The sequence below is a fragment of the Oryx dammah genome, unplaced genomic scaffold, assembly GCF_014754425.2.
Source record: "Oryx dammah isolate SB20612 unplaced genomic scaffold, SCBI_Odam_1.1 HiC_scaffold_5, whole genome shotgun sequence".
NCBI classification, from domain to species: domain Eukaryota; kingdom Metazoa; phylum Chordata; class Mammalia; order Artiodactyla; family Bovidae; genus Oryx; species Oryx dammah.
Window position 1 is genome coordinate 14,125,739 of NW_024070189.1, and position 72,089 is coordinate 14,197,827.

The 72,089-nt window shown below is 40.7% G+C and overlaps 1 protein-coding gene across 2 annotated transcripts; it reads right to left on the reverse strand.

The window, feature by feature from the left end:
* Nucleotides 1-2,358: 2,358 nt before the first annotated feature.
* ERAP2 (endoplasmic reticulum aminopeptidase 2) lies at nt 2,359-48,450 on the reverse strand. Of its 2 annotated transcripts, none has more exons than XM_040239369.1 (19): nt 48,234-48,450; nt 45,046-45,740; nt 39,729-39,867; nt 36,050-36,184; nt 33,862-33,982; nt 28,648-28,802; nt 25,357-25,470; nt 24,164-24,295; nt 23,809-23,940; nt 21,082-21,150; nt 19,902-20,077; nt 16,807-16,886; nt 15,689-15,872; nt 11,450-11,606; nt 10,780-10,964; nt 6,909-7,070; nt 6,273-6,413; nt 4,093-4,174; nt 2,359-3,396 (listed from the first exon to the last, which is right to left on the reverse strand). In XM_040239369.1, the coding sequence occupies exons 2-19, from the start codon at nt 45,600-45,602 to the stop codon at nt 3,253-3,255; spliced, it is 2,865 nt and encodes a 954-aa protein (XP_040095303.1). In that variant the 5' UTR covers nt 45,603-45,740; nt 48,234-48,450; the 3' UTR covers nt 2,359-3,252. The 2 variants fall into 2 exon arrangements, with proteins under 2 accessions (XP_040095303.1, XP_040095302.1); XM_040239368.1 differs by having other exon boundaries at nt 48,159-48,450.
* Nucleotides 48,451-72,089: the final 23,639 nt, after the last annotated feature.

The following is a 72,089-nucleotide window of genomic DNA, read 5'->3' on the forward strand; positions in this document are numbered from 1 at the left end:
GCTTATGTCAGGAAGCATAATGAAAACAAAATTTAGGTGTAGGCTGTTTACAAACGACTCATATGAAACTAAAGCATACAGAAAAATTCAGACAGGGTTCAAGAAGATGCGCAAAGCAAATACAAACCAAAAGAAACCAGTGGGATAGCTATGTTAGTAGCTGGAGAAATTGTCCCTTACTGTGTATAAAATATACATATACTTCAAATCCAGCAAACCCACTTCTTTCATAATCCCTTTCACTCTTTTTTCTTTAGGACTTGGAGACATAACTGATAAGATTAAGGTTTTAGCAAGCAGACAACAGATGGTTGATTCAAAGTCTATAAATGTAATTACGTGTAGAATGAAAGATAGTGACATGGTCAAATGGAAATCAAGTCACAATGAATTCAGATAAAGGGGTATTTTGCTGCAGAATATAAACGTGGCCACTATAAACAATCTTGTATTTCACAGACATTAATGTTTAAAAAGAAAACTAGGTTCTGTGACTACATAGAGGCTCTCATAGCTTGAAACAGAATAACCCCTTTCCCTGCCAAAAAAATTTTCAAAAAGCAAAACAAACCTAAGAACTTCCCTCAGAAAATTAGGATCTCTCCAGGAAGTTCCTTGCCAGGCTTGCTTTTCTGAAACTTTAAATAGACCCCGGTGACACAGCAAAGAGTTAAATGCAGAAGTAGGTACATGAAGTAGGTAAAGAAATTCATATCATGGTAGTGAGTTGGACTCTGAGGGCTGAAAGACCTATTCTGTCCGGCACAAACACTAAAAGGGAACAAGCCATTGCTCTGGGCTCCCCTGCCTGGAAGGTTTTCACTCTGAATGGGCTTTGGAAACCACAAAATTTTCCCTGTGCCTCTGTGGGGATTCAGGGAAGCATGGTGAAGTTGGGTCTGGTCGGTCACACCATCATTATCCGTGGTATTGTATATAACCTGTTCATGACTTGTTTGTCCATTCAAGGTGAAAGTGAAAGTGAAGTTGCTCAGTCATCCAACTCTTTGTGACCCCATGGACTGTAGCCTACCAGGCTCCTCCATCCATGAGATTTTCCAGGCAAGAGTATTGGAGTGGGTTGCCATTTCCTTCTCCAGGAGATCTTCCCGACCCAGGGTTTGAACCCGGGTCTCGCACATTGTAGGCAGACACTTTACCCTCTGAGCCACCAGGAAAGTCCTCATTCAAGGTAAAAGAAACTAAAACTAACATTAGCCAAGCCTTAGTTTGTTTTAGGGGTCTGACATCCACCATAAAGGTTTTGAAATACCACACTAATAAATGTGTTTCTTTTTTTTTAAAAAAAATCTTTATTCGTTAAAACATCATTGGCACAGCACTTCTCGTGTTCAATCTCATCAAATAATAAAATTTCCACTTTCTGTACTCAATTCTTAAGAATCTGAGAGATTAACTAAAAGGAAGAGAATTAAAAACCTGGAAACTTAACGGCAGATAAGTTATTACACAAGAGAAAGAACTTTTCTTACTAACGGCAATATTAATGGCACAATTCAACCAAAACTCATATATATTTTACTGCTTAATTTACATATTACTTTGATGGAAAAAATAGTATTCTCTATTCTTTCAGTTTCTTGATGCAAAAATACACTTCTACAGGGACATCACTTAGATGTTATACAAACCTTGTAGAGCCATGAACAGGCCAACTCTAGAATCTAAGATGCTTGAAAGACTCCAATAAATTATTTAAAAACAAACTTAACAAAATATGTACTGGATCATGCCCATGTCCATCCAAAATGTATCCTGGCTCTGACTGTGGCAGTAGGGAAAGGTCTACAGACCTTTATGATGTGAAATAATTTAAAAGGAATTGGATAACACCCTGCCACCCTACTCCCACCCAAATAATCCCAGCCTTCTTTGATAACCAAGATAAGCCAGTAATCTGTGTATTGATTCAAATTTTTCAAGAACTTATTATATTTTATACTGACTTATACATGGATCATGAATTTAATAAATTTACTACCTTTATTTAGAGTGACGTTTTATTTCCTACTACCTTAGTCAAACAGTTAAGTCAAACAATTTCAAAGATGGAGATTCCCTTAAAATATGAAGAAATGCCAAAACTGGTTTACAAAATATAGTGATACATTTAAATATTTACATCAAACTAAGCCAAAATGTATACAAAATATATTTAAGCCAAAATAGATCCAATAGTATGATCTAACTCAGCAATTTTCAAAAGATTTATTACAAATGCAATAGGGTATGGGCTAAAGTGGGGGTGATATCATCTTTCTCTCCTGTACCACTGTGACTTCAGATTTAACTTCATTTAGAGATGACCTCAGAAGTCTGTTTTCGAGGTTCTTCATGAACGTGAGGCTCAAGCCAGAAGGACCTCCTCGCTTCCCTGATAAACCCTGATGTCTAGTTTGTAATAACCTGAGATTTGGCGATAAGTCTGTTTTCCTGATTCACATGCTTCATAATTTGATTGAGATTTTACATGAATGATAAAAAATAAGTAAACTATTCAGGCTGAGCTGAGAGAGCAGAAGGATGAGGAGATGGAAAGATGTGAAAGAAAGATTTTTTTTTTTTTTTTTGCAGACTGGTTATGTTTCCTTGGAAGTAACCTGGTTGGGAAAACTCCAGGATACTATGCAAGGCTTAAAAAGCATCAAAGAAGCAAAATAGTAGTTGCCTCAAGTGGGGCAGTGTAGACAGTCTGTGTTTTGGCAGCTATTTCTGTCTATATCTCCACATATCTCCATTATTCAGGAGGTTTACTTTAAAATAGGCTACTGGGGCTCCACCCCAGCATCATATGTCTGTCAGCTAGAAGTGATAGCTGAGCACAGGCAGCTGTGTAGGCTGACTTCTTGAGGCTTCTGACAGGTTGCTGCTGCTGCTGCTAAGTCACTTTGGTCGTGTCCGACTCTGTGTGACCCCATAGACGGCAGCCCACCAGGCTCCCCCGTCCCTGGGATTCTCCAGGCAAGAACACTGGAGTGGGTTGCCATTTCCTTCTCCAATGAATGAAAGTGAAAAGTGAAAGGGAAGTCGCTTAGTCGTGTCCGACTCTTTGCGAGCCCATGGACCGCAGCCTACCCAGGCTCCTCTGTCCATGGGATTTTCCAGGCAAGAGTACTGGAGTGGGGTGCCATCGCCTTCTCCGTCTTACAGGTTAAACTATCTGAAACATTGGCTTGAGCTCTGCCCACTTCCCACAGACACAGCATCTGATATGCTATTTCTATTGACCATTTAAGTAGTAATCAGTAGCCATTTCCTCAGGGTGGGAAGGTTCTTCTCCAGCCACTTAATATTTTTAGATATGGTTTCCAGAATAATTTGAAATATATCTAGATGTGATCCTTGGGCCTTAAGAGAGTCAAAGAACAGTTCCACCTGAAAGTAAAGCCAGAAAAGAATTACTGATATGGTTCATAAAACACTTTCTCTTTCAAAGGGCTTCAAAACAGCTTGCAGACTATACAAACACAGGTGCAAGCGTTTTTCTGCCAACCTCTAAAAAAGTAATTTTCTTCGTCTCTTTTTGGGGCATAATTATTTCACTTTATCTTCAAACAATAGGTAAAGCAAGACAGGAATGACAAATCTTACAAGTAAGCACTCTGTAGGTAAAAAAAGGTAAGAGATTGAGTCAAGTTCATAGCGTAAGCAGTGATCTGGGATTAAAGTTCTGAATTTGCTTTAAAATTAAATAAATTCAAGATTTATTGTGGAAAGACAATGTAAAACACAAGAATGCTTTTTAAAAAGAGGTTAGTAGAACTACCATAAAGGGTAATATTATTAAAAAAGACCTTCAAGCATTCTTTCAAACGTCAATATAATCACTCACGTGATGATACAATGCAAACTAAAGAATACAAAAGGACTCATCCCGCAAGTGTAATTTTCATTTTGAACGCTATGAACATTAGTTCTGTCTCTTCCATTTACTTTCTAGGTGACATTGGACAAACAGCTTATTTTCTTTTAATAAAATAACAACTTAAAACCAGATTGCATCTAAATTTACTTTCAGTTCTATAACTTGAACGCTTAATTTTAAATTGTTGGCAATAGAGAGTCACAAACCTCCTGCAACTCATCCTTGGAAGAAAAATGAGATGTTGTACCAGAGACGATCATTCTTATGGGGAATGAGCCCAAATCAAATCTGAAAATAAAAGGAATTTCATAGATGTAAGTAATTAGGAACAATGATCTTATGTTTATAACGTGCTATGTATATTTAAACTATGTAACATTAGTAACTGTATGATAAACTTGTACGTTACAATGGATACTATCGATTACCACAAGACTAGCTCATATGCATCTGGGAAAATCTGAAAGCTATGAAATTTATCAAATTCGACCATAAGATTAAAATTTAGATAAAGCTTTTATAGGAAATACGATGCATGTTTATGTTTAAATTTAAGTTTATATGTAAAGCAGCACCCTACAATTTTTGATTACGCATTCCATCAACAAAATTTTTTGACCAAGAATTTCCCAATATGCATATTTTTATTTATGAATTATATGTATATACTAACTTAAAGGTAAAAAGGAAAACATAAGAATAAGATAAGAAATGATACATGTAGTAATATTTTCTTCTTGTACTGTAAGGTATTGTCTTGCAAACTTCCCCAACTCATTTTGGACATCACTATGTTTAAACATCGTATTTATTGGGGCATTGTTGGTGGAACTCTTGTTCAAAGACACAGATGGCATCCTTTACCCCCCTGTCTTACGTAGAAAATCTGGCCACAGGTCTAAGGGGTTCATGCTGTAAAGCAGAGCACAGATACATCTCAGACATGCTGCCAAGTCTGGGCTCTGTACACTGTCGGAGAAGAGAATAATTTCCAGTTACAACATAAATCTATAGCACTGCAGAGAAATCTGATCATCCAGGAGGGAATGGAGAGTCATGCAAACCACAAAACCAATGGTTCCAGTAGGGTGCTTAAGGAAAGTGTTTTTTGTTTTGTTTTAAAAAAACAGTTTCTAACTAATTTGATTTCATGTGGATGTCAATCCCTTTAAGGTCTGGAAGGGGTAGAAATGTGCTTTTTGCTCACAAGAAGCTATCGGTGAGAACCCTGAGTGCTTTATGACTAAGAAATGAGAGGGATGAGGAACTGAGGATGACTGACATCAGACATGCTAAATGACACAGAAATAAGCAAATTGCACAGCTCTTTCATTTAGGGTATTTTCCATAGAGTTAATAAGTGATATTTTGGATTGGGATGAGGAATGGTTGAGCACCTTCGCAGGGGGTCTGTTGTGAGAGAAAGCCATGCCATCCTGTACGTTCCAAGGAAATCTAATCTTTATTGCTTTTGTTCTGGGACTATCTTAGGACCAGGAGCATATTGCAGTGAGCTATAGTTCTCCCAAAAGTTAAAACCCCAGAGAAGACTCATAACCTCTCTACTTTTGGAGGGGAGCTCCCCAGGCACTTTTGATTAATTTCTTCTATTGCCTCCAAGCTCTCCACTGTGTTACCTCTCCAAGGGAACTGGAGGTAGGGATTAGTTCTCTTTAAAATTTCTGAAGTTTTTTTTCCCCCAGAACAAAACTGTATTAACAAAGTGAATGAAATATTTTGCTGTACTATATATGGCTTCATTGCATTCTTCTGGGCTAGGGAGAGAGCCAGAAGGGAAAAGGGCATGGAGTTGATGACTGGATTTAACTCAGCTCTTACTTGTTCCCAGCAATTCTTCATGGCCTGAGATGAGTAACAGAAATCTGTTTCCCATCCCCTTTTTTTCATTCCTCTCCCTTATACCTGGACAGCAGGCTAGTGAGTTTTAAAATCTACACACTTCATCAAACCATTTGAGTAAAATTAGTGTCATTCATAGGCTTTAGGGAACATCTGATTACACTTGGTTTTAGGCAACTGAAATATCTGGGTGGAAGAATACACATTGCGAAAGTCACTCAGTCGTGCTCGACTCTTTCTGACCCCGTGGACTATACAGTCCATGGAATTCTCCAGGCCAGAACACTGGAGTGGGTAGCCTTTCCCTTCTCCAGGGAATCTTCCCAACCCAGGCATCGAACTCAGGTCGGCCGCATCGCAGGCGGATTCTTTACCAGCTGAGCCACCAGGTAAGCCCAAGAATACCGGAGTGGGTAGTCTATCCCTTCTCCAGCGGATCTTCCCGACCCAGAAATTGAACCTGGGTCTCTGCATTGCAGGAGGATTCTTGACCAACTGAGCTATTAGGATATAAACGAATACCAACTTTTTAAGGAGATGGGTCCAATTTTCTTTTACAAAGTTCCAGGCTAGTTGCTGCCCCTCTGGATTTCTGGCAATCGCAAAAAGAAGAGCTGCCAAGTCCTGTGTCTTGATAACCTTTCCTTCCATTCCTAGTTCAATTAACCTGAAGAAGCAAAGATCACTTAATTTTTCACAGCATGATCTATAATGGAAATTAACTCAGGCTATCAGTATATTGAAAGCATCAGAGAGAAAGAGGCACAACGAAAGTGTAATGTACCGAAAACAGTAATAAACTCTCTACTGGCTAACATTTTTAATATTCCAGGTAACATTTACTTTTCTCTAGAAGTAATTTTATCCACTTATTATTTCAGTAAACTTCAATTAGCATCTTATACACAAAAATGTATTTTTTAATAATAATTTTCTTCCAAGGTTCTGACAGTAAAACATAGCTATTTGCTTAGTATCAATCACATGATTAAGGAATATCTGTTTTCACTACGTGTATTTTGTCAATACATGGTTTTTGGAAAAAATTCAAGATGGTTCAAATCCTGATTTCATTATTACATGCCTTTGAAATGGATGGCTGAATTTTAGTAACTTTCCTGAATATGTGTAAGTTTACTTTTAATAACTTAAATTCACTTACTTCATTAACTTTTCCTGATGTTTGCTGGTTGACAATGCATACAGGATTTTGTTTTTTTCAGAGCCTGACAATGACAATTCGTATTGCTCTAAAAGGTAATTCCATCCTGCTGTTGTCTGAGCCCCCACGGAATACACGACCGTTAAAACATCTGTTGGGATACTGTAATATTAAGCACAAAAGTGAAAAAAACTTCTATGAAAGAAAAAATTAGTTTTTCTTATGATGATTTTAAATTCTAAAACAGAATCATCCTTGAGTTATTTCCTGTTGTTCCGTCACTAAGCTGTGTCTGACTCTTTGCGACCCCATGGACTGCAACACACCAGGCTTCCCTGTCCTTCTCAATCTCCCTGAGTTTTCTCAAACTCATGTTCACTGATTCAGAGATGCCATACTGCCGTCTCATCCTCTGTTGTCTCCTTCTCCTCTGCCCTCAGTCTTTCCCAGCATCAGGGTCTTTTCTAGTGAGTCAACTTTTTGCATCAGGTGGCCAGAGTATTGGAGCTTCAGCTTCAGCATCAGTCCTTGCAATGAATATCCAGGGTTGATTTCCTTTAGAATTAACTGGTTTGATCTTCTTGCTGTCCAAGGGACTCTCAAGTCTTCTCCAGCACCACAATTCAAAAGCATCAATTCTTTGTTGTTTAGCCTTCTTTATGGAAAAATTTTATGTACTATGACTTTGCAAACTATTTGTGTTTTTTCCTGCTGATGATAAAATGTTTAAAGAATAATAATCATAAAAATTTAAACTACATGGAGAATCTTCATGAGAAGATGAAATCAATAAAAGACGTGATTTCTGAAATATAAATGCACTGGTTTATATAGAATTCTGTCACTAAATTGCATGTATTTGTACTATATGATTTTTTAAAAATTACTTGTTGCTTTAATGTTGCACTAGGAGTATTTTCTAGTAGGCCTGTTTGAGAGCTATCTGACTCTCTAGGTGTAAAAAATTGTAATTTAGCACAGTTGTTTAGAGTTCAGTCATTTATACTATAATTCTGTAAAATGATAAGATGCAATATTATTATTTTCTGTCCCCCTAAAGAAGACACCATGGTTTTCAACTTTTATTGTCCTAAAGGATACTAACTATTTTTTTACTTTAATTTAGTTCTGATTTTTAATTCAAAATATAATTAATCAGTAATAGCCAATATCCATATTGATGGCTTGGAAAACCCACAGTACAGAGAAGCAGGGATGGGACAGGAAATTTGCATTTATTATACAGGGTCCATAACATTGTACTAGTCTCTATACAACCTACTTAACTGCCAAAGCTACCCAGTGAGATGTAAAAGTTACCCTAATTTTTTTAAAGTGGAAATAAAGTTCAGAAAGTTTAAGTAACTTGCACCAAGGTGACATATTAGCCTTTTTCGAGATGGGATTTAGACCTATGATTCTAAAACTGTACTATTTCCACTGTACTATATGTACATAAATATCCCAAAAGCATTTGAATCATAAAACTAAAAGTAAACAAATTATAATCCACATTATTTTTTATTTTAGTGTATTTTACTAAAGGAAATCAGTCCTGGGTGTTCACTGGGAGGACTGATGTTGAAGCTGAAACTCCAGTATTTTGGCCACCTGATGCAAAGAGCTGATTCATTTGAAAAGACCCTGATGCTGGGAAAGATTGAAGGCAGAAGGAGATGGGGATGACAGAGGATGAGATGGTTGGATGGCATCACTGACTCAATGGACATGAGTTTGGGTAAACTCCAGGAGTTGGTGATGGACAGGGAGGCCTGGCATGCTGTGGTTCATGGGGTCGCAAAGAGTTGGACATGACTGAGCAATTGAACTGAACTATACAAATTTATAAAAATTGGCAACAAATGAATCATGAGTCCCTTGAAGGTAGGACATCTAGCTATTTCTTTCACTAGCTTATTCTTAGCACTAATTGCGGTGCCTGGCACAGAAGCAGCAGGCAAAGCATTATATTCTGAATTCATGAATAAAGGATGTATCTATAAAGGATTAATACTGATGGTCTTAAACTTTAAAAAAATAAACCTACAGTATTTGATTAGGTACTCTTGATTACAATCTTAAATGAGATTTTCCTAGAATTTTTTCATAGTATAGCCTCCTATACTATAGGATGTTGGACCATCATATCTACTGGACTTGAGTTACTTCAGGTAAGATCATTCCTCTTGTAAGCACCATAAAGACAGAATATATTCTGATGTGCTATAGGGCAGCAAACTGTTTATATTTTAGCCTCATTCATACAGTTTATTCAAACATGAACAAAAAGAAGAGAAAAATACAGCTAAAAGATTTTTTTCCTGAAACTGATTTTAGGCCTAAATCCTAAAGAGTGAAAAAGTCCAAAAAGAAGAAAACAAATTGCTTTTTTAAAAAATAAGAAGTCAAGAAAAGATTTCAAAAAGCTCATGGAGATTTAGTTATATGGAGACAAATTGTGATAGCATTTCATAACAATTTGGCAGAGGAAAAATTGACTCTATTGTTTTCAGTTCAGTTCAGTCGCTCAGTCATGTCTGACTCTTTTCGACCCCATGGATCACAGAATGCCAGGCCTCCCTGTCCATCACCAACTCCTGGTGTTCACTCAAACTCATGTCCATCGAGTCGGTGATGCCATCCAGCCATCTCATCCTCTGTCGTCCCCTTCTCCTCCTGCCCCCAGCCCCTCCCAGCATCAGAGTCTTTTCCAATGAGTTAACTCTTTGCATGAGGTGGCCAAAGTATTGGAGTTTCAGCTTCAGCATCAGTCCTTCCAGTGAACACCCAGGACTGATCTCCTTTAGAATGGACTGGTTGGATCTCCTTGCAGTCCAAGGGATTCTCAAGAGTCTTCTCCAATACCGCAGTTCAAAAGCATCAATTCTTCGGCACTCAGCTCTCTTCACAGTCCAACTCTCACATCCATACACGACCACTGGCAAAACCATAGCCTTGACTAGACGGACCTTTGTTGGCAAAGTAATATCTCTGCTTTTCTATATGCTGTCTAGGTTGGTCATAACTTTCCTTCCAAGGAATAAGCATCTTTTAATTTCATGGCTGCAATCACCATCTGCAGTGATACCTGGTATTAAGCTGTGAATTTTTTTTCTATTCTAAGAAATGAATTTTCCTTAATTCACATACAGATTTGATTTCTCAAAACATCCAGCTTGAAAGTCAGAGTTTTAATAGCAATGATATAAAATCATGTGTTGCACAGAAATTAAGGCTTACATTGAAAAGACTGTGGAGTCTTTTAGTACTATGGGTTGCAGCTGCTAGACTGAACTGCAACAGAATTGATCTGATCCCTGGGCATCTACCTGATTACAACAACCACTGGAATCAATTTTGCCACAGTACACACTCTTTAGATGGCCCAAATCATCAGTTTCCTATAAAAGCTGAAGCTTGAGACTAAGATGTGGTATGTGGTGTATGTGGTATGGTATTGGTTAATGAGGAAGTAAATACACTGAACAAAGCTCCCTCCGCACCACCTCGTTTTTTGTTTCATCAATTGATCATTGGCGTTTCGATTGCATGTACATTTCACATTGCTTTTTATCTTTAAAAGGCATTACTCTTGGCAATCGGGCAGCACTCTACCCCACTTTCACCCCCTGGCTGTCTTTCTGAAACCATGCTAATGCTTATTAGCTTTTCCCTGCAGGGAACTAAACCTCACTTCCCACAAAAATCTATTGAGCATTTACTATGTGAGAGTATGAAGCAAGGGTATGTAATTCCCAGCATGTTTTTCTTTTTTCCTATCCTCACTAAAAGGTTTTAGATTTAATGTCTCGCATGATCAAAGACTTTTACATCAAAGTGAAAGGAACAAAGAACAGAAGTCCAGATTTACTTTAATTTTCCACTGGATTCCATCCACTGAGAGAAGAGTTCAGTTGCCTTCTGGATGCAAGGAGCATGGTTCAGATAACAGGCCAGCTTTAAGACAATGGAGCGAAGCATTCTGTCCCAGACGGAGCCCTCGTCAACCCAGCTTTGCATGTCAATCACTGGCTTAAAATACTGGAGAAGGTAATGCTGCAGAAAGCATAGGACGGTTTACAGAGAGGCTAAATTTAGTTCTTAACACAACTCTCACTCACCCATCTAATGGGTTCAACTCTAAACAGTATGCATGAACGTTTCCTGAAGCATAGAACTACTAACTCCTATATTTTGCTTCTCTTTTTCTGGTGTGTGGTCTCCGCCCACCCCTGTTCATTTCTCTATTAGAAGTACAATTTAATTTCTTATCTGAGAGGGGACTATCAATTGATGTAAGATAAAATCCCCTTAGGAGAGATGCTTTGCTTATGACCCTGGTACCGAGCTCTTAGGGTGATGGTGACAAAGACCAGGGGATATCCAACCGTTAGATACTTAAGTGGTGACTGTGCTCCCAGGCAATTTCCTTAGATTCGCCAAGCTTTAACCCCAAAAGTTCACACAAAATAGAACAAGTCTCACTGATCGTCCAGCTGCTGTGTCTTTTACTTAATGAACCTTCTGAAAGGAACACAAACCTTGAGATTTTCAGTGACATCTGAAATGTTCCTTCTTTCCACCATGCGGTAAAACAATTCTAGGTATTCCAGACCTTTGAGAAGCGCGGGAATGCTCGTTTCATGTTGGAGGTAGCGAGTCAGGTCAAGGGCTTTGTCTAGGGTCAGCCTTCCTGCACTGAGGTATAAAACAAACGTTGGAGGTTTGTGCATATCTGACAGTTCTCAATATTTTAAAAGTAGTAAGACAAATATGATACAGAGAGCAATAACAGAAGCAGCTCATTATATTCAAACCATTTGGTTTAAATCCTAGCTCTCCCACTGATGTGGCCAAATTAACCTCTGAGCTTCACCTGCCTCCTGTATATAATGGAAATAATATTAGGATCTACTTTAAATCTCTGTTGTGAGGATTAAATGATTTAATATAAGTAAAGTGCTTAGAATAATTGCCTAAACATAAATAAGAGTTTTCTAAATGAAATAACAGCTAATATTAATATCTAGTGCCAAATAACACCACGCTTTTCATGTATTTGTCATTCTCTAATTGCTTAATTTGTGGTTTTGAATTGTTCCTCCGTGTGTATTTGGAAATTTTGAGGACAGGTGCCATATCTTTTTTTTTTTTTTCTTTTTGACGTCCCTTCTTAGAACCTAATAGAGAAGCCGCAGTTATTCTGAAAAGGACAAAACAAGGATTTTCTTTGTTTTTAACGAATCTATTTAGATTCTAAAGTGATGTCTTCTTTATATTTCCCTTTAATGCAAACAAACAACAAAACTATTATTCTGAGTACTAAAACTTCAGTGTCTCTTTTATAGAGGAAGTAAGTTATTATATTGTCACCTTCATAAAGTGGTTGCTCACTCATGTTTCTGAGAAGACCTGTGTCCCTGCAGTGTCTATAACCCATTCTTGCCAGCATCCACCTCCCAGATTAAGCATAATAGTTTGATATGGAAACAGATTCCGGGACAAAGATACCTGTGTTGAATTTTTCATTAATATAATGCCCTATCTCCTTTGGGATTTTTAAAATTTTAAATGCTCATCTGAAACAAGGGAACTGAAACGAGAAAGAAGTGGCATCAAAAAGAACCAACTTGTGTTGTGACTATACTCTTCTCAGTCACAATGACATAGTGCTTTAAAACAGACCCACAGGAAATTTTCTAAAAATTTCATCTGAAGACAGAGGGCTGGACCATATGCGCTATGATTTTATAGTCTGCTGTATTTTTAAAAATACAAATCCACAAAATGTCACTATTCCTTCCACACGTGTAAGTGGCACAACACGTGGTGCACTAGCTAAGTATAAATATAGTCACAACCTTTACAATTTTAAATGTTAAATCTAGTACACAATCCATTCATTACATTGCTCACACTGGGGAAATCAACATGAAACTGGTAGAGAAATTAAGGAGGAATTGGCTGCTTATGTTTAGACTTGCCTGGAAAGACAAGCTCTTTTCTTCTATTTACCATCAACAGAATAATATATAGAATAAATCCGGTCACAAAGTCACCAACAGAAAAAACATTAAGGATCAGGTGGAGTATTGTGCATTGGAAACATTTCCTATTCTGAGAACTACTGCAAAGTACTCACTTTATTCAGTGTGACATATTTTTTCTTTATTGGTACTATAAAGTATACTCTACTTAGAGGATAAGCAACAGGACAAAACTAGGTATTATATTCTAGGGTCAAAATTCTGAAAAGAATGTTTAACACATGTTTATATTAATCTTTTTTTCTTTTTGGCTCAGCCTAATTTATATTTTACTAAGACAAATGCCATTATTTACTCATACTTACTTACTTAAAACACTTTAATCTTAATACTCATCAAAGAGGGAATCATTTTCACAGTTATTATTTAATAAAAATCCAGCCCCTCACCACCTGCCTTCTGCTTCAATTAATGCACAAAATGTTATCTGAATGTCTGTTTACCTTAAAGACTAAACTTATATATAAGCATACATTTTAGCCCAACAAAAAAATCTATACCTACTTATTTGTATAAGGTTTCAGCTAAATGGTACCTTTGTGAAATAAACTATATCCCCGAGGAAACAATCTGGGACTTCTTTCTAGGGTATTGGAATAAAAAAATAAATAGTTCACCTGTAAGAAAATTATGGTTGTCATCTTAATTCCACTCAACTCAGAAGATATCCAAGTATTAAATATTTAATAACAAGTATGAAAACTCAGTTAAAATGAATATGCATTCCTGGGTCAAATTTTGTCTCTAAACTCAATGCAATCACAGATTATATCCTTAAACTCTCAAGTAGATATTTCACAAAGCAGGGAAGGAAAAAATACATATCACCAAAGCAGAGGAATAAGAAAAAAAAAATTAGACCTATTATGAGACTTTAAAATTGTTTTCTTATACAATTACTTTTCTTATAAAAGTAACATAAATCACAAGACAACTAGAAATTAAAGAAGGGGAAAAACACATAATTTCATTACCCCTACATATTCAGTAATAGCACTTTGGAATATTTCTTTCTGCTTTTGTTTTTTTCACCATTAGCTCATTTTTTTCCATGTTGTTGCTAACCTAAGCTTACATTCTGCTTTTTCTTTTCACTTTCACATTATTTGAAATGCATTTTTCTATGTTGTGACCTCATCTTCCTATTCAATACATGATCTTTTAAACAGTTTATATTAGATAAGACTAATAATGCTAACAGCTACCATTTATTGAGCATTTATTACTGTACTTAGGGCTGTATTACATTACCTTATGCAACCCTCAAAACAACCTCGTATGATAGACACTATTATTACTGGAGTTTTAAAGACTGAAAAAGTTTTGAAGACTGGAAAATTTAGGTTTAAAAAGGTTAAATAGCTTGTCAAAAGTCAAACAATAAGTGATAAAGCAGTACATATTGATAGTTGACCCGTTTTAAGCCAAAATTTGTACTCAGAACTTCATTAACCTATCTAGTTGGTAAAGAAATGATGATTGCTTTTCCACTGATATATCAATAACTGCACGGTTCCTGCTGCTAAATTGAGAGTACCCACAAATTTATAGGCTAGAAACAGCAGAAAAGACTTGCAGCTACTGGAAAGATTGGCTTTCATATTCTGAGTTGTCAACATTCTTCATTCTGCTTAGTTTAAAATTTTTAATCTATTTTCTTTGCAGTCTTCTCAGAGTTCCTCCTTTGAGCAGACAAACCTCCCTCAACTAACCGTAGTCCGCTCCTCAGCTGGTCTCGTGTGCATCCAGTTAGAAGTAGGATAGCTCATGGTAGTCCTGAGACCTCTGGGGCTGGGGGTTAAGCTCCCAGTCCACTCCCTTTTCTACCGGGGAATCCTGTTGTACAGAGAAGCTCTGCTTGAGAGATGTTTTGCTGGTTACTTTTACTGAATTTGACCTACATAAGCATGTGAAAGAAAGTAATATGTCACACTGAATAAAATCAGTGCATTACCGTAGTTCTCAGAATAGGAAAAGTTTACAGAGCCTGATATGTCACGGGATCCCCAACTTTTTTCCACCGGTGACCTGGTGACTTGATTTATTCTACCTATTATTCCGTTGATGACAAGTAGGAAAAAAGAAAGAAAACACTGTAACTTTCCAGGAAAGTATAAAGAGGAATAAACAGAAGTAGCCAATTCTTCCTTAATTTTTCTACCAATTTCATATTGATTTCCCTGATGTGAGCAAAGTAAGGAATGGCTTGTGCACCAGATTTTAAAATTACAAAGATTATAACCTTTTGTCTAATATTTAGTGAAACAGCAAGCTTCTGGCATAAACAATTTAAAACTTGAGGTCACAAGCATAAATCCCTGGAGGCTACCATAAGGGAGTGAAGCGCACCCCCCACGTATGTCCTTTAGGACTTGGGCACCGAGGGAATGCAGACCTGGCTTAAAGGAGGATCTGCCCACGGTGCCCTCCTCTGTGGCTGCCCTGTGGGAACGAAGACCACAGTTGCCAAATCTTCTCCTTATTTAAGGGAATCCAGAAGTCAGGGTTTTTACATACATTTCTCCACTTTTTGAAATGTTGAATTAAATTTTTAAACATTAGGTGAGTAAAAATATTTTATCAGTGGGTAGGCTTTGACCTCATGGCCAGTATTTGACCTCCATTTGAATCCATATCATATGAATGATTAACAGTGAACGTTTCATTTGAAATCTAACATATCTGGTTAGGGAGCAGTGATTTCCTGTGAAATCAGTTGAAGTTTTACTTTACCTTACTAGCTGAAACGCATCGTGAATCAGACCTAGCCTGTCCTTCGGCCTGAGAAGTGTGTGGTTCTGATTCAACAACATAATGAGCTCGTCCCATCCTTGTCCCTCATAATGAACGATATAGTAGCCGTTGGAGTCCACGTTGAATTTCACCCAGTCGGTCTTCTCAGATAAATCCAGAGTATCTAGGAGGAGAAAATTGGTATGGGTATTTCCTCATCAAAGAACACATCATGAATATCTCCAGAAGTATTTTTCTTCATATCATTAGTAATAAATCAACAGAGAAAAAGTTCTGGAAGACTCATGATGATATTTATTTTCATAGTCTGCTGGATGGCTTATTTTGGGAATGGTGATTTTATTAAATTAATAAATAAACTAATTCCTAGGAAATGGGCTGATGAATGTGTTCTCAAAAGCAGCCTATGCAGGTCTAAAAGGCATCACTGGTAGCCTTATCTCAAGGTTTAGCTGCTGCATGTTGAAATATGTATATGTAAGTAGGCGATCCATTTGTCCAGTTCTTATCTGGGGCAAAATAAGGATGGCAGGTTGAACATGAGATTATGAGGGAAACGTTTTAAAATTTCAGTGACATGTTTAAAGGAGAAATTAAAATTATATTATTTTTAATATTTCAGACATTGTAGTAGGTGGTAAAATAACATTACTATATATTCTCAAAAACTCTGAGGCTTAGTCCTCATTCAAAATAAATGAGAAAATTGAAGCTCAGGAGTTAAAAAATTGTCTTAAGGCCATACATCCAATAGGTGACAGAATCAGGATTTGAATCCAGGGCCAATTGGTTCTAAAGTGAACATCTTTTCCCACTGAATTAGTAGGCATTAAAAGACATAAGATCACACGCCATCAGTTCTTGAAACCCATCTCTAAGTCCTAAAAACACAAGAGAACTTTCTCCTGAATTAAACACCCAGACTTTTTAGCTAAAGGGTTCTTTTAGTAACACATAGTTATAGATAAATGAGAATTTCCTCAAACATATACATACCTTTCATTGTCAGATTGACCTACAGTAACTGTCCTCCCTATAGCTCAGAACACATTTAATTTCAGAATTAAAAGGTTTTTTGGCTAATTAGTTCATTTTACCTGTCTTCAGTTTCAGAATATGTCTGTGAATCGCATGAGAGGAACTCGTGGAGTAGGTCACTGGGATATGCCAAAGGTACCTGTGTTAGAAAGTAAAGACTGTTACAGACTAAATCAATGGCCGTTTCCATGTCCACATTGTCAGATTCAGAGAGGCTATAAAAGACACCTAATCGCCCGTCCTTCACACCATCATTGGCCTTATAAGTTTTACAGGCTAAGACTAACGGTTCCTTGGGCGTGTAAAAATTCTTTAATGATTATGAAGGAGCAGTAATATATACCTAGTTATAATTACCTGTGACATTTACAGTCCAAATTTTATACCACCACAATTCCTGCTGATTGTTTTCTTCTAAGTAAAAGAAAAAACCCCAAAAGGTGAAGATCGTACTCTAGCATGATTCTCCCACTTACCCTTTTGTTCAGTGAAGCTATCCGCATTCAACCACCGCCTGCTAAGTGGCCAGCAAGCAGCAATAAGTCAGGAGCTGCTCATTGGCCAAGTCCAAAGAGCAGAGAAGCAGAACGGATTGAACGAAAAGGCCTCGGTTACTTTGGAAGGGCCTTCCTATGGTTATTAACTATTAGCTATTTTTTTCCTGACTAATTTCTAGCTGCCTCTAGAGTTCATTTCCTCTAACATAGTAAGCCATATTAGCTATAGTAATCCTATAAAATCAGATGCTTGAAAATACCAATAGGTATAAAACAGAAAGAATAGCAACTGAGGATATGCCCATTAGTCCTCAGAAAAACCTAAAATAGTAAAAGAGACAACAAACACAGACTCAATTTAATAAAAGGTCAGAAGAAATAATCTACCTGCCAACTCAGAAATGTTTACACAAAAAGGTAAAAAGAGACACACAGATATCACTAAGATGTAATGGATCAAGATTCATGGATAATTTTTAGCTCTAGAAGGACAGAGATTTTTCCAGATAAACCCGCCTGGGAGTAAAGAGAGAAAGAGTAGCAGTTCATAAGTTTGGATAAGCATGGATCAGAGGGCAATAGTTTTATAAGAGAAATCCAAATCCTGCTTCAGATAGATGCTTGTTATTCTGAGCCATTCACACTATTGAACTCTCTGGGGACATTTTGATAAGTTACAGAATTGTCAGTCCTGTTTTCCCAATAATAAATCAAACATTAAACTTTCCAGCCTGTGTTGCCAAGCTTCAAATTGTTTAAGCTCTCTGAGGTTTGGACTTCAAAAGGGCAGACAGAGAAATGGATGGATGTGTACATAGATAAATGGCATAAGGGCTACTGTTGGATGGAAATAGACATCTGATGAGATCAAAATGGAAAATGTTATATTCTATGTGTTAAAGGCCTTGAGTTTGCTTCTGATTCTCAGACAAAATTCTAAAACTGTTTTTAGACAGATTTTAGAAAAAGCAATAATCATAAGAGCTAGCACTGATTCACATGGATTCTTTCCTTTCAAATTAATCTCATTCATCTTATTGAATGAGATCAGAGGAAGGTGGACAGTGTTGTATTTCTTGATTTTAGCAAAACCTTTAACAAGTTTTCTTAGGATAGGCTTGTGAGCAAGATAACTGAGTGGGTAATTTGATTTGCTTTTATTGTTACCAAGAACATCATGTTTTAAGACATTACATTTATAGTCTCTTACTAAAAAATAAAAGGGAGCTGAAGGTCTTATCTAATTTAACACGTGTGTGTGCGCATGCATGTGTGTGTGTGCGTGTGTGTGCTCAGCCATGTCTGACTTTTTGCGACCCCATGGACTATAGCTTTCCAGGCTCTTCTGTGTGATCCCACGGACTATAACTCACCAGGCTCTTCTGTCCATGAAATTTTCCAGGTAATACCAGAGTGAGTTGCCATTTCCTGCTCCAGGGGATCTTCCCAATCCAGGGATCAAACCTGCATCTCTTGCATTGGCAGGCAGATTCTTTACCACTGCACCACCTGGGAAGCCCATGACTTAACACACTGCTGCTGCTGCTAAGTCACTTCAGTCGTGTCCGACTCTGTGCGACCCCATAGACGGCAGCCCACCAGGCTCCCTCATCCCTGAGATTCTCCAGGCAAGAACAAGTGGGTTGCCTTTTCCTTCTCCAATGCATGAAAGTGAAAAGTGAAAGTGAAGTTGCTCAGTCGTGTCTGACTCTTAGCGACCCCATGGACTGCAGTCCACCAGGCTCCTCCATCCATGAGATTTTCCAGGCAAGAGTACTGGAGTGGGCTGCCATTGCCTTCCCCGACTTAACACACAGGGAATCCCTTTTCTGATAAGACGTATAGCTGTCATACATCTTATCTTCCTAGGTATGGGTCAGTCTCATAACTTGAAGTGAAGTCACTCAGTTGTGTCCAACTCTTTGCGACCCCATGGACTGTAGCCTACAGGCTCCTCTGTCCATGGGATTTTCCAGGCAAGAATACTGGAGTGGGGTGCCATTTCCTTCTCCAGGAGATCTTCCCAACCCAGGGACTGAACTTGGGTCTCCCGCATTGTAGGCAGACGCTTTACCATCTGAGGCGGCAGGGAAGTCTAGTCTACTGTCTCATAACTTATTAGTGCCTGGAAAATTCCATGGACAGAGAAGCCTGGAGGGCTACAGTCCATGGGGTTGTGAAGAGTTCGACGCAACTGAGCAATTGAGCACACACAGCATAAAGAAGGCTAGTATACAGTCAGGGAATATTATATTAGAAATATAACTAACAGCCTTCTGCATCAGAACTGAGGTCCTAAGGGTGGCCGCAGGATTACCAAGAATAGGCTGCTCACCAACGCAGTCTGGGTCACCTGAAGCTCTTTAAGGCTGCTATTGAGGCTAGTTTAGCCTTTTAATTCCCATGTAGAAATAGCATTGGAGAAGGAAATGGCAATCCACTCTAGTGTTCTTGCCTGGAGAATCCCAGGGATGGGGGAGCCTGGTGGGCTGCCGTCTATGGGGTCGCACAGAGTCGGACATGACTTAAGTGACTTAGCAGCAGCAGCAGCAGAAATAGCATCCCATAAAATTGCCAGAGAAGCTGAAAGAAAGCTAATGCAATTGTCAGTAAACTGTGATGAAGTAAACTAGACCGACAGGAAAAAAAGCAACCACCTTTCCTGCAGAGTCCCCCATTCGGGGTCCTCTTTGGAAACCCCGGACAAGAAGCGCTCTTGCTGCAATCTGAGGGAACGGCCTTCTCGTTTAACCACCACGAGGGGGATGCCTTTCTGCAGCGTCCATGTAGCCATCATCTCCTTGAGCTCTACATTTTTCTGCAGAAACGCGAGCTGAAACGACAAGTGACTTTGGTAACCAGAGACACAGGAGAGAAACCAGAGAGAGATACTTAGACCTCCTCGGATGCTAGGGACATGGCTTGGGCAGGAAGAGCGGACTCCAACTGCAGTCTCCCAGCGGGGCCATGTAGAACCTGGGCTGGACCTCCCCCTTCCCTCCCTATCCATGGGTTCCTGGAAAGTTGCCTGAAATAGGGACATGTCTGGGAGCTTGAGGGTTAATACAGGGCAAGAAAGGCCAAGAGGAAGGGCTTGAGATTGGGGCCCCTCTCTGCTCCCTTTCAAAACAGAAGAAAAAAAGGACCCACCAAAACAAAACAAAAACTCCCCTCCATTTCATTAACAATGGAATCCAGAGGTTTAGGAAGAAATGTCTCTTTTAAAAATTCTAATAGAACAGTATTATATCAATAGAGGTATATGAAGTGGAGGACAAAACCTCTAGCTTTTTATTAACAGCGTCTAATACAGTTTCTGATCACTGCATGATGCCGAATCTTCCTTCAAAACCATGCTTGACGGGATTACCATGACGCTTTTTAAAAAGTTTGCCTTTTCTTTTTTTTATGATGATTTTTTTTCTCTCTCTCCTAAAATGTTCCAATAACTTCCCAGAAGTAAACAAAAAGACGAGGCCTCAAGAAAGCCATTCATACTATTTCCAAACTTAACATATTTGGTTTGGCATTTTGCAGAGCCCTGAGGATACCAGTGCAGCAATAACCACTCAGAGGAATTTTGAGCTGAGATATTTTTAGCCATTGGTGGGATTGTGGGAAAGCTGAATTATAACAACAAAAATATAGTAGTAAGAACATCACCCGCCCCTTAATGGCCTGAGCATTCCTTCTTCAGTCAACTTTGTTTCAAGGAAAATTGTGGAGTTTTTTCTTCTCTCCAGTTATTTAAAGGGACAGCTGGACAACTTTACAGACTCACTCCAGGTCTGGAGAGGAGCCAAATCTCTTTCACCCTCCAAGTCTCTTTCTACTTACTGTGTTGCTTGTCTTCTTGGAATCAGAATAACAAAATCCACCTGATGTGGAATCACTTTCTAAACAATTCTAGAAAACAAAAATAAATGAGCGCTGCCATTTGGCCTCTGAGAGTTGGCTTAAAATGAACATTTGACATGAGTGCAAACATTTATTAGCATAAATGTATGAAAATGTAATTCATCTAGACATGATAATGAGCATAGCAATTCATTAAAACTGCATAAAAGTTACTCTTTTAAATATTTAATTGATATTATGTGACACCGTGCTGAGTTAGGTTTTTGGGGAAATTTATCATTTTTGTGCCACCATTTCGTTTGACATCAGAAGGGGGTCAACTAAGAATTTAGGACCTTTAGGGGAAGGTTAGATGGGAGACTCCTACAGTAACTGGGAAGAATTTGTGATGTCATTGAGAGAGTGAGTACTAGACTGAGCAGAAGACAGATTTTAAGTAACGGCTCCATCACTCACTTGTATAAGATCTTGAACAAATCTCTCCATTAGCATTAGTTTTCCCATTTAAAAAATGGGAAAATCCATTGAAAAAAAATGGGTTAAGATTGCCTGCCTTACCTTCTTGAGATGGTAATAAGCACAAAGTGACAAAAATTAATATAGGATTGTTCACAGTCCTGTAATTCTTGGCCAAATCTCTCCTTTAATCCTCTTTCCACTCACTAACCGCACAAAAGATGGACTTTTCCTCTTTGAAAAAAAAGGCTCAAGCAAGGTCTACACAGATACACACACACACACACACACACACACACACACACACACAAGTACTCATCCTTAAAGGAGGAGGGAAGGAAAAGGATGGGAGAGAAGAGCAATGTAAGGCTTGTTGAGAAGCTGGGAGGGAACCAGGACGAGATCATCTGGATCACCTGCAGGAGCTGATGGAGAAAGAGCATTGTCTTGAGACTTTTTTGAAAGTTTAATTTTGTTCTTTGGCCGCCCTGGGTCTGCTCTGCTGTGCGGGCTTTTCCCTGGCTGCAGTGAGCAGGGGCGACTCTAGAGCTGCAGTGGGCGGGCTTCTCGCCCCGGTGGCTTCTCTTGCTTCTGGACACAGGCTCTGGGGACTCGGGCTGCAGCAGCTGCAGCTCCCTGCTCGAGAGCACACACCTGGTTGTTGCGGTGCGTGGGCTTGGTTGCTCTGCAGCTTATGGGATCTTCCCAAATCAGGGATCAACACGGTGTCTCCTGCATCGGCAGGTGTATGCTTTACCACTGAGCACCAGGGAAGCCCCAAGAAAGAACCTTCTTTATAATTATCACAAAGGATGCTGTATTTGATCCCTTTTAGGGTTTTCGAGAAATGTCAGTAAAAGTTTTGAGCTACTGTGAAATTTTAATTACTTGCCTTTGCTTCTTCAACCACAAAATCACACATAAGTTAAACTTTAAGGATCCAGACTTAATAAGGGCACAGAAAAATCAAATAAGATAATGTGCATGAATTTTTTTAAACTATGATGTGCTGTACAAATATTGAATAATATTATTATTACCCTGGGACAAAAGTGCTTACAAAGAATAGAGGACCTCTTTTGTGTAGAGGAGGGGCTTCCCTGGTGGCTCAGAGGCTAAAGTGTCTGCCTGCAATGCAGGAGACCTGGGTTCGATCCCTGGGTCAGGAAGATCTCCTGGAGAAGGAAATGGCAACCCACTCCAGTATTCTTGCCTGGAAAATCCCATGGACAGAGAAGCCTGGTAGACTACAGTCCATGGGATCCCAAAGAGTTGGACAGGACTGAGCAACTTCACTTCACTTTTGTGTACAAAGGGCTTCCCTCATGGCTCAGCTGGTAAAGAATCCACCTGCAATGTGGGAGACCTGGGTTCTATCCCTGGGTTGTGAAGATCCCCTGGAGAAGGGAAAGGCTACCCACTCCTGGCCTGGAGAATTCCATCGACTGTTTAATCTATCGGGTTGCAAAGAGTAGGACATGACTGAATGACTGAACTGAACTGAACTGAACTGAACTGAACCATGATTATAGGGTCAATAGAATACTAGGGGCCTGACATGATTCTTTCTCTTAAGCAAATTTTGTTTATTATCATCACTGTTATCATTAAATCAATGGAAACCAATAAAAGAGAATGTCACTCGCTGGAGCAGATTCATGAGTGCCCTTCTAGGTACTCAGCAGAAAGGCAATGAATGCTGGAGCTGGCTATGAGGAGGAGGTGACCCCTCAGCTGGATCACAAAGGATACATAGCACCTGAGTTTTTGAAAAGAAGGAAGAACACTTCAGGCAGCAAGTGCACCAGAAACAAAGGCGTGATGACAGGGATGAGCAGGATTTCTTGGGCGAGGGAGAAGATGGGTCTCACTCAACCGAATACGGGTTGGGACATAAAGCTGAACAAGTAGAGTTTAAACAAACTTGGGAAGAGAAGATTAGGAGTCACATGAAGGAATTACGAAGTCATGAAAGGTTTGGAAACAGAAGACAAAATGTAGGGTGAACCAGAAGAGGGAAATCAAAGAGAAGCAGGTCAAATACTGAACCCCCGGGGCTAAGCTAGTGCAGCATCTCGGTTTAGCAAGGTGCCAGAGGAAATAGACAGGTGCTACCTGCTAAACCCTGGCAGTGTGGCAAGTGCAATAAACATCTGTTGCCTGACACTATAACTATTTATAAGCCTTCCTAATTAGCTTGTCAGTGTTTAGGCTTACCAGCAGTCTCCTGTAACTCAGCTGATGACTTACATTTGACAGGCTGTGCCACAAATCATCATTCTTCGCATTTCTATAGCTGAACTTCTTTAAGTAGTGAATAATTCCTTTCCTGAATGTCTCCTCACTCAGAAAATCCTTGAGCATATTCAAAATACAAGCTCCCTAAATAAAAACACAAAGAAAAAGAAGGTAAAGGGTAGCATATGTTTTTAAAGGAAGCTTACATGCTGTGGAACATGTGTAATGTCTGATAAATGAACCGCAAACAAAACAAAAAGAGACACAGAAGTAACCTGGCACCAAAAACCTCAACTGTTGATGTGCTGGCCTCATTATGTTTCTCCCAGGGCAGAGCATTTACCACCTGGTCCACAGTATCCCCTACCTTGTTGTAGGAAACGGCATCAAACATTTCCTTTATTTGAACAGCAGTTTTTGCTTGATTGGAGATAGGATGGGATGAATTTAGTGAATCTCTTTTAATTACTTCAAAACATGTATTCGAAAAATCATCATCCTAAACAGGAGAGAACATTTGTTTTTTCAATTGCCATTTGACACTCAAAGCAATAGCAAAGATGCTAGGTTTAGTAAGATATTCTCAGAAGGAAGTATTCAAACAATATTTCTTACAAAATGTTTCTTTCCCCTTATATAGCCCCCTTTCACCAAGTCTCTACTTTGTTAAAGGTATGAATGTGATATTTCCTCAGACACTGCCTGAATGTTTACCACGAGCAAGGCCCTTGGACACAGAAATAAAACAAAGGTTCCCATTCAGTGAGCATGTGCTGTGTCAGGCTCTTATATTCCTCAGCTGCAGTCCTTTCAACACTCTGCAAGGAAGAGGCATTGTACACATTTTACAAGTGAGAATGCATGAAGCTTTTGGATTAAACCACAGACTCAGCACATAGCAAAAAAAAAAAGACAGTGACTTTGAATCCATGTCTGTCCGCAACTGTACTGGGCCAAATATTTACCCCCAAAAGCGCATTATCCATTACTAGTTAGCACTACCTTGTTATGTGCTGTTCAGACTCCCTCCATGCTTGCTAAGTGGCTTCAGTCATGTCGAACACTTTTCGACCCTATGAACCATAGCCCACAAGGCTCCCCTGTCCATGGGATTCTCCAGGCAAGAATACTGCAGTGGGTTGCCATTCCCTTCTCCAGGGGATCTTCGCAACCCAGCGATCCAACCCTGGTCTCCTGCATTGCAGGCAGATTCTTTACCATTTGAGCCATCAGGGAAGCACCATCTTAAAATTCATTAGGTGAAAAGACATATTGCTTATAGACTCTTGGATAAATATAGAATAATGCCTGAAATTTTCATTTTCTTTTTGGCAATTTGGAGTATTTTGACAGCCTCCAGATCAGTGAGAAAATAAACTGGCTTAAGCCACCCAGTCTGTGGATGGCAGTGCTAGCAAACCAATACAATCTGTTTATACAAGAAAATACCACAGATTCAAAAACGCAATGCCGCGTTCTCTTTGGCATTTTCTAAAAATTATAATAGTAAATTAATGATTTCTTAGGACATACAGTATGAGATACAAAGTTGTGACTTACAAACTGTAGCTCTGGATATGTGATGTTGAGAGAGATAAGTTCCATGTACGTTGCAAAACCTTCATTGAGCCAAATATCACTCCACCATTCCATTGTAACCAGGTTACCAAACCACTGGGAGGTAAAAACTCAATGTTAAACAAACATAAACAATTATTAACTGTAGCAAAAAAAAATACGATGGGTGGTAACTTCTTTTTTAGAAGTTGAGGCCTCTTCTCTGTCTTTACTACCCTTTTCTCTCTGCACAGCATCTTTCTACTGGTTTCCCTGCCTTCTCCCCTCACCACCACATTTTTGCTTGTTTCACTTATTTCTTTTGTGTCTCCCTTGCCTCCAATGCCCTACCTTCCATTATATCCTCCCTATATTTCTTAGATATTAGACTTAATACTAAGGAAGAGAATGAGACATTTTATTTTAGACATTCTGCACAATAAATATAATCTTATCTTGTCACTGACTCACAGTAAGGGTCTAAGGAGAAATATAAGCCAGAATATTCTTGATGAAGTCATCTTTTTGTATTAAGTAGCAGGTACTTAAAAGGATAAGAATTTATTTAGGACTTTCAGATTGTTACATAATATTGGTGGTGAAGTCACTCAGTCGTGTCCGACTCTTTGCAACCCTGTGGACTGTAGCCTACCAGGCTCCTCCGTCCATGGGATTCTCCAGGCAAGAATACTGGAGTGGGTTGCCGTTTCCTTCTCCAGGGGATCTTCCCGACCCAGGGATCGAACCCAGGTCTCCCACATTGCAGGCAGACGCTTTAACCTCTGAGCCACCAGGGGACCTTTACATAATATTACTAATGAGCAAATGTAGTTGTTGACCTCTGTCCCAGTTTACTTCTAGGGATCAATTTGGCCAATAATGAGAATAAATGTCTGAGATTTTAAATATATATAAATAAAGAATGTGAAAAGATAAGCTAAATAGAAATTTATCCTTGGTCAATATTTGATGTGTAACACATTTTAAATATTATTATTTTTTTATATATTATTATATTTTACCTATTTGGCCTTTGTTGTTTTAATGTGCCTCTAGTTTATCTATTTTAAGGGTGCAGTCTCCAGATGGATTGGAAGCTTAAATAACAAGATTTTAAGATTCAGAAGAGCCTTGTTATAGTTATAAAACAGAAATCACTAGATCCATAGCTTCTAGAAACTGCTCAAGCTCTATACCTTTTCTTACAGCTTTCAGATCATATTGCAAATGCGTGCCAATCTTCCAAAGGACATCTATGAGAAGGAAGGAATGGTGGGTGTTTCCTTAATTTGAGAAGTGATGAACACAAGAAGTTCAAGCTGGTTATGGTCATTTCACCAGTCAGGAAGAGTATTTTATTCATTCATTCAGCCAGTGAATATCTATTGAGACTCTACTATGTTCCTGGCACTATGCCATGGCAAAATCTCTTATTTACTAATTTTTAACTTTACCCTTTATCATGACCATAGTAATAAGAGGGTTATTTTTTTTTTAAGCAGCAGACAAAAGACCTTGTTACCAAAAAAAAAAAAAAAGACCTTGTTACATAGGAGAAATACAAAGATGTATGTAATAGAGCCACTACCTTAATACAGATGGTGGAGGTCAACCAGTGGACATATACATGCAATACGATGTTACTGGCCCTGTGATTTAAATCTGTACAAGAGGCAAAGGGGATTCCAGAAGGAAACAGTCAGTTTCGCTGAGAGAGTGTGTAGGATAACTGGGAATGATTCACTTCCTGAGTCTTACAAGTGGTCCATAGGAATGTTGGAAGTGGGGTGTGCTCTAAGCAGATCAGGTAGCAGGAACGAAAGCACAGAGAAGGGATATGACCTGGGCCTGTCGAGATAATGGCAGGTCGTCTGGGACGGCTAACGCTGAAGGTGTCATTCAGAGAAGAGACTGGAGAGGTGGCGGGGAGCTGGGTTATCTGGGCCTTATATGACACACTGTGGATCCTTGACTAACCCAGCATTGAGAGTCTTTGCCAGGGCTTTATGCAGAGGACTGACATGGCCAGATGGATATGAATGGGAAGACAAAATAGTCAAGGCAGAAACTCCAGTGGGGCCTGCTGCTTCAGCCCTGGACTCTGCGTTTTAATGAAAGAGAAGCTTTCAAAGGAAGGCCTTAAGGCAGCATGGAGCCTCAAAAGGAGAGCTCTCTGCTTATATCCCTATGAACACTGGGTAGAAAATTAGGAATCCCCAGACTCAGTTAAGTGCTTTAGAGCTTCCAGTGCCTAATAATCCAAACCCCTAAGATGAGCCAGTGGGGAGATGCTAAACCAGAGGAAGCTGTTCATATGCTCTCCAAGTACGGCGCTGAGCACAGCTCCGGGTTCCTCATCTGCTGCTTAAAACAAACAAACAACCCCTCTTATTACTATGGTCATGATAAAGGGTAAAGTTAAAAATTAAAAAATAAGAGATCTTACCAGTTTCTACAATTGAATGATATGTGCCTATATGGTGAAAGAGAATTTCCGGTGTCTTTAATAATTCACGGCATATCAGGGAACTTGCAGAAATAAAACAGAATGAAAAAAGTCTCTGGTATCTGAAGAGCTGATTTTACTGTTTCGTAATTGTATGTAATACTGGGTTGATGGACAGGCCTTGGAAATCTTCTTCTGTAAGAAATGGTAGCAGTGGCGGTCACTGCCACTACTGTGACCAGCTAACACTTACTGGGTACCTAGTGTGTGACAGACACACTTATCTGTAATCCTCACAACAGATTCAGGAAGCGGGAGCTATTATGAACTTAATTTTATAGATGAGGACACTGAAGTTTAGAGAGGTAGGTAGTGCGTTCAGGGTCAGTAGCCTGGGAGTACAAGGACTTGAAATACTTCATTATGGCCAAATAATCACAAACTCCAGTTGAAGGGAGCTTGATTTTGTCCTAGACTGGAATGCCACTGTACTAGAGGGTGTGTGGGGAAATAATAAAAGTCTCTGTTTCTAGGGGTCTCTAGTACTGTGCTCTATGTACCTGTATGATCTCTACCCTTCTTTACTAAAAGACATTTGGAGGCTTTGCGCCTTGAAAGGTTTTAGAGGACATAGTGGCCAGTTCTCCTGTGATAAAATTCTTGTATGAGACCCATAGTCTAGAGATTGAACGTTCTGCTACTTGACATATAGTATTTGGCTTGATGATCCTTAAGGTCCCCCCGGGAAATAAAATGACATGATTTTACACTGTTTGGGGAATACTGGGGGTGTTCTGCGTGATGCTCTTTGGAACCGACACTAAGAGAATGCCGTGAGAGCCAGGCACCTGGTGTGCTAGTTCATGGGCTATGACCTTGGTGACCCACAGCTTATCAGAAGTAGAAGAGGTCTTGGGGTCAAAGAGCAGCGACGTCTCTCTGTACGTGATGAGGCCCCAGTTTTCCATGGCTCCACTTGTAAAGTCAGGAATGGCAACGAGATCTAAGAAATAAGAGCAACCATACTTAATCATTACGGCTCCTACACCAGAAGTGGGATTTGTTTCCTTCTTAACTATGCTATGATCCTTTCAGTATATATGAGCAGACATTCTGAAAACACTATATTTTTTTCTTAACATTGATATGGTGTCTTGTAGTTGTGGAAAATAATCAGTATCCATCATCAAGCAGAATAAAGTTTATTGGTAAAGTTTTATTTCTAGGTGAAGTAGCCTAGTGACATAACCATTGTTTTCTAATAATAAACTGTGAAATTACCTTAGGTGCATTACTGCTGAGAAAATGATTCATTTTAAAACATTCATATTGTATTTTATATTCGTATTACAGAAAGACTTTGAAAACATAAGGTATCAAATGATCTCTAAAACATTTGGATTCAACAAAACATATAATGAACTCATTTCTATAAAAAAGAGAAGATAAGGGACTTTTAATTTTAGGAGAACACCATTTAGAAGCATCTCTATAGTCAATATTTCAAGCACATACAGCCTCTAAGTGTCCTTCTAAGGCAGTAAAGGGAAAAAACTGTAGGCATCAATTCTTTTTGACTTCAATTTCCTTTTCACTGTTAATATTTCCTCTACTTCTTGACTAAATTTTAGAGAAAAAATGTAAAATTTAATCATCTTTTAGCACCTCAGGTATAATGTATATTCAGTTCAGTTCAGTTCAGTTGTTCAGTCATGTCCAATTCTTTGCGACCACATGGACTGCAGCACACCAGGCTTCCATGTCCATCACTGACTCCTGGAGCTTAATTAATGTATATTAATTTATATCATGTCTGTGTGAGAATATATATATATATACCCTTTGCTAATGAATTCATGTTGATTAGAAAACTTCTGGCTAATATTTAATCTTAGACTTTTTATTCTGCCAGGTCATATTGGAAAAAATACTGTTCTTTGGCTGAAAAGCCAGGTAATTAAAAATAATAATAATAATTTGAAGTAAATCAGGTCATTTGGCTTGACATTTCATTGTCTGGAATTAGTATTGCTTAATTCTAGTGGATAAAAGCAAATGTGTGTATTGCAATCAAAAAGTAAACTAGCACTAATCAAGATTAGTATTCATTAGCACTTCAAATATGGGAATGATTCCTTTTCTAACTTGCATCAATGATTTTATATTAGTTATATTATTCCCCAAAGCCATTAGAAATGCTTATATCTGCTCTACTCTTTCTTTTTTTTAATTTATTTTTTAGTAAAGGAAAATTGCTTTACAGAATTTTGCTGTTTTCTGTCAACCTTCAACATGAATCAGCCATAGGTGTACATGTATCCCCTCCCTCTTGAACCTCCTTCCCCTCTCCCTCCTCATCCCACCCCTCTAGGTTGATACAGAGCCCCTGTTTGAGTTTCCTGAGACATATGGCAAATTCCTGTTGGCTATCTATTTTATATATGGCAATATAAGTTTCCATGTTACTCTTTTCATACATCTCACCCTCTCTTCCCCTCTCCCCATGTCCATAAGTCTGTCCTCTACGTCTGTTTCTCCATTGTTGCCCTGTAAATAAGTTCTTCAGTACCATTTTTCTAGATTCCATATAAATGTGTTAGAATACGGTATTTATCTTTCTCTTTCTGACTCACTTCACTCTGTATAATGGGTTCCAGGTTCATCCACCTCATTAGAACTGACTCACATGTGTTCTGTTTTATGGCTGAGTAATATTCCATTGTGTATACGTACTACAACTTCTTTATCCATTCACCTGTCGATGGACATCCAGGTTGCTTCCATGTTCCAGCTATTGTAAATAATGCTGCAATGAACAATGGAATACGTGTGTCTTTTTCAGTTTTGGTTTCCTCGGGGTATATGCCTAGAAGTGGGGTTGCTGGGTCATATGGTGGTTTTATTCCTAGTTTTTTAAGGAATCTCCATACTGTCTTCCACAGTGGCTGTATCAATTTACATCCCCACCAACAGTGAGAGAGTGTTCCCTTTTCTTCACACCCTTTCCAGCATTAATTGCTTGTAGACTTTTTGATGATGGCCATTCTGACCAGTATGAGGTGATATCTCATTGTAGTTTTGATTTGCATTTCTCTAATAATGAGCGATGGTGAGCATCTTTTCATGTGTTTGTTAGCCATCTGTATGTCTTCTTTGGAGAAATGTCTGTTTAGGTCTTTTCCCCACTTTTTGATTGGGTTGTCTGTTTTTCTGGTTTTTAGTTGTATGAGCTGCTTGTATGTTTTGGAAATTAATCCTTTGTCAGTTGTTTCATTTGCTACTATTTTCTTCCATTCTGAGGGTTTTCTTTTCACCTTGCCTATAGTTTCATTTGCTGTGCAAAAGCTTTTAAGTTTAATCCGGTCCCACTTGTTTACTTTTGTTTTTATTTCCATTACTCTAGGAGGTGGGTTGGAGAAGGCAATGGCACCCGACTCCAGTACTCTTGTCTGGAAAATCCCATGGATGGAGAAGCCTGGTAGGCTGCAGTCTATGGAGTCACTGAGGGTTGGACACGACTGAGCGACTTCACTTTGACTTTTCACTTTCGTGTTTTGGAGAATGAAATGGCAACCCACTCCAGTGTTCTTGCCTGGAGAATCCCAGGGACGGGGGAGCCTGGTGGGCTGCTGTCTAGGGGGTTGCTCAGAGTCGGACACGATTGAAGTGACTTAGCAGCAGCAGCAGCAGGAGGTGGGTCATAGAGGATCTTGCTTTGATTTATGTCATCGAATGTTCTGACTATGTTTTCCTCTAAGAGTTTTATAGTTTCTGGTCTTCCACTTAGGTCTTTAATGCATTTTGAATTTATCTTTGTGCATGGTGTTAGGAAGTGTTCTAATTTCATTCTTTTACATGTAGCTGTCCAGTTTCCCAGCACCATTTATTGAAGAGGCTGTCTTTGCCCCATTGTATATTCTCACCTCCTTTGTAAAAAATAGGGTACCCATAGGTGCATGGGTTTATTTCTGGGCTTCCTCTCTTGTTCCATTGGTCTATATTTCTGTCTTTGTGCCAGTACCATACTGTCTCGATGACTGTAGCTTTGTAGTATAACCTAAAGTCAGGAAGCTTGATTCCCCCAGCTCCATTCTTCTTTCTCAAGATTGCTTTGGCTATTGGGGGTCTTTTGAGTTTCCATATGAATTGTGAAATTTTTTGTTCTAGTTCTATGAAAAACGCCATTGGTAATTTGATAGGGATTGCACTGAATCTGTAATTTGGTAGTATCATCATTTCCACAATATTGATTCTTCCTACCCAGGAACATGGAATGCCTCTGTATCTGTTTATGTCACCTTTGATTTCTTTCATTAGTGTCTTCTAACTTTCTGTGTACAGTTCTTTCATCTCCTTAGGTAAGTTTATTCCTAGATATTTAATTCTTTTTGTTGCAATGGTGAATGGGATTGATTCCTTAATTGTTCTTTCTGATTTTTTATTGTGAGTATATAGAAATGCAAGTGATTTCTGTGTATTGATTTTGTATCCTGAAACTTTGCTAAAATCACTGATTAGCTCTAGTAGTTTTCTGATACTATCTTTAGGGTTTTCTATGTACAGCATCATGTCATCTGCAAACAGTGAGAGCTTTACTTCTTCTTTTCTGATTTGGATTCCTTTTGTTTCTTTTTCTTCTCTGATTGCTGTAGCTAGGACTTCCAGAACTACGTTGAATAATAGTGGCGAAAGTGGACGCCCTTGTCTTGTTCCTGATATTAGGGGGAGTGCTTTCAAGTTTTCACCATTGAGAATAATGTTTGCTGTAAGCTTATCATATATGGTCTCTACTATGTTGAGGTAGGTTCCTTCTATGCCCATTTTTTGAAGAGTTTTAATCATAAATAGGTGTTGAATTTTGTCAAAGGCCTTTTCTGCATCTATTGAGATGATCATATGGCTTTTATCTTCCAATGTGTTAATATGGTGTATCACATTGATTGATTTGTGTATATTGAAGAATCCTTGCATCCCTGGAATTAACCCAACTTGATCATGGTGTACGAGCTTTAAAATGTGTTGCTGAATTCTGTTTGCTAAATATATCTGGTCTACTTTTTCTTAAGCTGCATGCTTCCTTTCAGTTAACTTTATTTTAAATGCATTCATTTCATATGGTCTTCGAGGTTGCATTTTTTCAAGAACAACTTAGAATTGTTGATGGCTGTTACTTGGTCTTTTCTTGATTTTTGATGTAGAGGACAGCAATGGACTGTGGTAACCTGATTTAGCCTGTCTGTGCTAAACGGTGTATAGAACCTGCACTGTAATGATACCACGAGACTCAAGAACTATGGGAATAAGCCCCTGGAGATGTCTTCTGATAGTCCTTTAATTCTCTAAGAAAAACTGCATGAAGTTGGCCAGGAAATGGGAAGAAGGACATGTTAAGGTGTGTGTTGTAAAGTTCCAAAGGAAAACAATGTTTTGTCACTGTCCGAAACTCTAAAAATTCATCTACATAACTTATAAAATTGTCAGTGTTTTTATATATTCTGCAACATCATAAAAATTACAATTTTTATTTTTTAAGATAGAAAATGGAAACCAACAAAGATGGGCTATTTGTATCCTCTCATAAAGATCAACTACTACCACATTAAATTATCTATTTCCTCCAAATCTCTCTCTCTCTCTCTTTTTTTTAAAAAATGTCTGTGCCGTAGTCTTATCTTCCAGCCTCAAACACTCTGTAGATAACAGATGGAGGGACAGTTTTCAGCTATTTCCATAAACCTTTGGCAACTTTTATAAAAGATTGCTAGTCTTATATGAATATGATATAGAAGGAAATATATGCTCCAGAAATTCATCCATTTAAATCTAATATAAAATGCAGATATTTTAATATTAAACCTGATAAAAGAATAGAAAAATGAACCCAAGTACTTGGGCTTCTCATAAATACTTTATTTTCTACACTCAAAGACATCTCTCAGGTATAAATTACTGCTTTCTGGGCTAACTGAAGTTCCTCAGTGCTCATTTTAATCACATATAAAGAGAGATGAAATCAAAGCAAGTTCTAAAAATAAAGACAATGATTTAGAATTTGAACCTACCCAGTTTGGGGAGTGGATAGTGGATATCAAAGTAATTTTCATAAAAGTCCAGCAACTTCAGTGATGCTTCCAAAGCATAATGTGTTTGACTCCATTTGTCTGGAGATGCATAGATGGACACCTGGGAAATTTGGTGAGAAGAATGATCTTTGAATGACAAGCTCCTTGGCATGACTCCATTCCTAACAACCTTCACCCAAAAATGGAGACTATATTTTTCAAGAAAGTATTGAGATACTGTTAAACATGTTGTCAACAGGGGGTAAGATGTTCTGTAAAGTATTAAAGAAAAAGCCATTCTTGAAAACTATAAACGATCCTGTACTTTCTGTTACAGTGTATTCCCTAGGTATTAATCTGTACATTTCAAGCTACACAAACCCTTTACATCATGAGGGCTCACTTCAGTTCATCGTGATCATGTATTACAGCACTTGAGAATTAGCTTTCCAAAATGATGACCACCAAAAGAGTTTCAACAAAACACAGTTGTATTAGGCGGAAAAGCCCTTATGAAATTGTTGGAACCACCCTCTACTGTGTTTTCTTTAAACTCAAAAACGCCCAGATAGGTTCACTCTCTCCCTGCACGGTAACTACTAGCTAGTGGAAAAAATAAAGTTAGATTCCAGTTTTCTTGGGTTTCAAGTACAGTAGTGCCTTCATTTCGTAATCTGCTTTCATGCTCTGAATTGACTGAAATCCTCAGAAATTTTATAAGCAAGATAAGTTAGTGGCCACAGTACCTTACCAGGCACTATGCTAAATGTGCACTTGTAAAACGTGTAAACTCTAACTTAGTCCTCTCAACCACCTCCTGAAATAGAAGCTATTTTCTTCATGTTAGGAATGAAGCGATGAAAACACATGGAGATTAAGTAACTTGCTTTAAGTCAGGCAGATGGAAAATTGTAGAGCTGGGGTATGAATCCAAGGAAACTGACAGGACCCTGTCCCCTAAAGTAAAGTGCAATCTGACCTCACACACACCCATATCTATCTACATATATATCTGTGTGCAGCAATGTATGTAGACACGTTGCTGATAATATATATCTGCGTATCCATGGTTAGTATGTATGGAAATTATAATCGATGTTTTATTGCTATTTTTCATAAGCACTATTTTATGGCTCTTTGAATATATTTTTGTGTCTGTAATGCATTGGAGAAGGAAATGGCAAACCATTCCAGTATTCTTGCCTGGAGAATCCCAGGGACAGAGGAGCCTGGTGGGCTGCCGTCTATGGGGTCGCACAGAGTCGGACACGACTGAAGCGACTTAGCAGCAGTAGAAGCAGCAGTTTTAAATAATACACTATGAAGTCACCTGGACCCTACTCATCTTCCTCTTCTGGAACTCAGTAGCAGCAACAATTCCTCAGGGTAAAGAGTTCTTTTTTATTTTTCATGTATTCATTGATATTCACAAAACTTTATCAGATAATTATTGTGTGTGTTTTTGCTCAATCACTCAGTCCTGTCTGACTCTTTGCGATCCCTGCCGGACTCCTCTGTCCCTGGAATTCTCCAGGCAAGAATACTGGAGTGGGTTGCCATTTCCTCCTCCAGGGGGTGTTGCCAACCCAGGAGTTGAGCCCGCGTCTCTTGTGTCTCCTGCATTGGCAGGTGGATTCTTCACTGCTGCACCACCTGGGAAGCCCCAATTATTGGGTATTGTCACCTTTTGTAAACAACGAATGCTCTAAAAATGAGGAAGACCTCCTTTCGTTAGGGAAATAAAATTATAGAAAACAATTGGAAACAATGTAAATATCCTAGAATAAGATGCTGATTAAAAAATCCGTATGGTACCTCTATGCATTAGAGTACAGTACTATGCAATCATTAATATTACAGAAAAATACTTAATGCCATTTAATTTTTATAGCATATTATGGTGAGCTAAAATAATTGCATATTATTTGTAAAAAGTATACATAGATTTATATAGTATATATTGTTATTATATACAGTCGTATACTGACAGACTTACAGGAAATACTTGGGATATACCAGGACACACCCCTGTAGTGCTCACAGGTTATTTTACTTTTTCTCTCTCTCCATTTTTTAAAATAAGATATATACATGATATTTTGATAATAAGCGGGGAAATGTTAAAGAACAGCTCATTGCCTTCAGGACACTATTCTGCACTGTGTATGAAATGAGAACTCAAACTCACCTTGACCCCTGATGAGGCTGTACCACTCACAAAGGTGAAATCACAAACTATGAAGGCTACAAGGTAGGTACTCATTTTTACAGTAGTTTCAAAATGATCTTCCAAGAGGCCTCCTTCAAGTTCAATCGTCTTAACCTACAGGAAGGGAAAGAATTGGTATTTGAAAACAAGTATTTTACAAGAATGCCTACAACGTAGGCTATGTACGTTAGAGGAGAGCTTGATGCTCTGAAGGACGTGTGATGTCCATACAGATTAGAGGACTCTTCACAACATTCTGTGGCTTCGCCTCCCTCTATTTCTTTTATCTCTAGACTTCCTCAAAGACACAATGTGCTACTTTAGGGATCTGAAAATGATGCCTATTTTGTTGCTTGAAAGCATAGAAATATCTTAGATGGTTCCATATTCTTGAAATGCAATCATCTCCAACACTGGCATCAATCCAACATTTGTACTTCTAAGCAAAATTGCCAGAGACTAGTCCCCTTCCCTTTGTTATATAATAAATGAAATCTCTGTTGCAGGTGGAAATGGGAAGCAGAACTGTGCTGGATGTCTTGCATTATCTTTTCATCTTTTAACCCTCCTATTATGTGTGTATGAGGTAGGTATAATTTCATAGGTTAAGAAACACAGTCTCAGAAATGTTAACTGATTGCCCAAGATCACACGACTAGTTTCACGGTAGGACCAAGATGTCGACGTGGCTGTGTGACTCCAAAGACATTGTTCATTCTGGCCCTTGCTGTGTGACAGCTTGAGTCATAGCCTTATTTTATCTTTGCTTCATTGATTCAGCCATGAAAGCAGTCAGGCCAAGGAGGTCATTAGTAATTTAAGCTTCTGCCTATCTACTGGGGAAGTAGCAAGTTTTAAGTCTATAGACTGGTCAGCTGCATCCATCAAATTCACCGAGTAATTACTGAATTCTATCTTTATTTGCTCCGGATAGCTGGTTCCAAATATGGTCTTCACCATGGTACAATGCCCCTGAATTCTGAAAGGACACAGATCCCATTATCTGAAAATACCACTTTCTTCAAATTGGTAACGTTTTCAACTGGCTTGTTGCTCATCCTCTCCAAACCCCTTTTAAGGCATCAGGGTTGTGGCAGTGCTAACCACAGATTATTAAGCAGATTTTGTGTGTTTGTGTAAGATTGCAGTTTGCTTTGGTGAGAAAAAATAGCATGAAGGATTATCACAAACTGGCTAGCCTATGTCGATGACAAATGTTTGTGCTATTAAATTCTACGGAATTTGATTCTATAGAATTCTATCAAAAATTCAATTCCTAAGTTCCAATAAAGTAGGAAACACTGACCAAGTACCCTAAAAAGGTGGTAGTATATATAGGGCTTTAAGTTTCACCTTTATCTGAAAGGTAATTTTGTCCCAAAACAATCTCTTTTGTAAGGAGTCTGATTGAACCACGGTTCTATGGGTATATACCCCTAGCAGAGGAGAGGTTATGGTAGGGGCTGAGGAGGGGACACTATTATTGTGGTCCTCTGACCAAGCTCAGCAGCAAAACCATTTAGTCAAGAGTGTAAATGGGTGAGGAGAGGAAGAGGAAAGATTGTGGCACCATGGAGAAATGGATCTGTGGCAGGGCTGGTGAGGACACAGGTAGGCATTCCCTCTGATTTACCTCTTCCTCCCAGGTAAAGATGTAGCCCATGGAAGCTGAATTTGGTTCAGGAACCTGGAGTCACTCGTGTAGATTAGCATTGCTTTAAATAGAAGTGTTTGCGGTGTTGGCATAAGTTCTTCCAGGATGGTGATGTAAGCTCCAAGTATAACACACTTGTTGCTAGAGAAGGGTTTAACTGTTTTCTCAAGTTCAGCAGGACTCTACTTACATAGCAAGTGTCACCCGCAGGTGTGTGCTCCCTTAAGGAGTGAAGGGGATAAAGGAATGCCCCCAAGATATACACTGCCTCTCCTAGCACTTGGCTGGCTAACTGCCTCACTTTCTCGTATTCTTAACTTGTATTCTTTTCTTCTAGAAATAAACCAACTGAGAACTTATTATGTGTTGCTTCTCACCAGTCCACAACCCATCTTAAGTGCCACAGGTATTATCCAAAGAGTATGATCATAGCATTACTTCAGCTCTCTCTCCACACTCCCCCTCCTTTTTTTTTTTGGATAACCATGGAAGCCTGGGTAGGGCATGTCAATATGGAGCAGAAAGTTAAGCCAGTGTTTGCTGAAAGAGCCATGATCCAGAAAACTGGCCCAGTCAACTGAAGCAATGCAAAGTTCAAGGATTATATAAAATATTTTTAAATTTTTCACTTATTTTTCTTAAATATGAGATACTGAACATTCCTGAACATTTCAGAAAGCTGAAATTCTAATATAACAAAATGACAATTTATGTTTGCATCACATTTTAATTAAAAGGCATTACTATTTATATTTTTACTTTATCCTTCATGATGATTCATATGAAAAATTAGAGTAATAAAAAGCTGCCAGGAAACAGACTGAACGGCCCTTAAATGAACATTCCATTAAAAAGAAGATTTGGAGTTAAGCAGCAAATCCTTTTTACCTGAAAGGGAGTAGGCTAATTAAATTTCTGTCTGCACGATCATGAAAAAAAATGGTGGGATATATGTCATGTGGAGTATGTTACTTTCCCCCTTGATCTGCTCTGCAAGCATTTCAAAGCAAAAACTTTTCCAGTGTTAAACAGAAATCTGGGGGAAATTCAGTTTCTAGCTTATGGACTCATTTCCTGCTTTATCCACAGAAGACAGTCACTGAAGAGGGCAGAGAGGAAAATGGGCTGGAGTCACTGGCTGGGTTATGATGATCTGGCTGCTTCTGAGCTCATCCTCCTGAAGCACTGTCAGGAGGGCCTCTATTTTTATCCAACTTTCTAGGTAGCAATGGAGAAATATTTTACATTTCGTTCAACAGCAAAAAAGGCAAGTACATCATTAGTGAGGAAATATCAAATAAGACTCAAGGGTCTACTGTGTCATTCAGAGTCTCTGCATTTTGAGCATAAATGTGAGCCAAATAAAAGTGTGCAGAGGTCCCTTTCAATTAAAAAGTTTGTAGCTTTTCATATGATTTTCATAAATAATTTTAAGGACTACTCATGGAACTTAAAAAGATTTCTAAGTTCTATCACAGACTCCTAGATCAGAATTTGCACGATGGGCCGATGGAACATTCTCTAGATCCTTACTACTCCAAATGTGGTGTCTGGATCAGCAGCAGTGGTACCACCTGGGAGCTTGCTATTAATAAAAAGGCAGAATTTTGAGCCTCACAGCAAGGCCAGCTGAATCAGAACCTGAATTTTAACAAGACCTTCAGATGATTCATCTGAACATTAAAGTTTGAGAAGTGCTGTTCTGGGTGATTCTGAATTTCATCGCTGGCCAAGTAACACTGATTTAAAAGAACACTGCTTCCATATAAACATAAGTGAAATATAAATCACTTTCTTTAAAACAAAAAGTTTCTTATGTAACAATGCCCAAATAGAATGATTTTAAAATATAGATGGATTGGAGTTATTATGCAATATGTAGATGGAGTAAGAACAAATTAATGGCTCAAGTCCTGCAAAAAAAAACCCACAAATATTAAAACACAACAAAAACCAAAGTTCATTTTGAGAACAATTTCCCAAAGTTTCTTAAAGTGGCAATACCTTTGGCATGTTGGAGAGGGCAATATGTCTGCTCTCTCTTCTTATCTTGATTGAAAAGTTGGCTTTGAACAATGGTTCATCAAAGCAAGGGAAAGCCATTCGTGCCTCAGTTGGCTCAAAATCCGTTACTGCAATTGTTCTATGAAAAGAAGTACATTCCAGTCAGAATACACAAGTGAAATCATAAAAGAAAGGGAAAGAATTTTATCTTCAGAACACAGCTTATCAAAGCTGGAAGTGATATGTTTGATTTCTCAAACTATAACCTTAGTGACTCTTAGTTTTCGAAGAAAATGAAGGTAAAATTTGTTTAGCAGCTGCCAATCATAACAACGCACTGTCCCGGGCACTCTATTAACATGATTGTCTGCGTATTTATGGCAGATAAGGATATTGAGGCTCTGAGAACTTAGGTGACTTTACTAGGATCTTTACCTAGTGGCTCAGAGGGTAAAGCGACTGTCTGCAATGCTGGAGACTCAGGTTCGATCCCTGTGTCGGGAAGATCCCCTGGAGGAGGAAATGGCAACCCACTCCAGGATTCTTGCCTGCAAAATCCCCCAGACTGAGGAGCCTGGTAGGCTACAGACCATTGGGTCACCAAGAGTCGGACACGACTGAGTGACTTCACTTTCTTTCACTTTACCTAGTACTGACAAATTGCTAAGATAGTGAAAAGTTGTTGCTGAGCCGTGAAAGACGCTGGGATTCTCGGCTTCTGGAGGAGAGGATTTCAAGCTGGGGCCAGTGACGAGGCTTGAATGCTGAGTTTTTGTGTAATAAAGTTTTATTAAAGTATAAAAGAGATAGAGAAAGCTTCTGACATAGACATCATAAGGGGGCAGAAAGAGTGCCGCCCTGCTAGTCTTTAGCTGGATGTTATATAGCTACTGCTGCTAAGTCGTTTTAGTCGTGTCCGACTCTGTGCGATCCCATAGACAGCAGGCCACCAGGCTACTAGCAGGCTGCTAATTAGAGAAAGGAAACATGTCAAAACTCAGGGTGACACCAGGCCCCTCCACCCACAACATGCATTTTGAGATAATATTGGCACAAGGTGAGTCATCCCAGGCCATGAAATCTTGAAAGGCAGGTTTCCAAGCAAATACATGGTTTCATTGACATAGATTAGGAGAGCAATTGTATGAGTAAAACTTAACTGGTTTGTCAAGTTGGTTCTGAGTCTTAGGTAGAACCAACTTGAAGACAGAGGCTAGGGTAAATACACAGTTCATTAACACAGCTTAAGAAAGACATTTCCGTAAGAAAAATGCATTGGTTAGTTCAAGGTGTGAGAAAAGTTAAGTTCAGGTCGAACCAGGTGTCATTACGGCAACACAGAATTTTAAAAGAAACCTCTTTTTATATTTGTATAGGGAAGGGAAAAAAACCTAACACTTGTAGTTTGTTTCCTCCTGCTGCTTAAGAGAGAGATAAAAAAATGTCTGACACTTGAAGCCTATTTCCTCCTTTTGGAGACTCCTGACCTTCCTGCCTGTTACCCTCTCAATAGATATGCCCAATTTGACTTCAAAATTGACTAGAAGTTAGTAGTTTAGTATCATCAATAAGCCTGAGCAGGTCTCAATCAGCCCTTTGCATATTTGCGAGATGAGTGATGTCTTAGGTTGTGTTCCCAGGAAGCAGACCCTGATTTACGAGAACGTGCTGCCAAAGAGACAAGAAGTAGAGGAAGCAGGACAGGGAAGAGGAAGAAGTCAGGCCAGGTGCCAGCTTTAGCTTCATCCCTGGCAGCTCTGAATGGAAACTACCTCTTCAACTTCCCTCCTACTAGAGGCAGGGGCTGGGCTAAGGTTCTTCCTGGAGGACCCAAGCTCCGCTTAGACATTTCTAGCTCTCTCCACTTGTAAGCAAAGCAGCTCCAGTTTTCAGACTATAACAGGTAGGTAGATATCCTGGCAAACCTCTATACCCCATCACCTTGAAGATGTTTGAAATGGTACAATCACAAATTTATTCTTTGGACCTGAAGACTTTAATTAGGAAGCATACCTAGAGAGCATACTTCCACTGGAGGAGGAAGGCAGAATAGAAAATCTCAAGGGACAGAGAAAGGGTGAGAAGGACCAGGAGGGGAATAAAGAGGAGCTGCTAGGATAATTTTTGCCTCAGTTTAATTCCCTACTTCAGACCAGAAAAATGAGGCTGGGGATTTAACTGTCTTAACTGGGGCCTTGCTGTTACTTGGATTTGGTAGCAGGTCCTACACATTTAAAGGAATCCCACGTACCTGGCATAATTTTTATTAATGTGAAATTTTGGTTTAGAAAGCCTAACACTGAAAAAGTCAAAAGTTTAAGATTTTCTTTGCTATTTACACAATTAATTTTAGTGCTGCATGTAAAGTAGATAAAGTGCTGTATGGAGAAGGAAATGGCAACCCACTCCAGTGTTCTTGCCTGGAGACTCCCAGGGACAGAGGAGCCTGGGGGGCTGCCGTCTATGGGGTCGCACAGAGTCGGACACGACTGAAGCGACTTAGCAGCAGCAGCAGCATGTAAAGTAGTGACTCCCTGCTTCTCAAAGAATTATTGTCGACTGAATTATTTTTGCATTTTAAGTTGTGTGTGTGCGCATGCGTGTGTAAATAAGAAAAAGAGAGAGAGGTCATAAAATTCCATTGACATTGTCCTGCAAATCATCCTACACGTTAAGACCTACTAGGTAACTGAGTATGAAGAGAGCGGACAAATTATTCATGGGATGAGTTGGAAATAGCCTTCAGGCAATTCATGGGGTCGACTGAGCGACTGAACTGAACTGAGTTATGAGAGACACGCTGGAACATAGTTACTTTTCAAGCTGATACTCTAAAAAACAACCCTTTCTGCCAACAAAGGTCTGTCTAGTCAAGGTTATGGTTTTTCCAGTAGTCATGTATGGATGTGAGAGTTGGACTATAAAGAAAGCTGAGTGCCAAAGAATTGATGCTTTTGAACCGTGGTGCTGGAACAAACTCTTGAGAGTCCCTTGGACTGCAAGGAGATCCAACCAGTCCATCCTAAAGGAGATCAGTCCTGAGTGTTCATTGGAAGGACTGATGTTGAAGCTGAAACTCCAATACTTTGGCCACCTCATGCGAAGAGCTGACTCACTGGGAAAGACCCTGATGCTGGGAAAGATTGAAGGTGGGAGGAAAAGGGGATGACAGAGGATGAGGTGGCTGGATGGCATCACCGACTCAATGGACGTGAGTTTGGGGAAACTCTGGGAGTTGGTGATGGACAGGGAGGCCTGGCATGCTGCAGTCCATGGGATCGCAAAGTGGGACATGACTGAGTGACTGAACTGAACTGGTCTCCCTCGTCTCCCTAAATGATATCCTTAAAACGTATTGCCTTTAAGTGAAGGTTTTGTCAGTTGAGAAAGTGAGATAAATCATCACTAGTCCTGTGGCGCCTCAGTGAGGAGTTGATAATTTCCTATCCAATACTGTGCCAGACCTGAGAACAGGCCTCTGAGAACTGAGGATATAATGAGGGGAACACATTCCCAAGGGGAGGGCAAGAATGGGCTGTGGAAGGGCTGTCCTCAGTGGAGTGCTGGGGGCTGTGGGGTGCGTGCATGGGTCCCAGAGGGCAGTGAGCCCCTGGGGTGGGGAAGGGGAGAGGAGACACCGTGGCAGGAGGCACTGAGCTGCTAAAATCACCTACCAATACCCATTCCCCTTCTTCAGTTTCAGCAGAATCCTGATTTTGTTCAAGAAGGCAATGCCTTTGGATAAAATAATCATTTCTCCAGATTCTCTTGCAGCTTGGTGAGCACATGACTCGTTCTGATCTAGTTGAAATTATTGGATGAGAAAGCTTGGGAAACGGTGTCAGACTCAACTGGAATGTTTCTTTTAGCATTTTTCTCTTTCCCATTTCCCTGTTTTCCTGCCTGGAATGTCAACTTGATGCCTAGAGGTTCAGGAATCATCTTGTATTAAGAGGAAAGTCATCTACCAAAGATGGCTAAGCAGAAAGTTAAAAGGAGTCTAGGTCTTGGATAATATTAGTAAACTATGGAGAAAACCTGGGAGGCTCTGCTTCTGAATTTCTTGTTGCATGAGAAAGACACCCCCTTCCCCCTGTATGCCAAAGCCTGGGATGTCTCAAATTGGCAATTGAAAGCAACTGAAGAAAAGAGGAGAACACCGAGACCAGAATCCTTTTCACCCCTGAGATGGACCCTGGCCCTGGACAGCCAAGTCAGTCATCCCTCTTTGTGAAGCACCCTTGATTCCTCTTGCCTTACATAACCAGTGTCAGCAAATTCTGTTTTACCCTTCTTCGGAACAAACGCCGAATTCAATCATTTCATAAGAAGCACTACCAGCCAGTCCAAACCAACATCCTTTCTGACCCGAACAAGAGCAACTGCAATGACCTCCTGAAAGACCAGTTTGCTTCTACCTTTTCCTCTCTATAATCTACCATCAACATAAATGTTATCTTTACAAAGCATACGTCACATCAGAACTCTCCAATGACTTCCCATGGTCCCTGAGTCAAAGCCTAACACAAGAGGCTCTAAGTCTCTGCATGATCTGACCTCTCTCTCCTCGACATCTCTCCCTCACTCATGCTGGCCTTCATCTCTCAATTACTCCTGCCTTACAGACTTTGCACTTGCTGATGCCTTTCCTGGGAACGCTGCGCACTTAGGTGTCTTCGGGATTGTCTCCTTTAAAAAAGAAAGTTCAGATCTCAGTTTAAGCATACTTCCTCCATAGCAAGAACTTCTCTGACCACTCAGCTAAATTATTCCAAACTGCTCGTCTGTATCTCACTACTATACACTCAGTGCCTGGAATGGTGCCTGGCACATAGCATATGTTCAGTATGAGCTGATGGAATAGACTATATTTCTCAGTTCTCCAAACTGATTTGTTCCTGCCTCCTGGATCTGAGTTAAGCTGTTTCTGGGCAAAGTACATGATCTCACTCCCTCCCTCCCAGCCCAAATCTTACACACATTTCCTTTTGGTCTCAGATCAAGGCTCACCCCCTTTGAGAAGCCTTCCATACTGTAGCTCTCTCTGCATGGATCATTTCCACTAGCAGATAAGCATGTCAGTCTTCTCATAGTTAAATACTGGCCTCTCCTCTTGGTTATTTTTCCTCTAGCAATTTATGCCTCTGCGTTCTGTCTTTTTATCTTTATTGTGACTTACTTTAGGAAGGGCAGAGCTTCTCCTTCTGAGTTTTCCAGGTTTTTTTTTTTTTTGACTTTTCATAAATGGCTACTGAAGCCTGCTCCTAGTAGAGACATAACCCATGAGGATCGATGAACAATTGGAGCTGCCTCTTACCTTGTTTCACCACCAAGAGTTCTGTACGTGCTTTTATAAAAGCCTTCAAAACCATCAGCTAGCTTGGCCTGGAAGTCAATAGCCACGGAGTATCTCAGGTCAGCCCTAAGTTTCTCTGGAACCAGCAGGGCAATTTGCTGATGAGCAGGATAACTCAAAACAGTTAGGCTTTCCCCTGGTTTCCTGTATCTCACATCCTCCTCTGACTGAAGAGAGGCATTTAAGATTTCAAGATCTTTGCTGTGCAAGATGATGAACTGGGTAGCATCTCGAACCAAGACTTCGATCTTCTCAGATGCAACGAAGTCCAGGGAGGTGAGATTTGGGTGAATGAGAAGGTCATAGTGGAGGGGAATGACCACAGCGGGGAGCCTTAGCTCATGCCAAGGAAATATTTCCCCATTGGTAGCTACTGGAAAAGCCTCGGGGTCCTTATTGAACTGATCAATAGGTGAACTTGTGAACTGAGAACAAATACATATTTGGGGCATGATGACTGCTGAGCAGTAAAATACTATGTAAATATTCAATATTAATTTTCTGCATGAATTAGCCATGACAGAGGAATAGAATACTAAATCAATTTTCCGGAAGACAAATGTTCAGGCTAAATCTCATAGTCCTCCATAGCCCTGTGTTGGCTCCAGTAAGGCCACTCAGGATCCGAACAATATGTTTCAATAAACAGATTTAATCTAGAAAGAAAAAAAAAAAGCATATATAGCATGTATAGCATGAAAATAACAACATTTCAATTCGTAAATAAAACTTTAAAATAACAAAAGGACATATGAGAAAGGGGAAAATCTAGTTTGTCATAATGAGGCCAAATCTCCACGAAAGAAAGTAGAAAGTGAGCTACCATCTGGTTATTACAAATAAACACTTTTAGAACTCAAATGAAAGGATTCTGCCTTAAAATTGCATCTGTGGAATCCCCTCTGCATTTCTGTGCAATGAAGAGATGGTAGGTGTGTAAACTCATTGCATACTGAACGTTTTTAACATTTGCCCACATCATTTCATGAGCGTGTCTGGTCATCTGAGAGTAAACTGCACAGCTGGCTCTACTTCATCTTAGTAAGTAACGAAGAATAGTCACTATTCTTGGGATACTAGATATTACTATTATTAACGGCACTGGATTTCACCTCTTTTGATAATTAAGGTTGGCTGAATGGCCCCATTCTATAGGGACTTCCCTGGTGGTGCAGAGGTTAAAGTGTCTGCCTGCAATATGGGAGACCTGGGTTCGATCCCTGGGTCAGGAAGATCCCCTGGAGAAGGAAATGGCAACCCACTCCAGTATTCCTTCCTGGAGAATCCCTTGGACAGAGGAGCCTGGCAGGCTACAGGCCATGGGGTTGCAAAGAGTCGGACACGACTGAGCAAGTGAAGTTGCTGGTATACAGAATGCTGTTAAAGCTAAGCTTTTATTTCAGTTTATTTCCAATGTATCAAATACCATGGAAATAAGCTTTGATTTATAATATTCAAACTGATTATTAAGTTATTATTAAGTAATTATTAAATTATTAACTAATGTTAAGTTACTTTGGTCTTCATCACAGGCTACCTTTGAAAACACAAATCAAATTGAACTCACTGCCTCTGTAAATAAAACTAAGGCAATTTCTTCTCATTAGAAGGGTAACACTACAAAACGTATAAAATAAGGACAAACAATATATGTTGTAGTTTAGGTATTCAGTTCTGACACCCACCATTAAATAATTTAGGTATTTAGTTCATTACACCCAGCATGTAATGAATGTTAAACATTAAATTATTGTGATTATTATAACACATTCTCTGGCCTAAATTGCAGAACTTCTCCCCCATGTGTAGTATCTAGATATTAATATCTAGTATCCTAAGAATATTGAACATTCTTCGTGACTTTTTAAGATGAAATAGAGACACCTGTGCAGCGTACTTTCAGATGTCCAGATACGCTCATGAAATGATGTGGGCAAACGTTAAAAACATTTGCCTCTATTTACCTCCTCCCCACTTCACCTTAAACCCATGAATGGCTCTCTTTCCATTTCCTTTTTTCAAATCAGTACCATATTCTCTTGAATTAATTGTCTAAAGAGTTACTGCAATTTGCAATATTAATCCAGATCAACAAATATTATTGAAGAAGCAAAGAAAATAATGGTTAAATATGGTTGAATAACAACACTTCTCCCCTCTTTTTTAGACAAGCATTAAATTATTGCTACCAAATCCTGATGTTCCATGGGCCTCTGATACATAAAACCATAACTGGTCAATTAGCTTGAATTTCTGATGATTTGAAAAATGAAATAACTTGTTTGTTCGGTCCCAGGCCTGGGAATCAGAGTGCAAGGGTTCCAATTCTAGGGTCATCGTACTTACACTGAATGATCTTGGGCAAATTTTCTGATTTTTTTAGCATCAGTTTCCTCACCTATAAAATAGTGTAATAACTTACACTAACATTGGAAGAATTAAGTGAAATAATTCACATGAAGAATTTGGTACAGCACAGCAACTAGCATACAGAAAGCATGTAATGCATGTTAAACATTAAATTATTGTGATTATTATAACACATTCTCTGGTCTAAATTATGGAGCCTCTCCCCCACGTGTAGCAGACACACCAAAGGAAAAGTATATATATATATACATATTATTTCTTTTTTGGTAAGAGAAGAGAGAAAGGCCTCAATATTTACTGATGTGGCCTTTAATTTTAGAACTGGTAAGAATTTTAAAGGCTGGCTAGCACGAATTCTCAGTGAGATAAAGACACTGAGAGTGAGTGTGTCTCCCAGAATCAAGCAGGAAGTCTGAAGCAGAATCAGGGCTGAAATATAGCTCTGGGCCCATTTGTCAGTGGAGCTTCCCTTATATGGCGCTTTGCTGCGTTGAACAAAATACATGGAGATAGAAGATCCAAGAACTGCAGCAAACATTTGGGAAAAGCTAAGAGACTCTCCAAAAGAGAGTGAGTCAGTCAAATGGATTCTTAAATCTCATCCTAACTGCACAATCGTCCTAAAACAGTAGTACCAGATATACCCACCTTCCCCAGATCCCCGGCTTAGATTGCAAGAACTCCTCAACACAGAGGTTTTATACTTTCAGTGCAGGTCATTATTCTCACTGAAAGATGAGGATTTTAAGACAGATTCAAGAGAAATGTTGCTGTGTTACCTCAGTCCACGTCGTTGCAGATTTGAATGGAGGGGAACTTTTTTCTGCTTTCACTTTCTGTTCCGGCAGGATTCAGAACTTTGCATAACTGCAATGAACAAGCAGCTTCAAAGTAAAAGCCAGACCAGGCAAGGCCAGGTAGGACCCCAATATCCCAGCGGCTGCTGCTCCTGCTCTTTCATCTTCCCCACCCCCGTGTTCCCAGGTGCAAAACCTTCAGAACCTAGTTTTGTTTTGTTTTGATGCTGGGTTATTTTAAGACATGATATTGAATTCCTCCCCGTGGTGTGTCCATATGTCTTGCCACTTCCACTCTTCACTGAACCCAGGGTAGATAAGGCGTGACCGGGGAAGTTGGAAGAAGACTCAGGAGCTGTGGGGACTGCACACATGTTTATTTTCTCCGGGCAGCAGCAGTAGCAGCAGAACAACGAGTCCTCAAAGAACGTTGATACACTAAGACAGACAAAAGTGGCCCGTGGCCAAAGGGGCACGCAGGCCCATTGCTACCAAGATCAGCAATATTGCTGTTTACAGAACATAACGTATGAGGCTGTGAGAGTGTGGGGCAGGAGAGCCGGACTCACTCTGTGTTCTCAGTTAATTTCTCCCCACCATATTACCGTGAACTCTGACCTTTGTCCACCCACTTGGAAAAGATAACAAATCTGACTTTGGTCCAGCCACTTGGAAAGGATAGCTCCCAGCGGGGTTTAATGGCCTTTAACAGAGGTGCTAGACCCCCTTCCCTCCGTCTGTAAACTGCCTGCCTCCTGGGCATAAAGGGGCTGTGTCCCACCTTTACGTCTCTCCATCTTTCACGAGTCTTCTCTTCCTCTCCACCCTGTGTATGGGTCTTTCACAGAGAAAAAGCCTCTGTTCTCTGCTCTTGTCCCACTTTACTCTTCCCCTAAGAGAATATGTTCATTAAGGAGTTTTCTCACTTACCCTCAACCATCCCACCTTTCTCTCTCCTAGTCTCGTCCTTCTCTGCTGCTACAATTCCAATAGCCTTGGCACGGATGTTCTGCTAACAACTCACACGTTGTCTTCTTTTGCTAAAGCAAAAGAACTGGAGCCTTTTGCTTTAGCTTCATCTGCTTCACGTCTTCCGCCGCTGTTCATGATTTGGACCATATCACTGTTTTGATTCTGCTCCACTATGGTTTGCTACCAAGTTCTGTTGATTCTTCCTTCTTAATCTTTTTGTATCAAACATAAAAAATTGTTCTCCACAATCATGAAAGCAGATCATGTCCTCATCACTCTTCACCATGGCCTTCAAACAGGATTTGCTGCTTCTTGAGACATGTCCTTGCAGTCCACTCATATGGTGCCCGGCAGCAGATTATTTCAGACACTGCTTGATCATGCCATGTGGAGAAGGAAATGGCAACCCCCTCCAGTCTTCTTGCCTGGAGAATTCCATGGACAGAGGAGCCAGGTGGGCTCCCGCCCTTGGGGTCGCAAAGAGTTGGACACAACAGCTGAGCGACTCTCACGCACTCACACTCACGCACTCACTTGATCACGCCACGTCCCTGCTCCAAAACTTTCCATGGTTTCTTCCCGTTTACACACAAAGGCAGTTCCCACATAGAGACCATGCGTGGCCCACTGGCAGCCTAAAGGCCGCAGGACCTCGTACAAGGCTCGTCTGGGGTTTTGTTTAGATCCTAGTACGTTAGAGGGCCACACACACACACTCACACACGTTTTCTCACGTGAAATGTAACAGGCTTGGCTCCTGTCCTTAGGCCTCCTTCACACACTGGTTCTCATGCCTTCTCTGAGGTGCCTCTCTATATGTAACCTGTGTTTTGGTTTGACATTCACATCCTGCCATGGTTAAATCCTACTTAGCTCTCAAGCCTTCGTTTCTTTCCTCTTTTTATATTTTATCAGTCCAACCCTAATAAAGCAGAAGGAGCAAAACCAAGGAGGTGGCCTATACTTAGGGCCAGAGGCCCAGGCCTGAATGGAATCCCTCAGAGTGGAATTTCCTGTGGTTAAAGGGGTACCACGGGGCAGGGCGGAGGATGGAAACAGGTGATTGGGGTAAGTGTTAGTCACTGAGTCGTGTCTGACTCTGCAACCCCACGGACTGTAGCCCACCAGGCTCCTTCGTCTGTGGGATTCTCCAGGCAAGATTACTGGAATGGGTTGCCATTCCCTGCTCCAGGGGATCTTCCTGACCCAGGGATCTAACCTGGGTCTCCCTCATTGCAGGCAAATTCTTTACCATCTGACCCACAGGGAAGACTGGGGTAAACTGGCCATTGGTGCCAGTTCTTGGAAATCTCATTTTGCAGTTGGCGGCGGGGCAGGGGCGGGGTGTGTGTGTGGAGGGAATGAGGAAGTGTAGCAAGCTGGGAGTGGTTCTGTGACTTTATCACAAGACCCAGCCCAGTCGTGTGTGTCTGTGTGCGCTCAAAACTACCCCCTACCCGTGAGAATGGAAGTGATGACAGAGAATGGAGAGAAGAGGCTGTCAGATTGAGCTACTGAGTTTCAGAAGAGGAAGATGAGTAGGGTCCAGGTGACTTCATAGTGTATTATTTAAAACTGCTGCTGCTACTGCTGCTAAGTCGCTTCAGTCGTGTCCGACTCTGTGCGACCCCATAGACGGCAGCCCACCAGGCCCCTCTGTCCCAAGGATTCTCCAGGCAAGAATACTGCAGTGGGTTGCCATTTAAAACTATTTCTCACCAAAAGGGGTTTCTAATCCTTTTATTTCCTGATAAGAGAATAAGCTTTGGGTGTTTGCTGCATAGAATTCACGCATCACTTCCTTCTGGTCTTCTGATTTGTCTCTTTGGCTCTAAACAGAGTAGCAGTCTTCAGTCCACCCCTGCCACCATCCAGCATCTATCCATTAGCTTGCTCTTTTATTCCTTAGCATTTATCAATTCCTGAGTAACTATGTATTGACTTATTTATTTTATTTGTCTCCCCACTAGAACATGGGCTTCCCAGGTAGCTCAGTGGTAAAGAATCCACCTGCAATGCCAGAGACACGGGAGACCTGAGTTCAGTCCCTGGGTCAGTAAGATCCCCTGGAGGAGGAAATGCAACCCACTCCAGAATTCTTCCCTGGTAAATCCCGTGGACAGAGGAGTCTGGCGAGCTACAGACCATAGAGTTGCAAAGAGTCAGACACGACGGAGCACAGCTTGGCCGCAGCATGCCTCTAGAACAAGCGCTCCTTGCTGGCAGGGAGTTTGCTCTGCTTGCCTCCTAACACCCGGAGCCTAGAGTAGAGCCTGGTGTATGAGACCTTCAGGAAACACATATAAATATCTGCTGGACAGGTGAGCACATTTGCAATACTTTTTGTTTTTTCTTTCTAGGTTGCCCTATGCGTGCCCCTTGTTTCAGGCAAACCAGGGAACTTTCCATTTCTGCACGAACTCAGTGTTCCCTCACCTTTAATGAGGCTGCCACTGTGAGCAATTGTCTTTCTCAATGTCCCCTGTGTAAACTTCTCATTGTCAGGCAAATACCTCCTCCAGGAAGTCACCTTAGAAGTGACACATCCCTTCCATTCCAGTCCCTAACTGCAGGCACTTGTTGAGTCAGTTCCATTGGCCCTTACTTCACACTCTGACGCTTGTTCTTCACGTCCTTCCTTAAACTATCAGCTCCTGAAGAAACCTGGGGCCAAGCACTGTGCCTGCACCCCTCTCCAGCACCTCTCAGAGCATTGCGCACCGCGGAGGCCCTCAACAAACGGGCACGAGTGAGTGAGTCGAAGTTTCCAAAAAGGTGAAACACTTATTTTTCAAAATGCTCAAAGTTTTTTTTAATTAATTTTAATGGAAATCTTTCTCATGAAAATCACAGCTATTTCTATCCCCTTAGGGTATCCCCAATAGATTTAGAATCATAGTGACCCAAGTTTTTAATTACAAACTGGACCTAGAATCAAGAGAATTGGACTTAAAGCCATCTTCTGAAAATAAATCATTTCTTTTCCAAATTAGAGGCATGAATACTTTTCTAATTGTTACATAGGATTATTGTCTATTTGGAGAAGGAAATGGCAACCCACTCCAGTATTCTTGCCTGGGGAATCCTGTGGACAGAGGAGCCTGATGGGCTGCTTGCTGTCCATGGGGTCTCACAGAATCCGACACAACTGAAGCGATTTAGCATGCAAGCATGCATTGTCTATTGGAATCAATTTGAGGTAATGTGGAAGACAGTTTGTAAATGTTTTATAAAATAAACTTTAAACTTGATGTGTATCAGCTACCTTAATAACAATAATCAGTGATTCTGTTGGGTTGTAGTAAAGTGCTGCCCTTGAGGCAAATGAAAGGTTACAAATACGCCCATGTTGCTGAACTGTTAAGGATATTATGCAATGTTTATTCCAGGTCCCACATTATCATCAAATTTTTATTTGCCTTTTGTTGTTACCTTCAGACATCCTCAGCTTTCTCCTTAGACCTGTGTCCAGACTGTCCCTTCTACAGGGCAGCAAGGTGAAAACTCAGCAAATGAAACTAGCTGGACACTATGTCAGACACCCAGATGTCTTAAAAATTATTTTCTAGTGCTGCCTGTGTTGCAGGTGGGGAGAGTTCAGGATAAATGAAATGATAAATGGCCTCCTGACAAATGCAATGTCCCTGAATCTCCTCCTCGCTTTCTGCCATTGAATTTCCTCCCCTGAACACAGCTCTGCATTTGTCCAGGCTAGATGGTATCACGCTGAACACCTGCCAACTTCCGGGCTTAAAACCACTTCCTCTTCTCTGCCTCTCACTTCTTTTCAAAAGGATCTCTAAAACTCTGTTGAAAGCACTTCGTGGAATTATTGCTATGTCTCTGTACAACTTCAAATAAAATGACATCAGAATCTGTAACATGGTTTTAAAAATCTTAACAAAGAAAAAAAGGTTTCTAATATCACAAAGACCCAGGTTCTATACAAAATACAAGGTGGTACATTTTATCGTGAAAGCATTTTATAGTTTTTTAAAAATTCAGCTTCAGCAGAAAATTAAATGAGCATAATAGTAGAATTTTAAGTCAGTAACTGATAGACGGATTTTCAAAAATTTAGAGTTTTAGTAAGTCTTACACAACATTTACTAAAAGTAACAACAGAAGGCTGCAACAATAACAATCTTGCATTGCTGAAGTAGAACACAAATTAAGCAAACCTGACTTTGAATCACAAATGATACACAGGTGGGTGAATGCCTGGACGCAAAGCCTGCAGCTCCTGGGGGCTGACTGTGGTCTTTGTGATACCATTTCATAGCAGGGACTTGAGCACTTCAGGGTCTTGGTGTTTGTGGGGCTCCTGGAACCAAAGCCCCAGGTGTGCCGATGGGTCACTCTACCCACATTTCAAACTTTTAATAGCCAAATGAAAATTTTGGGTGCTTCTGGCATTTTCCAGGGAAAGATTATCTAAATAACTGATGACACATTTTCAAACAAGAAACATTGTTGCAAAATAAGCCAGTGATTCTGAGCTTGTTATATACCTTATTCTGAAAGGAAGATTTTGTGCTTCCAATTGATAAAACTAACGGATTGAAGTAAATGAGTATTGCTTGGCTTACCATTACTTAGAAGACTTAAAGGTCTGTGAGAATTTCTACTCTGGCCATTAACGGGTAGGGGCGGGGATTTATCCTCACTTTAAACACCACCTCACCCCCAGCCCCCCTAAATGGATAAAAGACCGTTTTCAGGTAAGTGCAGGCAGCCATCCCTGAAAGATGCACCCAAAGGCGTTCAGGGCCGCAACTGTCCCAGCTCAGCGCCCTGAGACAGGTTCCTGGCGCTGGGCAGAGAGGGAAGCCGGCAGAGCCCAGGGAACTTTTAGGTCAAGGGAGAGCTGCTGAGTCTGGGAGGCCAAGAAGAGGAGAGTTCACAGGACGGATCCAGAAAGGACAGAGCTGGAGAGAGAGACGGAGAGAGGAGAGGAGAGGAGAGGAGAGAGACAGACCAGACAGAGAGGACAGAGAGACAGACGAAGAGAGGAGAGGAGAGAGAGACCAGACAGGGAGAGAGGAGAGGAGAGGAGGGAAGAGAGATGGAGGCTGAGACAACAAGAGGCAGGAAGGGAAAGAGGAGCACCTGAGAGACCCGCTCCCTTTGCGTATTTAGCTGATCACTGAGCTGCACAAACATGTGCGGAAAACACACAGAGCCCGAGGCTGAGCCACTGGAAAAAGAGTAGAGGCTGTGGCTCCTAAGCCGCTCCGGCCCAGAGCTTGGGGAGTGGAAGGACCTGCATCCACCGGTCAAACTGGAGAACCTCAAGATCTGCGGGCCTGCAGGTAAAGTACCCAGAAGGGTCTTGACTCAGCAGTGGTGAGCAGTTGCTGCTGCTGCTAAGTCGCTTCAGTCGTGTCCGACTCTGTGCGACCCCATAGACGGCAGCCCACCAGGCTCCCCCGTCCCTGGGACTCTCCAGGCAAGAACACTGGAGTGGGTTGCCATTTCCTTCTCCAATGCATGAAAGTGAAAGTGAAGTCGCTCAGTCGTGTCCGGCTCTTAGCAACCCCATGGACTGCAGCCTACTGGGCTCCTCCATCTGTGGGATTTTCCAGGCAAGAGTACTGGAGTGGGGTGCCATCACCTTCTCTGGGGAGCAGTTAGCTCTAGACAAAGCCCTGCTTCGGTCCCTTCGAACAAACCGTTTTTTAAAAATTATTTTTTGGTTGCCCCTGGTCTTCATTGCCGCGGGAGGATTTTCTCTGGTTGCGGTGAGTGGTGGGGGGCGAGGAGCTACTCTCTTGGGGGCACAGAGCTCTAGGCACACGGTTTCAGGAGTTGTGGTTCTCAGGCTCAGTAGCTCCGCTGCATGTGGGATCTTCCCCGGCCTGGGGTCAAGTCCCATGGCTGATGGTTATCCACTGCACCACCAGGGAAGTCCCCATGGAGCAAATCTTAAAGGCAAGATCCGAAAGTCTCACACTGTGTCCCAGGGTAACCGAAAATGGGGTCTGGCTGCTCACGGCTCAAAAGCCCGTAAAGAGCCCAGGTTGATGGGAAGGAGTTCGCTTTATTTTGGATGCCAGTCGGTGCAGGGTGTGTGTGTGTGAATCTTAGCTTGGTGATTCTTAGTCTCTGATGCTTTAAAGATGTTTTCATATATTTTGTCAGTGTTTATTGTCTTCAGTGGGAGGAGGTTGGTCCCTCCCTGCCCGCTCCCCCAACTTCCCTAGGTCTCAGAAAGGCTCTTTCAAGACCTTTTACTTGGATACCATCCTCATTTACCAGAACTGTTTCAATCTGCCTAGCTGTCTGATTACTTTATAATAGCTCCCCAAAGCTGATGGTCAGAAGACTGAGTAGTTTTTATCCCACTCAAGATGAGTCTTTCCTAACTCAACGCTCATCACCTCCTTCAGCTCGCTCCCTGAACTCTCCGGGGAGTCAGGTAACCAGGTCCTTCGTATGCCATTGCAGCTACAAACACCCTGCCATCAGTCCTTCTTGCAGCTGGATTGCTCCTGCCACCTTCTTTTATGGGAATTTTCAGTCTACCTGTTCCCTCTAGTAAATATGTAAACTATGTAAAAGTGGGTGGGCCTATGGTTACACTTTGAAATTATGTTAAGTAGGCAAATTCTCTGTTTTATCCAAGAGGAATTAGAAGCTTTCTCTTTCCACTGATCTACCTTGTTTATACATCCCCCAAATCAGTAATTGGTATAAAACTAGTCAGTATCGAGTAGGGAATGTAGAGTAGGAAAATTTATTTTTTTAAAAATAAATTTATCAACCAGAGAAGTCATGTGTTAGTGTTAAGGCCATTTATGTGTACTTCAATACTTAGCCCTATGAGCTGTAATAATTAGCCCTTTGAACTTACTGAAATTAACAAAATAGACTTGTCACCTTGCTCTCAGAACAAAGCAACCTGAAATTGCACATCAATGTCATCCAGTAGCCAACCAACAAATTCTCTTGAGAGACCAAAAGCAGCGGTAGCCTCACCTAGTGGTGACAGTGATAACTGCAGATCACTTTTCATAGTGCTGGCTGACCTTCAGGCAAACCTACATCCTACGGTAAATCACACAATCCTAAAAACAATTAGACGCATTCATCCAGTGTACAACCCAGACCTAAGATAATCAGATTTATAGGCTTGGATTTTTGACATGTGAGCTTGAGAACTAGGGATCAGAACTTACAGGAGTCTACTACTAAACATAATTTGGATACTTGAATAACTGTGCTTTGGAATTCTAGCTTTCTGTATATCTGTGGGGACATTAGAAATGAAAGAATTGGACCTCCCTTCAAACCTCTCCTGGTTGGGTGCTTTAACCACAGTTTTTAAATAGAAAGTTTTCTACAAATTGCAGATCTTGAATGATTTTTCCTGTGTCTGCAAGAATATTCAGAGACCTTTTCCATTATTTGGATAAGAATTTCACTTGTTTTGAAGATAATAAAGAGGATTGGGGAGGTCACATGTCAGTTCAAGGCAAGAAAACCCAGCATTATCTCGGGGACCACACTCTTGTCACCCCCGCTGTACTTGTAATTATTGCCTAAAAGACCCATAGAAAGAGTTCTGGAAACAGAGAACAAAGATGAAATACTGAAATACAATATTAGCTTTAATCCAGGATTCTTTTTCTTCTGAAGAGAAATATGTCTTTTATTTTTAGCTTCAGATATGCTTTTTTGATATTAAAAAAGTTGACAAGAAATTGACCTTTTTCTTCTCTTTTTCCTCCTCCTTGTACTAATAGTGATTAAAAAGCTAATTTGCATTGCCTTCAATAATTTTATATTCTACTTTTCATTTTTTCCACCTCCTGTTTTTCTCTGGATCTTTCCTATGATCAGCAGTGGAGGCAGGTGACTGGAAGCAAAGGGGAAAGGCCCTTTTGCTTGTCAGGATACTGCTTACCCAGCTCTCTTTGGTCCTTGAAGCTGTCTGAGTGTGACATGCTTGCATACGCTTTCTCTTTTGTGGATTTGTTCTTAGTGTTTCTGGCTCTCTGCTCCTTTCTAAATGTCTTTCAAATTACTAGGCTAGTTTCCCACATATCAGTAAGATTATCACTGAACACACACATGGTTCTATGAATTGGATGGCTGCTAAGAAAATGTTTAAAGTTTTAGCCTACACCTAAGTAAATCACTTTGAAAAAAAATATATTGTTCTCTTGCACAACCTATTAAATCTTTCCAATATTCTAACAAAGTTACTACCGAAATTGCATCTTCAAAACATCCAAATCCAAATGATCAGATATAATATAGCTGACTGAAAACAGAATTCCATTTCAAAGCATTGTATCCCTATAAGAGCTTAGATAAGTCCCTTTTATAGTTAATTGACTTTTAACATTTTGCTTTACAATTATATTTTATGAAAAATAACCTTAAACCCTGAAATATGACTTCTGTTTATCATTTGCTAGAATGTTTCCAAGCAATTTGTACCAACTTGATGCATACTGACTATGTGAAAGCCTTTGACTGTGTGGATCACAATAAAGTGGAAAATTCTGAAAGAGATGGGAATACCAGACCACCTGACCTGCCTCTTGAGAAACCTATATGCAGGTCAGGAAGCAACAGTTAGAACTGGACATGGAACAACAGACTGGTTCCAAATAGGAAAAGGAGTATGTCAAGGCTGTATATTGGCACCCTGCTTATTTAACTTCTGTGCAGAGTACATCATGAGAAATGCGGGACTGGAAGAAGCACAAGCTGGAATTGCTGGGAGAAACATCAATAATCTCAGATATGCAGATGACACCACCTTTATGGCAGAAAGTGAAGAGGAACTAAAAAGCCTCTTGATGAAAGTGAAAGTGGAGAGTGAAAAAGTTGGCTTAGAGGTCAACATTCAGAAAACAAAGATCATGGCATCCAGTCCCATCACTTCATGGGAAATAGTTGGGGAAACAGTGGAAAGTGTCAGACTTTATATTTTTGGGCTCCAAAATCACTGCAGATGGTGATTGCAGCCATGAAATTAAAAGACGCTTACTCCTTGGAAGGAAAGTTATGACCAACCTAGATAGCATATTCAAAAGCAGAGACATTACTTTGCCAACAAAGGTCCATCTGGTCGAGGCTATGGTTTTTCCTGTGGTCATGTATGGATGTGAGAGTTGGACTGTGAAGAGAGCTGAGTGCCGAAGAACTGATGCTTTTGAACTGTGGTGTTGGAGAAGACTCTTGAGAGTCCCTTGGACTTCAAGGAGATCCAACCAGTCCATCCTGAAGGAGATGAGTCCTGGGTGTTCATTGGAAGGACTGATGCTAAAGCTGAAGCTCCAGTACTTTGGCCACCTCATGCGAAGAGTTGACTCGTTGGAAAAGACTCTGATGCTGGGAGGGATTGGGGGCAGGAGGAGAAGGGGACGACAGAGGATGAGATGGCTGGATGGCATCACCAACTCGATGGACATGAGTTTGGGTGAACTCCGAGAGTTGGTGATGGACAGGGAGGCCTGGAGTGCTGTGATTCATGGGGTCTCAAAGAGTCGGACACAACTGAACGACTGAACTGAACTGAATTGATGCATACAAAAGGTAGCAAAGTAACCTGAAAACTTTATCACTATCATCTCTCTCTTTTTTTTTTTTTTACTGAGAAACATATCATTTTCAATGTACATTCATTTTCCTTGAAGTTCTAAGAACACAGAGTATTACTTTGAGAGAAGAAAGAGCGTTTGTTTGATATCTAAGTGAAAACACAAAGACTCACAGGCTAGTGTATTTGGCATAAGTTAAATAATGTTTCGGAGAAGGCAATGGCACCCCACTCCAGTACTCTTGCCTGGAAAATCCCATGGATGGAGGAGCCTGGTGGGCTGCAGTCCATGAGGTCGCTGAGGGTCAGTCACGACTGAGCGACTTCACTTTCACTTTTCACTTTCCTGCATTGGAGAAGGACATGGCAACCCACTCCAGTGTTCTTGCCTGGAGAATCCCAGGGACGGGAGAGCCTGGTGGGCTGCCGTCTATGGGGTCGCACAGAGTCGGACACGACTAAAGCGATTTAGCAGCAAATAATGTTTAGCTCAGTTACTATATTAATATGGCAATCGTAATTGCTTTGGAAGGTAACAGTGTCAAATAACAGTGTCAGACCTCACTCAAATACAGGTGAGGCTGGTAACATTTTTTAACAGATGTGTACTGTGTTTACATTTGGCAAAATGCTATATTAGGTTCATCCAGGGAGTGAAACAATCCTTGTGCCTATTTGATGGATCTTGTACATTCGAGTGTGAATGTGCATGAGTGCTTCCAAATTTGAAAAACCACAGCGATATATGCACGTGGTAAGAAAAATCAAGTATTTATAGTAGAAAAGTCACAATGAAAAGCAATGGAAACGCTCTCTCCTCCTTCCTTCTTCCAGTCACATTTTCCAGAAGCAACTATTTGTAAGCTTCTCTGTTTTGTTTTCTCGGTTTTTTTTTAGCCTAATTTTCAATAGTATTTTGGAACACTGTATCTTAACATGGGGCTTCCCTGGTGACTCAGTGATAAAAATCTGTGTGCCAGTGTCAGAGACGTGGGTTCGATCCCTGGGTCAGGAAGATCCCCTGGAGAAGGAAATGGCAACCCACTCCAGTATTAGTGCCTGGAGAATCCCATGGACAGAGGAGCCTGGCGGGCTACAGTCCACGGGGTCACAAAGAGTCAGACACGGCCAAGGGCTCAGCACTCGTCCTAGCAGAAGCAAGTGTGGCTGGACTACTTTTTCTATCTCTTGAAATATTTGAAGACCTTCCTTCATTCATTTCTTCCTTTATATGATCAAGAAATCTTTTTGAAAGTTTGCTAAGTTTTGGAATATAGAAAAGGGAGGTAGAGATGACTATAGTAAGATATACAATACTGTCTAGGCCCCTTGACCCTCGCCTTAGGAATTTATAGTACAGAATTTACAACATACCTGGGGTCAAAGAAGGCTTTGAGGAAATGAGGGAGTATAAACTGGGCCTTAAAGAATGATAAGAATTTGAAAAGGGAAATGATACAAAATGAGCAAAGTGATAGAGATCAGATTTTTTTTTCCTAAGAGATGAGGTTGCTAAATTGCCAGCTTAGAGCAAGTGGTTTGCACTAGAGGAGTGTGTCAATGAAAATTCAATTAGCAATCAAGCTAAGAAGAAAAAAGAATTTTATTCAAGTCAAACTAGAGGTTATAACTTGGGAGACAGACTCTCAGAAGCTCTGAGAGTTCATCCACTGGTCAGAAGCTAGAGTTGCAAATTTATACATTTTCGAGACAAAGAATTGCCAATCACGTTGACAGGTTAACATTATACATAAAGTTAATCAGAGATGTTTTGGTCAGGTATGCACATACAGAGCAAGCCTTTAGGTCAGTGTGACCTGCTGTGCAGGATGAAAAAGTAATTTTAATCTTAAAAATTACAATGCTGGCCTTAGGAAAAAGGGATCATTTTTCTCCAAGGTTGCTTCTGTCCTCCTGCCTTGAGGAGGTCTGGTTAACCTGTGGGCTTCCCTGGGGGCTGGCATGGTAAAGAATCCGCCTGCGATGCAGGAGATCTGGATTCGATCCCTGGGTGGGGAAGATCCCCTGGAGAAGGGACAGATATACACAGTGAATTGAAAAGGCCAACACAAATGGGGGCATGTTATATGTGTTTCAATTCTGACAGTTAGTTTGATTGTCCTGCCATAGAGAAATTTATGATTTTTTCTCATTATTTCCCCCCTTTGGAGCATGAATCTTTGGACAGAAAGTGTTAAGTGATCAAACATTTTGTCCCCTGATGCCAGGGTGTTTTCTTACCATCCTGAATCCATGATGTCCCTCTTAAGCTGGGTCTTAATAGTTCGTTTTTTTCTTTCTTTCTTCTGGGGATTATACTATTAATAGTACAATGCTTGACAGGGACGGGATTTTCAATTCTAGGATGTCCGATAGAATTTATGCCAATTGTATCCCATATGTGCATTATGTGTGCCCATTACCCTAAGTAGAACTATAGATATGATAAATAGTTTCAGATTATTTAAACATTGTTATTTTATTTGGAATTGCAAATATACATAAAAAAGCACAAGGGATTATTACTCTATAAATAATATAGAACACAATCAATATAGCCAAAAACAATAGTAAAGTCATGAACAGAGATTAAACCATAAATCCCATTGCTGAATTATTTACCTGAGATTTCATTTAGGCAGAGTATCCTTCAATGTAGAAATGTGATTTTTCCTGGAAGTCATTAAATGAGCGATATTAGAGGGCTCATCTGGTATGAAAATACAACATTCATTCGGGATTAGAGTATAAACTCCCCCCTGTAACAAAGATCATGGCATCTGGTCCCATCACTTCATGGGAAATAGATGGGGAAACAGTGGAAACAGTGTCAGACTTTATTTCTGGGGGCTCCAAAATCACTGCAGATGGTGATTGCAGCCATGAAATTAAAAGACGTTTACTCCTTGGAAGAAAAGTTATGACCAACCTAGAGAGCATATTCAACAGCAGAGACATTACTTTGCCAACTAAGGTCCATCTAGTCAAGGCTATGGTTTTTCCTGTGGTCATGTATGGATGTGAGAATTGGACTGTGAAGAAGGCTGAGCGCCGAAGAATTGATGCTTTTGAACTGTGGTGTTGGAGAAGACTCTTGAGAGTCCCTTGGACTTCAAGGAGATCCAACCAGTCCATTCTGAAGGAGATCAGCCCTGGGATTTCTTTGGAAGGAATGATGCTAAAGCTGAAACTCCAGTACTTTGGCCACCTCATGTGAAGAGATGACTCACTGGAAAAGACTTTGATGCTGGGAGGGATTGGGGACAGGAGAAGAAGGGGATGACTGAGGATGAGATGGCTGGATGGCATCACTGACTTGATGGACGTGAGTCTGAGTGAACTCCGGGAGTTGGTGATGGACAGGAAGGCCTGGCGTGCTGCAGTTCATGGGGTCTCAAAGAGTCGGACACGACTGAGCTACTGAACTGAACTGAAAGCTGTTTTTAAATTAAGAGCCATTCAGTTTTATAAAACTGGTTCGCTCATCATGGGCTTCCCTGATAGCTTAGTTGGTGGAGTCTACCTGCAGTGCAGCAGACCCTGGTTTGATTCCCGGGTCGGTAAGATCCCCTGGAGAAGGGATAGGCTGCCCACTCCAGTATTCTCGGGCTTCTCTTGTGGCTCAGCTGGTAAAGAATCCGCCTGCTATGCAGGAGTCCTGGGTTCGATCCCTGGGTTGGGAAGATCCCCTGGAGAAGGGAAAGGCTACCCACTCCAGTGTTCTGGCCTGGAGAATTCCACGGACTGTATAGTCCAGGGTCACAAAGAGTCGGACACAACTGAGCGACTTTCACTTTCTCTCATCATGGAACTTTAGAACTGAGTAAATTAATCAAATATAGTAAACAGGCATGCTCAGTTGCTAAGGCATGTCCCACTCTTTGCAACCCCATGGACTGTTGCCCACCAGGCTGCTCTGTGCATGAGATTTTCCAGGTAAGAATACTGGAGTGGGTAGCCGTGCCTTCCTCCAGGGGATCTTTTAGACCCAGGGACAGAACCTGTATCTCCTCCACTTGCATGCAGATTCTTTACTACTGAGCCACCTGGGAAGCCCGACAAGCACAGAGAAGGATATATTGATGGGGAAACATTTTGTAGATTATAGACTTGATCAGTCATCTTGGTTTGCTGTACAATTGTGCAACAGTGCTGTTGGCAGCAGGCTTGAAGCAAGAAGTGATACATGGCATGAGTAACTTGATAGCTAGCAAAAGAATAGTGACACATTTTATGAAAATAGTAATCATCTGTAAAGTGGAGCAGAAAAAATTGCCTAGTCCTGAAAGGAACCAACTGAACAGATCATTTAAATGATCAGTCTTTCTTACATCTTGTAACCATTTTGCAGTTTGGAAATTTTTTTCTAGGTGCATCTCAACTTCTCCAGAAGTCTTGATGCAAGTGCAACAAATAATCTGAACAGTAGTAGAAGCACTTCCTTTTTTAGGCTAGTAGAAAATCTACAGCGATTCTATTATCTAGTACTACTTGGGCTAAGGAGTTTAGGAACGTCTGTTATGCTGCAAGGCTTTTTGTAGTCTCTTTGGCCATTTGACCAATGGTGGCTGGTAGATTTCTGCACATACCCCGGTTTACATATCTTCTTGTACTAGGAACCAAGGTTCCCAAAAGCTGTTGCCATCAGTTCTCTTGATACCCTGCTAGTATGGATCTCCTGACTTCATTGAGAAGAGAGAGAAGATCTGTCTGTCTCTGTGTATATAGACAGTGGGCTAACATCACACCCCAGTAAGTGTAAACTTTCTACCTGCTAGCTATTAATTCATTTATGTACCCATCCTTGCGAAGGTGGGTCGATTCCAGGATTACATATGGAGACAGAACCTGGAGGAGCACAAGTGATTTACTTAGTGCTCTCATTGGTAGCTTCATCAGTTGGAAGTTTTGTTAACACAGTATTAAATCATGTGTCACTTTGCAGGCTTTCCGACATCTATTGTATGATGTGAGAGAGTTGCTGGCATAAGTGACCGTATGCTTCTCTTTAAGACAGTTGCTAATCAAGTAAGGGACAGACTGAGGTGCTCTTAGGACAAGTTGTGTCCAGGCTCTTACGGACCTACGATAGTGTCGAGCAGGAGATGGACATATTAATACACTGGAGAATTTGGACCTGAAAGGTTAGAGGGAGGCCAGTCTGAGTAAATAGTAACGTTAGGAACATCTGAAATCAGTGATAGGAATTACAAGGGTTTTAAAGCAGCCTTGACGGAGAAGGCAATGGCACCCCACTCCAGTCCTCTTGCCTGGAAAATCCCATGGATGGAGGAGCCTGGTGGGCTGCAGTCCATGGGGTCGCTAAGAGTCGGACATGACTGAGCGACTTCACTTTCCCTTTTCACTTTCATGCATTGGAGAAGGCAATGGCAACCCACTCCAGTGTTCTTGCCTGGAGAATCCCAGGGACGGGGGAGCCTGGTGGGCTGCCGTCTATGGGGTCGCACAGAGTCGGACACGACTGAAGCGACTTAGCAGCAGCAAAGCAGCCTTGAATTGAATGAGAAGTTGGATAACAAATCAACAATCAGTTAAATTGCCCCTGTGATAACTTTACTAAGAGTTTTCTTTCTACTTTAAACAGTGGGGCAAAAACATAGCTAGAAATAAAACAACTTGCAATTTTGATAGGCATTTGGTAAATGGCACAATTTGAAAGAATAAAAGAGGTCTTAGAGTCCCGGTCTGGACACGTGGGTTAGCTGTCTGCCATTACTGTTGTCTTCTTCTCATCCTGGCTTGGTGATGTCAGTCTCAGTCGAAGCCAGGTTTTAGAAACGGTACATTCAGGGAAGGAGGCTTTTCTGAGGTAAGAAAGGTGAGTCCAAGAGTTTACTCCTTTGAGTTTTGCAGCACAGAGGTTTGTTTGTAAAATCGCATATGGTCCCTTCCAACATGGTGGTAAAGAGTCCTTTATCTGATGTTTTTCCAATAGGCAAAATCTCTAGATTGTCACCTGTAGTCCTTAAGGTCTTTGTATTCATGGAGCTCACTTTTGAAGGAGTCAGTTAACTAAAGTTTCATCTTCTTTAAGCACTTTGAGTCCCTGACAAAAATTTAAAATATCACTTTTAAGATGTGGTTCATATATAACTTCACCTAAATGCATCAGTTCAGTTCAGTTCATTTCAGTCGCTCAGTCGTGTCCGACTCTTTGGGACCCCATGAACCACAGCTTGCCAGGCCTCCCTGTTCATCACCAACGCCCACAGTTCACTCAAACTCATGTCCATCGAGTTGGTGATTTGCCACCTTCAGGGCAAGTGCAGGGACTGCAAGCTGCCAGATGGCTGCATTCTTTATGCGTAAACCAGACTGCGGGGAAACGAAATCCATTCCTTCCTCCCGGGGACCTGGCTTCCTCCCCTATGAAGGCTGTGCAACCCCACGTCCAAGGAGCAGCAGCTGCGCGGGTGCAGGAGGGCCCAGAGGAGCTACTCCACATTCAAGCTCAGGAGAGGCAACTGTGAGGAGATACCCCTCGTCCAAGGTAAGGAGTAGCAGCTGCACTTTCTGGAGCAGCCGTGAAGAGATACCCCATGTCCAGGGTAAGAGAAACCCAAGTAAGACAGTAGGTGTTGAGAGAGGGCATCAGAGGACAGACAGACTGAAACCATAATCACAAACAACTAGCCAATCCGATCACATGGACCACAACAGCCTTGCCTAACTCAGTGAAACTAAGCCATGCCGTGTGGGGCCACCCAAGACGGGCGGGTCATGGTGGAGAGGTCTGACAGAATGTGGTCCACTGGAGAAGGGAATGGCAAGCCACTTCAGTGTTCTTGCCTTGAGAACCCCATGAACAGTATGAAAAGGCAAAATGATAGGATATTGAAAGAGGAACTCCCCAGGTCAGTAGGTGCCCAATATGCTACTGGAGATCAGGGGAGAAATAACTCCAGAAAGAATGAAAGGATGGAGCCAAAGCAAAAACAATACCCAGCTGTGGATGGGACTGGTGATAGAAGCAAGGTCCAATTCTGTAAAGAGCAATATTGCATAGCAACTTGGAATGTCAGGTCCATGAATCAAGGCAAATTGGAAGTGGTCCAACAGGAGATGGCAAGAGTGAATGTCAACATTCTAGGAATCAGTGAACTAAAATGGACTGGAATGGGTGAATTTAACTCAGATGACCATTATTTCTACTACTGCGGGCAGGAATCCCTCAGAAGAAATGGAGTAGCCATCATGGTCAACAAAAGAGTCTGAAATGCAGTACTTGGATGCAATCTCAAAAATGACAGAATGACCTCTGTTCGTTTCCAAGGCAAACCATTCAATATCACAGTAATCCAAGCCTATGCCCCAACCAGTAACGCTGAAGAAGCTGAAGTTGAATGGTTCTATGAAGACCTACAAGACCTTTTAGAACTAACACCCAAAAAGATGTCCTTTTCATTATAGGAGCCTGGAAGGCAAAAGTAGGAAGTCAAGAAATACCTGGAGTAACAGGCAAATTTGGCCTTGGAATGTGGAATGAAGCAGGGCAAAGACTAATAGAGTTTTGCCAAGAGAATGCACTGGTCATAACAAACACTCTCTTCCAACAACACAAGAGAAGACTCTACACATGGACATCACCAGATGGTAAACACCGAAATCAGATTGATTATATTCTTTGCACCCAAAGATGGAGAAGCTCTATACAGTCAGCAAAAACAAGACCAGGAGCTGACTGTGGCTCAGATCATGAACTCCTTATTGCCAAATTCAGACTTAAATTGAAGAAAGTGGGGAAAACCACTAGACCATTCGTGTCCAACTCTTTGCCACCCCATGGACTGTAGCCTATCAGGCTCCTCCGTCCATGGGATTTTCCAGGCAAGAGTGCTGGAGTGGATTGCTATTTACTTCTCCAGGGGTCTTCCTGACCCAGGGATCGAACCCGGGTCTCCCACATTGCAGGCAGACGCTTTACTGTCTGAGCCACCAGGGAAACCCCACTAGACCATTCAGGTATGACCTCAACCAAATCCCTTATGATTATACAGTGGAAGTGAGAAATAGATTTAAGGGCCTAAATCTGATAGATAGAGTGCCTGATGAACTATGGACGGAGGTTCGTGACATGGTACAGGAGACAGGGATCAAAACCATCCCCATGGAAAAGAAATGCAAAAAAGTAAAATGGCTGTCTGAGGAAGCCTTACAAATAGCTGTGAAAAGAACTGAAAAGCAAAGGAGAAAAGGAAAGATATAAGCATCTGAATGCAGAGTTCCAAAGAATGGCAAGGAGAGAGAAGAAAGCCTTCCTCAGCAATCAATGCAAAGAAATAGAGGAAAAGAACAGAATGGGAAAGACTAGAGATCTCTTCAAGAAAATTAGAGATACCAAGGGAATATTTCATGCAAAGATGGGCTCAATAAAGGAGAGAAATGGTATGGACCTAACAGAAGCAGAAGATATTAAGAAGAGGTGGCAAGAATACACAGAAGAACTGTACAAAAAAGATCTTCACAACCCAGATAATCATGATGGTGTGATCATTCACCTAGAGCCAGACATCCTGGAATGTGAAGTCAAGTGGGCCTCAGAAAGCATCTAAATGCATAGGCCATCCATTTATTATTTCTAAAGGAGACAGTTAATGTTTACCTAAGGTTGAGGAGAACCAAGGAAAGAGCTTTTGTCCATGGAAGATTAAAAGCCTCTGAAAATTTAGCCAGTTGGGGTTTAATATTATTGTTCTTTTCTACCAGCCCTGGAGATTGAGGGTGATAAATATAGTGAAAATACAGCATTATCAGCCACGTGTTACAAATGGATTTAATAGTCTGTCCAGGAAAATACATTCCTCAGTTGCTTTGCAATTCAAAAGGAATTCCCCACACTGGAATTATTCTTTCCAAAAGTAATTTGCCTACTGTTAAAGCCATTGCTCCTCTGCGATGAAATGCCTCCACCTGATATGAAGACATGCATACCATTACCAGAATGTATTTGCAGCCCTGTAAGGGAGGTACCTGGATGAAGTCCAACTGCCAAATTTCAAAGGGCCCCTAAGGGAGGGGAAAGTGGCCTTGAGAGGGATTTACCAGAATTATATTTAGACAGACCATTGATCATAAACCTTATGAGCTACAGTGGGAGAAAGTTTCCAGAAACATTGCATTCTCCATAATATCATTTTTTTTCAGGTGTCCAGTGGGTCAGGGAATGCACATGTTTGAGTGAAAGTAACTGGGCATTTGTAAGTTTTATAGGCCTTTTATATTTGTGGGATGGGATTAAAAAAAAAATCCCCCTTTTTTTTCTTTGAGGGCTGCTTTTCACTTTCTGAAGCCAGTTCTTCAGGCTGCAAAAGAAATTTCTTAATAGTTTCATCAGAATCATGTTTGAACAGAGGTTATTCTCGAAAATGGACAGAGGCAAGGCTTCCCAGGTGGCACTACTGGTAAAGAACCTGTCTGCCAATGCAGAGACATAAGAGATGCAGGTTCAGTCCCTGGGACAGGAAGAGCCCCTCGAGGAGGCCATGACGACCTGCTTCAATATTCTTGCCTGGAGAATCCCATGGACAAAGGAGCCTGGTGAGCTACAGCCCATAGGGTTGCAAAGAGTTGGACATGAATGGAGAGACTTAGCACGCACACTCACGGCTTAGGCATCTGTTTAGCTGCAGCATCAGCCACTTGACTCTCTTTGGTTTCCACTGGATCAGGCTTGAAGTGTCCAGGTATTTTAATGATAGCCAGCTGTTTGGGAAATTGCATGGGTTCTAATAGTTTTGAAACTAGTTATCCATTTTTTTTTTGAATGGATTGGCCAGAAGAGGTGAGAAATCCTCTTTATTTCTACAACATCCCAAGATCACGAGCCACTCCAAAGGCACAGTGACCATCAGTGTCAATGTCTATTTGATCCTTAGATAATTGCCAAGCCCTAATTAATACAGCTAGTTCAGCCTGTTGAGTCAATTTGATGTCTGGTAAATAAGAACTTTTATTTATACACGGTTAAATATAGATTATTGTGTACCTAGTTTGATAATGCCTTGTCTTCCTTTAAATAGGATCCACCTGTAAACCAAATTAAATCAGCATTATCAATGGTAATTTCTTGAAAGTCAGTCCTAGCAGTAGGAAGTTAGTCAGTTAACATGATGTAGTCGTGGTTGTCATCATCTTTAGGTGCTGGAAGCAAAGTTGTTGGGTTATAATTGTTATAGCAAACAAAATAATATTGATTGAAGAAAGTAACAGTATTTCATAAGAAGCCAACTGGCTCACAGAATAATGCTGAGTAAGATAAGAATTTAAGAGAGATTCAACAGAGTGAGGAACATAAATAGAGACCCCATTACAAATTCTTTGCTAGCTTTGCATAAGAGAGCTGTCACTGAAATAGGGTGGGAGCCCTTTTGCCACCTAATCTACCCTCTGATTATGCCGTCTGTGGATCAATGCTGGTCACCAGGCCTCTGAGTTGGTACACCCAGGGTGTTTCCTTTTCTTTCATGCCAAAAGAGGAAAAAAGAATGATAATTTATAATGAGAATGGCCTACTGCTGGAGCCTGAGTCAGTGCAGATTTTGAAGTACCTATAGCCTTTTCTCCTCTGTCTTCCATGCAGCTGGGTATGGTTCGTCAGGTTTAAGTAATGCAGGGAGAAATTGGGCAATAAACGGAAAAAGAGCTACCCAAAGGGAAGCCTGGCATGCTGCAGTCCATGGGGTCGCAAAGAGTTGAACACAACTGAGCAACTGAACTGAATTCCTACAATATCTGGTTAGACCCAGAAATCTCCTCAGTTCATTTTATTTTGTTTTGAGAAGTTAGAAAGTTAGGATTCCCTTAATTCTTTCAGGATCAGTTAACTAGTCTTTCTTAGATAACAGACGACCTAAATATTTCATAGTTACTTAACAGAATTGTCTTTTGACTTTGGAAACCTTAGGTCCCTTAGAGGTTAATTATTGTAGCAGATGGATAGTGTCTGTTTGGGAGTCCTATTCAGTTCCAGAACACAAAACAAGATTATCTACATATTGAATTAAAGCAGAGTCATTAGTGAAGTGTACATCAGTCAAATCAGCTTTAAGTATTTGAGAAAAATAAGTAGGGCCTTCAGTATAGCCTTGTGGCATAACTGTTCATGTATAATGACCATCTTCCCACATAAAGGCAAAGAGTTTCTAGCTTCCTTCTTCCCCTGGAATACTAAAGAACATCCTACCTGAAAAATAACAGGTAGGATGAGAGCAGGGTGTGAGGATTAAGAAGCACAGGGTGGCAAGGGATGACAATGTTATTTATGGTGCTCACATCCTAAACAAACCTCCAGCCTTTTTCATTTTGCTTTCTTACTGGTAAAATGGTGGTGATGGGGGTGGGAGGTAGGTATTGCCAAGACTGGCACAAGGAATTACAAGTCCTTTCTCAGGGAATTTCTGAATAACAGGTCTTATTCCATTTAATGCCTTTGATTTAAGTGGATATTGTCAAATATCGGGTAGAAGCTTGGAATTATCAATAGTTGCTTTACTTAGAGTGGCTGTCTTAATTTTCCCAGTATTTGAGGAAGAAGATGACCATAAGTTCTCAGGTACACATACTATCAAAGTGTCAGTTCCTCCTGACCTGCTTGAGTTTTTCTTTTCATAACCAACAATCTCTCAGTTATCACGCTCTGACCTCTATCTACATCTTCTAAATCTAAAATCATTTCACCCTCAGGTGAGAAGGCAATATGGGAATTCTATGCCTCTAAAAGGACTCATCATATTAATTGGACCACAATTTCACCAAAAGAAACACGTGTTTTTCTGTGATAGTTCCTAGCTGAAACGTTACTGGCTGTAATTTAAAAACCTGCACAGGAAAATTTGAAACCTCTACCATTTGAATTCTTTATTCTGAGGGAGAGGCTAGTGAATAAGGACTTTTGCCCAATCCATTCTCTTTGGGAAGATTTTTAGTATAGCCTGATATAGCTTGTGGGCAATTTCTCTTCATTTCTGGTGGTCTGAAGCCTCATGTTTATGAAAATCTTCCATAGGCATCTTCTAATTTAGCTCTCTGAGCCATTCTTTTGATTTATGTTCAGAGACTAGTAAATGTACGAGCTGGTACAACTCTGAATATCCAGGCTTATATGTTCTCACTGTAAGAAAGATCAAATACTTTAGAAAAACTCAAGGGATCCTGTAAGGGATCCGGAAAATCCTCAGTCCAAGGAGTCTATGTAAGAGCGAGTTCCCCTTTGTCTCTGGACTTCTCCTTAAGGGAAGCTGCTGTTACCTCTGGGCTGCTTTCATTTTCTGCCTTGGACTCAGATTTTTTTTTTTTTTCTTTTGGTCTTGGAGATGGAAGAGCAGACGGGGCAGGGCAGGGGAAAGGCAAGAATACAAAGTTGCGGGGAGACTTCTGAATGGAATGGCTTCTGAAGTTTTTTGCTAATTTGGCCACCATTAGTCATGATTTTTCCATTTGTGTCATTGAATGAAGAAGACATTTTCTCATTTCCCTATGTTGAGGCTTTCAGGTACCTACTAAACATGTCTCCCATTCTGGTTGTTGGATCTTATAGCCTTTTTTTTTTCTTCTGAGTATGCAAATAAGCTAGTTTAGGTCAATCAGAAGTGCCCCATTTTAACAACAGGCCCCATGGGGTAATGGTTAGCACTCTGGACTCTGAATCCAAAAGTGCCCTGTTTTGACCATCTCAGGGAGAAGTTATCTTTGTTATATCTTTCCATTTAGTTAAATGTTGCAAGTGTTAGGCCCATAGGCCACTATACAGAAACCTAGCTTGTGTTCCCTCATGTGGCTGTCTGTCTGCCTTTGAAGCATGGTTTCCCATTATTAGTTAGGTAGCCTGATTCAGATATGATCTGAACAACTTTCTAAGGACCATGTGATAGATTGGATGTGTGCTGCTTCTGAGTCTAGCTCTCTAAGGAGCTACTTTGGGTCGATTTGACTCTCTTATATCTCAGTTTCTCCTTCCAAGAATGGAAAACCACTGTGGGTTCCCCTAGCACTAGCTGATCAGTCTCTGTCCTGTTCCCTGGAAGAGCAGTGCTTACTTAGTGGTTATGGTGGGGTTCCCTGGGGGGCCACTGCACAGCACCAGGATTAATCCTCAGACACCTCCACTAGGCTCTGTCATCTGAGAATGCTTTGTGCCCAGAAGAAGCAGGTATCTGTTCGGAGGTAAATTCGGGCACAGTCTCTCATTTCACTAGCAGCCTATTCAGACTGTATACCAACTTGTTTTTCAATTTGAGCCAACCTTAACCAAGATTGACTTCCCTGGTGGCTCAGATGGTAAAGCGTCTGTCTAC

Excerpts from the sequence above, each read along its gene's own strand:
- ERAP2 (XM_040239369.1), bottom strand. The coding sequence starts at position 45,602 with ATGGCTAATTCATGCAGAAAATTAATATTGAATATTTACATAGTATTT. Across the intron at positions 7,071-10,779 it reads GAATCCAGTGGAAAATTAAA|TATCCCAACAGATGTTTTAA; the intron begins GTAAATCTGGAC and ends TTAATATTACAG. Across the intron at positions 6,414-6,908 it reads CATCAGGAAAAGTTAATGAA|GTTAATTGAACTAGGAATGG; the intron begins GTAAGTGAATTT and ends TTGCTTCTTCAG.